We start from the raw sequence: 63,866 nt of genomic DNA on the forward strand, positions 1-63,866 counted from the left end.
GAAGCAGCGGTTCAGCCCAGGAGGTGCTGGGGGGACGTCGAGAGGGCCGAGTGTCCGCCTGCCCTGAGGTACCACACTCAGGCCCCCAGGGCAGATGAAGGAGTCTCCCCACTCGCCCTGGGACAAGGCAGCTGGGTGACAGCCTGCAGGAAGAAATGGTAGAGGATTCGGATGAACTCTGGGGGAAGCTGACTCAGCCTCCAGAAGCCCCACTTCTCCAGGCAGCGCCTTCCTGATGGGGGCCAACCTTCCGTCCAAAGCCGTCGCCACCAGCAGGACAGGAAGCACGTGGCGCAGGCCACACCCCAGCCCCGGCCCCTGCCCGGCACTCTGGCCTGGCCTCGGCCTCCCACCTTGCCCCGGCCACCTCTCTGGGGAACACGGCTGAGGCCGGCCCAGCCCGTCTCCTCCTTCCCGAGTCTGCAGCTGCGCCGGAGGAAGGAGGCCACGCAGGCCGCTGGGGCCAGCTCTGGGCGCGTGTACACGCAGACACACGTGTCCCCCGTGCCCGGCCATACGCTGGCCAGCTGGCACGTGCAAACCTGGAGCCTCCACGGCCCCCACCCCCAGCCAGCGCACACAGACCCACCGCACGTGTGAAGGCACGCACACATCGGCACACGTGTGTCTGGGGCACTCAGAGGAGTACAGCTGGGCCTCTCTCTGCCAAACTGTGCGCCGTGGCCCTGAAAAGCAGGTCCTCAGGACCACAGCTGGGGAAGGGTGATGGGGACGGAGATGCGGCGTGTTTGGGCCCGGCGGCTGAGGCATCCCACTCATTTCGGCCCTCCTCATTCCCACACTTGATTCTTCAAGGAGGAAACACGAGACCTTGCAGTTAGGACCTGAATTTGTCAGCCTGTGGTCTCCTGCTTCCTCCTCACCGCCAGCAGGGACTGACCTGTGACTGTGTCAGCCAAGGATGAGCCTTGCAATCTGAGCGGGGGGCTGGGGGAGGACATCGGGCGAGAAGAGGCTGAAGAAAGCCTTGGGAGAGGTAGGGAGGGCCTGGGGACCGTGCCACGGCGGCTGTGCACGTGTGTGCGGTCGTGCACTGAGCAAGGATAAACGACTGCTCTGCTCCCCAAGCTGCAGAGAAGAAGCACCTTTTCCCGTGCAGTGGCCCTAAGGTTCTAAGGACCCAGTGTGTACACATCTCAGCCTGCATGGCTGGGGCCGTGTTTCCACGAGCCCCCGTGTTGACGCAGGGCTGTGTGGACATGTGTATATGTGCCGGCGTGTGCTCCTACCGGGAGGATGCCCAGTCAGCCCCCAGGCCAGGCTCCTGTGGGCAGGGCGGCACATCCCTGTCTGGTCCATGATGCTGCGGTTCCCACGCTGTCACAATGGCCACACAACCGGGTCCCCCGCCCCCAGGGGACGGAACCTAATCTCAGCCTATTGAAGACCTGAAAGCCGTGGCCCCTGCCCTGAGCCAGCAGACGGCCCCGCCCGGGACACCTGATCCACCGCTGCCCTCGCCTCAAAGGGGGACACTGCCCCCCCAGGGTCCCCCGCCCCTCCGGCATAGACGGGGAGAAAAACTGGGTCGCTGGGATAGAGTGACAGCAATGGCAGGCAGGGACAGGGCAGGGGTGGGGGGTGGGGGGTGGGGGGTGGGGCCCCCCCCCAGGCGCAGCCAGTCCCTGAGGATGCTCTAGGCCTGAAGAAGATCTGCCCCAGGGCACCCAGCCCTGCCGGGGCAGGGGACTGGCCTCAGATCACCAAGGAGGGGCTCTAGTTCGGCAGCCAGCTGAGAAGAGAGAGAAGCCACCTGCCTAAGACCCCACACTGGGTTGGGGACAGAGCCAAGGCTGGGGACCCTCCCTTCTCCCACCTAGAGGGGTGCCCCTGGGCTATGCTGCAGGCCGGGGGTCTGGGGCCTGGGTCTGGGCATAGCTCAGGCCACCTGCCCCCGCACCTCCTGGGCCAGGCCAGCCAGCAGCGCGGGCCTGGGTATGTCCACCTCCTATTCGGTCTCCTGGCGGGACAGGACTACCCAGGGGCAGCCAGGGAGAGTCAGGGCTGGCCAGGAGCTCCTTCTGGGAGCAGCGTCTCAAACCGTCTCTGACCAAGTTCCGTTCACCACTGCCACCCTGTCTGTGCTCTGAGTACTGGGGCCTCCTGTAGACCTGTGCAGGGGAGGGGGGCCCTGGAGCCTCAGCCCCCCAGGACTGCAGGATTTCCTGGGGTGCAGGAGACACACAGGAAGTGAAGCCCACAGATGCTCACCCTAAGGGTGGCTGCAGGTGCGAGCTGACTGCTCTGTGACGCTCAGGGCCTCCGTCTCCCCACCTGTGGAATGAGACTTAGCTCTTTCAGGCTCTTCTAGCTCTTGGTACACCCAGCAAACCCAGCTCTGTCGCCTTGCCACTGTCACGTACTCTGGGTGCCAGGATGTGTGCTGGGGCTGGAGGGGACCCAGGATCGACAAGAAGGGAGTAAACCTGGAAGGCTTCCCCAAGGAGGGGGCAGCTGAGCAGGGAGGCTGAGCTGGAGGTGGGGTGGGACACAGGCAAATGTGCCGGCTGGGAAAGCGGGAGGAACGTGGGTTGGCTGAGCCCCGGGGTGTGTAGGGGGCAGGCAGAGATGCTGGGATGTGGGCAGCCCAGCCCTCCCGAGAGGGTAGTGAATGGGGAACCAAGGAGGGTGTCGGGCCAGAGCGCCATTTCTAGGGTTCAGGGGCCACCCAAGGCCACACTGCCAGCTCCGCACTCTGCTCCAGCGGAGTGGAGCATCTGGGGCTTGGGACTGGCCTGGAATTAGATCCACCTCCCACCCCAGGTGGCCAGGGAAGCTGGGCCAGAGAGGTGCGTGGGCTCTGCCACGTGGTCCACAGGGTGGGCTGGCTTCAGCCCTGCCCCCGAACTTCGGTCCAACCGAGTCAGGTGCTTGAGAGGAGAAAGGGGCCACGGGGCCTTTGCAGGGCTGACATCACTGTCAAGCTGAGTGGCCCTCCAGCCGACCCCAGAGGTTGCCCGTGGGCCACCTACGGGCTCGCTCCTTCCCGCGGCTGCAGTGGGGAGATCCCTGGCGTCCGCAGCGGTTGCTTGGCAAGCATTCATGGTCACTGCAGCCGTGCCAAGCCGGGAGCCAGACCCTCCTCTCCGGGTGCACCAGGGAGGGGGTGTCGGACAGGAGGGCGCTCCGGGCACTGATCGGGCCCTCCTTTCCTGCTTGTCGGATGGCGGTGGTCCACAGCGCCACACCCGAGCGTGCTCTAGAACTGGGGTGGGGGCCCCGGGCAGACCACCGCACCCCAGCACTGTGTGACGCAGGTCAGCTCACTTCCCTTTCTGAGCCTCAGCTTCCTCATTTGCAAAATGAGACCGGGAGACACGCCCCACGCAGCCTGTGACCCCGCAGCCCCTCCACTTTCCTGCCTGCCCCCCTCCGCCGGCTCCCACCCCCCCCCGCAGCTGGCAGGGTGGACCAAGGTGCCCTCTCCTCAGGGCCTGGTTGGCAGCAGGTGGCACGGCCGAGGGGCTGTGGGCGGGGGTGGGAGCATTTGCACTTGACGGCAGGGTCGGCGAGAAGTCCCCCGCGGCCTGGGCGCAGGAGCCGGGGCCCCAGGAGCTTAACCTGGCAGACACATCGGCAGTTCCGCCTGCTGCTTCTGTCAATACGAGCCTTCCTGTTTTGGAGATTAAACCTCGGCTGAGCAAACAGCTTGCAAGGAGGCCCCTCCCGGCCAGCTCCCCATCCCCGGCCTGTCCGGAGGCTGGGGCCACCTGGAGGCTGTGAGGGGTGGCAAGGCTGGGAGGGAGCCCCCTTCCCTGCGCCAGGCCCTGCACCACAGCCCAGGCCGCCCCCAACCCCCCCCCCCCGCCCCGCTGACCCCTGCCCAGGCCTCCACCGGAAGCCCCCTGTGTAATCCTTCCGGTCCGGGGCGGGCGCACTGTCCCAGCGGCCGGACTGCCGCACCCTCTGCCCTCACATAACCTCCCGCAGGCAAAGGGAGAGCAAGTTGCTCCTTGAAGCCTCACTGCCAGGCACATGCCACCCGGGGCGGACCCCGGGCCTGGCGGGAGAGCCCGCCCGAGCGCCCCGCGGGGGCCCGAGCCTGGAGAGAGACCTGTCATTTCACTGGCGATTGCTCCCCCTCAGCCTCTTGGCACTGTGGGCTGGAAAATTCTTTGTTTAGGGCCTGTCTGGCATGTAGTAGGACGTTTAGTATCATCCCTAGCGTCTACTGACGAGCTCCACTAGTGCTGCCTGACCCCAGAGGTGTGACAACCAAAACTGTCTCCAGGCATTGCCAACTACCCCCGGGGCCAAAACCACCCCCAGCTGAGAACCCAGGGGCAAGCCCTGCAGACAGGGTACAGACAGCTAAACTGGGGCTGCAGAGGGAGGGCAGAGCCGCAGAGGCCTGGGCCTCCCTCTGATGCTGGCCTCAGCCCAGTCTTTGTCTGGTCCCCCTGGCCTCCCGCCTCCCTTCCCACCAGGGTCCACCCACCTCCAAGCAACCTGGCCCCGCCCTCTTCCGAAAATCCTCCCCAGACTCCGCTTTACTGTTGGCACAGGCTCCCAAGGAAGGGAGGAGGGAGCACGAAGGCCGACGTTGCCCCCAGACCCCTCCCAGCTTCCTCGTTCTCTGGCCGCAAGGACACAAGGTCCAGAGGGACAGACAGACAGATAGGGAGGCTCAGGGTTGACTCCTGGTGATTGAGCTGAATGGCGGGTTGCTTCTCCTCCTTTGATAAAGCAACCTAGACCACGCCCCTCTCGCTCACAAAACTTCTGAGGCTCCCCAGTGCCTCCCCAGCCCCTCCCCAGCCCCTCCCCAGCCCCTCACCAGCCTGACCTCCTGAGCCTGGGTCCTGAGGCTCCTGTTCACCCCTCTCCAGCCTCAACTCCCACTACTGCTCTCCCCACACCCCCATCGAAACACACAACCTCTCCAGTCACCCGCGACTGCCTTCCCATCCACCTCCGCCTGCCCAAACCTTCAAGCTACAGGGTGACAGTCACCATCCTTTCCTGGAAGCCTCTCCTGAAGCCTTGTACCCCCAGCCGTGGCACAAGGTGGATTCTCCCTTGCCCAGGCCCCTGGCACACTTGGACTTGACCCATCTTCCAGCCCCTACCACCCTCTGCCTGTTTGGGGAACATCTGGGTGCTGGAAGAATCCTCCCCAGGAGGCTGTGAGCCCCCTGGAACCAGGGGCTGTGTTTGAGTCACCTCCTACACTCCCCTGGAGCCAGAGCTGGGAATGGAGAACGCCCAGGGATGCTACTGGATGGGTGGGTGAACGGACAGCTGGATGGACAGACAGACAGATGGGTGGATGGGTCCACGGTGGTGGCTTATCTCTCTGGGGCTGTGACTGCCGCTCCTGGGCGTGTACCTCCCCCCAAGCTTCCAGGGCAGCCCAGAATATCAAGGGATGCCACGTCCTCCCCCATGCCGGTGAGCAACAGGGAGGACAACGCCATCCCGTGTTCCAGATGGAGGAGGGACCTGAGGTCAGGGAGACAGAGGCAAGTTCAGGCTCACGCAGGAAGCGGGGCTCCCTGGGAGCCAAGACTCTGACCCCCGCTACCCCATCCGGCCCGGAGCCCCTCCTCCCACTGCTCCTGGGGTCTGGTCCCATCCACTTGGGCACAGGGTCATGACTGGGGCAGGGGATCGAGCCTGGAGCCTGGCAGGCACCAGCACAGCCACGGCTCAGCCCTGCCCAGCACAAGCTAGCCATTCTTGGGAAGACGAGGGCCAGCTGGGGCACAGGGGCTCTGGTGTCTCCCTGGTGGGAGTCTGGCCCCCGCAGGACGTCAGTAATGGGTTCTGGCGGTGGGGCTCTGCCACTGGGGCCTGCAAATCAGATTAGCTCCGTCCAGCCCCGCGGCCCAGATGGCCCCAGCGTAGCCACCAGGAAGAAACACAGCTGCCAGCTCTAGGCCTGCCGCCCTCACTGTGTGCGCAAACCCTGGTCCCGGGGCTGAGACACCCTGACCTTCCCGTGGGGTCAAGGGCATCCTTTTTCCCCTCTCTGGACCCCTGTGTCCCACGTGTGAGACCAATGGTTTGAGTGGGAACTTTTGAGGCCTTCCTGAGGTGGCACAGTGGGAAATGCCCATTTCCCAGTGCAGGGCAGACACGTAGCATGCGGTCATTTTCATGGGGGTCAGCTCTGCCCTGAGGCCCCATCCCCACTGCCAGCTCAGAGTTCAGTGGGCAGCCCTGCCAGACCTCCTTTCACTCTGAGACCCATGTTCCCCTGAGCGGGAGGGGGCTGGGGGGGAAGAAGCGCTCTCTTGAGTCTCTGTATGTCCTCACCCATGCATCCGTCCACACTCCCCGAAGACTTGTTCAGCCATCCAGGCCAAGTCGGCCTGGCTGCTCTGACCACACCAGGCCCCAAGGTTCAGGCCAAAGGGCCAGAGGCCACCAGTGCTCATTGGTGCTATCCGTCTGCAGAGTACCAGCCCCTAGCCAGCCCAGGGTTGGCAGGGCGGGGCAGGTACCAGCTATATCCTTATTACAGATATCTCAGGATTGTAAAATCCTGAGACCTACAGAGAGAAGGGAACTGGCCCAAGACCACCCAGAGCGTGGGCCGGGGGTGAGGGGCTGCAGGCAGAGTGAGCCGGCAGGCAGGGGGAACTGGGCCGGGTGCTCACTTGCAGCTGTAGGCTGTCTGTTCTCACGGGTGCGCTGCCACCCAGACCATCAGCTGCCGTCGCCTGCTGTGCCCCCTCCCTTCTGCGCTGAGCTTCTAAGCCAAACCCTCCCCATTGCCTCCCCTTCTGCCAGCACCGACTCTGCGTCCAGAAGCTTCTGGGCCACCGCGGGCATGCCACTCACTGCCCCTTAGGAAGCCCGCGGGCACCCTGGCATCTGGGGCTCTCACGCTGTCACTTTTCCTCGGACGCCCTGACGGCAGCCTTGAGGACAGGCTTCTCATGTCTGTGTCAGGTGGGGCAGCGTGAGGCCCCTGCCCGGCTCCACCTGCCGGCCACCACCTCGTGGGGGTGGGGACTGTGCCTTCCTTCCCTCTCTGGGCTCTGCTGCTGGGTTGGGAAAGGCTGTTCCCGGGACACCGAGCAGGACTGCCTTGGATGACCCGCTTCGAGTTAATGGGTCACCCATTATGTCTCTTGGATCTTCCCGGCAAAGAGACACTCAGGGGAGGCCAGCCCCAAGGCTCCAGGAGCCGGTGGGGAAGGGGCTTCTAGAACCTGCTGGGGCTGATTCCATTTGCGGGAGGCCCCAGGATGAGCCCCATCCGGGAAAGGGGGCCTGAGCTCGGACGGGCACACAACACCTCCTCTGAGCTGACAGGGAGGCAAGGAGAGTCCCCTGGGTCCTCGCTGGTCATGTGGGCCTCCTGTCCTCGGCCACCTCTCCACCCAGCCTCGTTCGGCAGTTCTCAAGCCATTCTGCCACCCGGCTGCCCAGGAGCCCCACTCGGGGGCTGGTGGAGGGGCCGTGCCATGCTGAGCGGAGGTCGGCCGCCTAAGAGGCGCACACACCCATGTCCCCGAGCCAGAGGGCCAGACCGCCTGCTCGGCTGACTTACCGTTGGCACCTTCTAAGATGAACGACAATGGCGTCCTCGTGTTATGGGTGGTGAAACTGAGGCTCAGAGGAGGAATGTTCCAGGTCCAAGGTGATAAGCCCCGGGGCTGTGTCCCACACCTGGGGAGGACCCCGACACAGCCTCTCCCCCACCCCCCTTCCAAAGGACCCTAAGGCCTCAGGGGGTTTCCTGCCAACCTGCTCAGCCCTCCCCATCCCTTCCCTGGGTCCCCATTTCCTGTCCTGGGCCCAGCACCTCCTCCTCTCACCACCCCCCCTCCTCAGAGCTGTTTGGCCCAATGGGTCCCTGGAGGGAGCCTTTGGGTCTAGGGTGAGGGCAGGGGAGGGGAGTGCCTCAGGCTGGAGCTGAGCCTAGGGAAGGGGGCGGGGGTGGCTAGGCCGCCACCCCCCTACAGTTTTCAGACCTCAAGGAGTCACCACGAAATTCCATTCTCCTGACAGCAAAGAAATTGAATCACTCTTGCCAAAGCCCATGGCCCCCACAAGAATGCTGCAAAGCTTTGTCCTGCTGTTCCCAGACAGGAACTCACACCCAGGTCCCCGGACTCCCACCAAGCCTGGCTGCAGAGAGGTGCAGAAAACCTCCTGCTGGCCTCTACACCGTGCCCCTGCCAGGCTGGGCCACTGCCCCTCTCTACAGTTGTTCCTCCTCCTTGCTCCCCGAGTACAATGCAGCCTCAACTTGCTTTCTGTACAATGGGCACATCACGTCTGCTGTCTGGCGTGTCCAAGGCACAACAGCCAGGACCATGTAGCACGAACCGGGGAGAAAGCAGGGATGCTCTGGGGTGCGGAGCAGGGGGTCCCGCCCCTTGGGGAGGGGCCATGGAGGGGTTGGCTCACAGAACCTCCTCAGGTGGGAGTGTGGGGTGGCACGGCTTCACGCTGCTGTCCCTCCTACCTCTTGCAGAATGCCCAGCACCTAGTGGGTGCCACTTAATATGGGCGCCACTGACGGAATCCCAGGTACGCGCACAGTTCATGCAAAGATTTGGGGGCTTGACGGTTTGGGGGCTGTTAGAGAATGGGGAGGCAGTGCAGGGAGTAGCAAGAAATGGAGCTGGGACCCATTTGGGAGGTACGTGGACACGAGGGTAGGACTTGAACACAGGGACCATGGGAAACCATCAAGGATTTTGACCTGTGAGAGTGTGTGTGTGTGTGTGTGTGTGTGTGTCAGGGGCGTGGGGGTCTGATTAAGCTGTGTGGTTTCTGAGTGGAGAATCAACAGAGCAGGTAGACTGGGGGCAGGGAGACCAGGGTGGAGAGGAAGGTCGTGAAGGAGGCTGCCTCTCAAAATAGCCCAGAAATGGGATAGATAAGCATCGGTGGTGGGGCGAGGGAAATGGGGCACAGAGACCCTTCAGACAGGAGGCTGGAGCTGTGCTGGGGCTCAGCTGACCGTTTGGGGGTGGCCCACCCCGCCATCGGGTCCATTTCCCCCCAGCCGACTAGAGGCTCCCAGGCGGGGCTCTGGCCGATGGGGGAGGGGTTTATGGCAGGAGGTGACTCCATGGGAGTCTCGTCACTTGGGCACAGCCAGCACCATCTGCTCAGGCATCTGCCTGCCTGAGGTGGCGCCTGCTAATTACCTTGGGGGTGGGTACAGGAAGAGGCCTGGGAACTCCCATCCTCCACCGCACCCCATCCCAGAGGGGCAAGGGGTAGGGCCCCAGGGCCCTGAGAACAAATGCGCCAGGCGAGAGTCTGGAACCCGGGCCAGACATTTACACAGCAGATCTTTATAGAGCACCTGCTACGTTCCAGGCCCTGTTCTCCGCAGTTGACATTCAAGTGGAGGGAAAGGGACCATGAAGGGGTACCAGCGGGCAGAGTGAGCGCTAAGGGGGGGACCAGTTTAGCCGCGGTGGTCGCCTAGGACCTCCTTAGGAGGGGATGCGGAGGAACTGAGGAGGGAGGGGAAGGAGGCAGCCAAGCGGAGAGCCGCCCCTAGCCGCGCTTCCGGAAGATGCTGCGGGCGGGCGACTCAGACTTTGATTTCGCCACGGGGAGCCCTTGGCCACTTCCTCGCCCCTCGTCCCTAACCCTCAACCCAGGCTGTCGGCGCACATTCCTGCCGCCCCTGCTCGTGCGGTGGGCTGGCCCAGCCCGTGGGAAGGGCCGGGGGTGGAAGCCGCCGTGTGCCGGGGAGGCGGGGCGGGGGCACAGCTGGGCCACATCTGGCCCGAGAGCAGAGGGACCAAATGGGACAGAAGGCGGCCTTTCATCCCGCGCGGGGAGGGGCGATCTCGGTTTCTTCTCGGGGCGCCACGGGGCGCCCGAGGATTTCGGGGAACCAATCCTCTGCCCTCCGACGTTGGGCAGAGACGAGGAAATTAGCTCGCGGGCTAGGGATGGAATTTGGTAAGGTGCTTTCTCGCTGGAACCTCGTGTTCCTACCTGTGGCTCAGGTGGCTAAGCACCTCCTCGATATTAATAAAGGGTACTCTGGACCGAGCGGGCAGGTCCACCCAGGCACCAGCCCTGTTACAAGGCCTGCGCCGTCCCTAGGGCAGGAAGCCGGGCTCGGGGAGGGGAAGTGTGGAGCGAGGAAGGAAGGACGTCCCCCGCGGGACGATTGAGCCCGAAGTCCCTGTCCCAGAATCCCCGTCACAGCGCCGAGGGCGCGCCCCTCCGCATGTCAGACGCCGGGTATATCTCCAGCCGGCGCTGGCCAGCCTGGGTTTCCCCTTCAGGGCCACTGGGGCGGGGCGGACCTACATCCCCACGCCGCCCCCCTGCCCGCCGGGGCGATCCGGGCGGGGCGGGGCGGGGCGTGCACGTGCGGACTGGGGGCGGGAGCCCAAGACGCCCGCTCGGCAGTTCCCAGACCCCCGCCGCGGCCCCACGTGGGCTCTGCAGAGCATCTGGGGCAACCTGGAGAGGCCCCGCCCCAGGGCCCGGGAGCCAGTGAGCTCGTGCTGAAGGCGGGGCCTCGCAGAGGGCCCCGCCCCCGGGGGCGGGGCCAGGCTCGGGCGGTTTAAGAGCGCGGGGCGCGGGCGGTGCATTGCTGGACCTGCCGCGGGACCCCAGATCGTCGGCGCCGGAGTGAGGGGCAGGGCGCACCGGGCAGGGCGCGCGGGGCTGGGCGCACCGTGCGGCCGCCACCCCACCATGCTCAAGCGCTGCGGCCGTCGCCTGCTGCTGGCGCTGGCGGGCGCGCTGCTCGCCTGCCTGTTGGTGCTCACGGCCGACCCTCCGCCGCCCCCGGTGCCCGCTGAGCGCGGTCGGCGCGCGCTGCGCAGCCTGGCGGGCCCCTCGGGGGCGGCCCCAGCTCCTGGGCTGGAGGCGGCGGCGGCACCCGGGGTGCTAGTCCGCGAGGTGCACAGTCTGTCCGAGTACTTCAGCCTGCTGACCCGCTCTCGTAGAGACGCGGGCCCACCGCCCGGCAGCGTCCCCCGCCCCGCAGACGGCCATCCGCGGCCCCCGGCCGAGCCACTCACGCCGCACGACGTCTTCATCGCGGTCAAGACCACCAAAAAGTTTCACCGCGCGCGCCTCGACTTGCTGCTGGAGACGTGGATCTCGCGCCACAAGGAGATGGTGAGCCCCCGCAGCTTGGGCAAGTGGGCAGGGGAGAAGGTGCCCTCTTGTCCAGCTGGTGGCAGCATCCGATGGGCGCCAGGCTGCACCTCTGTACAGCCACTGGGAGTATCAGGGGGAGTGATGCCGGTCTGCCCCCTTCCAGCCCAGTGTTCCTGGTGGGGCCACTCTCCCCATACGGTTGTGGAACTGCGTGCTGGGGACCCATCCCCAGCCAACTTCCAGGGCCCTGGGTGGCCTGCACTGACCCCACACCAGCCACCAGCGCCTGGGGTTGGTGCCCTGCGATGCTTCTTGCCCCTTAGACACTGGAACTCATTAACGGGGCATTACTGTCCCCAAACCTCCCCAAGGCAGATTCTGCATGGGCGTCACCCTGGGCTCATGCCCTTCCCTGGGAAGAAGACTCTTTCCTTAGAGGCGGAGTGGGGGGTTAGGACCCCTGGGCTCAGGGCCAGGCGCATCCCCATCCCAGTCTTTGCAATGGGACAAGTCACTGTAGAAAATATTCTGAAGTTGGGGGTGGGTGTTAGTGGGCCCTGGGGAGCCCATCTCAAAAGAAAGAGAGCGCTGGGTTTCAGAGTCTGTTCGGCGGTCCTCTCTCCACAGTGCAGAAGTCTCTGGAGCCTGGAACCTTGTGCTCAGTACATCCTAGCTGAGCATCGACTTCCTCCACACACATAATAAAGACACACCCCACTTTGAAAATCTCCCTCCAGGCTGCAGCATGACGGCTGGGCTGGGGCAGGACGAGGGCAGAATGTGAGCCCTGTGGGGGTGGGGGGTGGGGGGATATCCCTGAGCTGGGAAACTCAAGGGACAAACTGGGTATCTGGGATGAGGGTGAAGGACCTTGACCGGGTTGGGAGCTCAGAGAAGAGCCCACACCGCTTCCTCCCTGTGTCAGCCCTCGAGGTCTGGGGGCCTTCTGGCCTGGCTGAGCCCTGTTTTGGGGCAGGGCCGTGATGGGGTCCCGATGGGGCCTGGGGGTGCAGGGTCCTCTGTGGTCCAAGCGTGGGGAGGGGGCCCTGGGAACACAGCGTCCCTTTCGCAGGGGCTCAGCAGCCCGGCGGGGGGGGCGGCGGGGGCTGCGGGTTTTGTTCGGCTGCTGGGCCGTTAGGATTCCCAGCGCCGGGCGGCTCTCACGCCGGCCGCTTGGGCAAGGTAACAAAGCCCCTTTCTCCAGTGGAGAAAGGCGTCCGGCCTCTGCGTGCAGCCATGTGCTCCATGGGAACGCTGCCGGCGTGCTGGCCGCTCAGGTTGCCTGGCGATGAGGGCCTGTGGGGTCCCCCACATCCCTGAGTGACAGCCCTGTGGGGCACCATCCCCCAGGACTCTGCCTCCCTGCTGTGTGACCTTTGGCAGTGTTCAGCCCCCTCTGGGCTGCCACCAGCTCTGAGCACCCCTCGTCTTGGACTCTGGGGGCTTTCTCCAGCGGAGGGAATATGGTCAGGGGGGTCTCAGGTACCAGTCCCAGCCAAGCTAGGTGACCTTGGGCAAGACCAAGGGCCTCTCTGACCCTCAGTTTCCTCATCTCTGAAACAGGGAAAGCATTGCCCTTCCAGTAGGGTGTCGTAAAAGAGGCAAAGCCTAGAGATGTAGGGAATGAGCCCAGGGAGTACTCAGAGTCGGGGTGGAGGCCGTCCCTCCCCTGGACCCTTTGCTCCCCGTTGAGGGGCCACTTGGGTTTCCTTCTCACACTAGGCCCCCCACCCAGGAGAGGCCGAATCTGTCCCCAACAATCGGTTCATGTGTCACAGCAAGCAGGAACCCCTCTTATGGTGTCCTGTGGGGGAGGGGTCCTTGAAACTGTTTCAACAGAGAGACCTCCTTTCCCAGCCCTGTGAGGGGTGATTCAGACCCAGTCTGATGGGGGAGACTCAAGGAAGTCAGGGCCGCAGCGGGGGAAACCCAGAGAGGCTGTGTGAGCTGAAAGTGGGCATCTGACCCGTGTTGGGGAGGGAGGGACTTCCTGGAGGAGGCGCCATTTGAGCTAGACTGAGAGGAGAAAATGCCCTGAAAGGGCAACTGGGCATCTTGAGCACAAGCATGGGGGGTGTGCAAGAAACTTCCAGCAGTTGGAGTGACTTGGGTGGGGGTGGTCAATAGAGACCACACTGTGACGGGCCTTGAAGTCCAGGATGAGGGGCTGGGCCTTTGGCCCACACTTTCCTCCCCCATCCCTCCCGGAGTGGGCCAGGCTGCAGCGGCTGCCACCGCGGCAGCCACAATTGTTGGGGGGAGAGCTTGGCATCCTGTGTTTCTTTGAATCGCAGCTCCAGGAACAATGCCGCTTCCTGTGGGTGTCCCCCCGCCCACCCACAGCCAGCCCTGCGGCCCTCGCTGCCCAACTCTTCCTCCTCCAGCCCTGTCGTTTCTGGGGAAGTGGGGAGGGGTCTGGGTGGGGGGTGAGGGGGAGGGGTGTGTGTCTTGGTCCCTGGAAGGCGTGGCTGGGGTGGACCAGCACAGCCTCTGCCCCGGCGTGTGACCGCAGACTGGGGGCTGCCCCTCTCTGGGCCTCAGTTTCCCCAGTTGTACACTCGGGTCGTAATGGTGCCCTCCTCCCAGGGCCATTAGGGAGATGAAAGAAGAGAACGCGTCGGAGCACTCTGCTCTGGGCACCCGTGAGCTCTGGTTCCACCCATTGCACGGAGGGCGGAAAATGAGGCTCTGAGCAGTGGGTGAGGCCCGCGGCCGGGCAGCCCATCCCCTCCCCTCCTGATTGCTCTGATGTGGGGAGACCGGAGGCCCGGCGCCCGCACACCCCACACCTCACGCCTCCAAGCACTCCCCGCTGAACAAAGGTGACTTTAATCTCCGTAGCCTTGGGCTGGGTTTTTAGGGCACCACCAAGCGCTCAGGAGAACAGGCCTCCCTTGATCTCATTAAGAAAGCATTTTCCTTTTAATCCAGTGGCGGCAATGGCGCGTCTGCACGGGCCGGCCTCGTCCTCCCACGGCATTCCTGGGCTGAGATGCTGGGGGGCGGGGGCGCTGGATGCGAGTCTGTGCGTGCGGGCTGCCCTGGGGTGTCTGCTCTGGAAGGAGGGGGTGCGTGCGTGGAGAGGGTGTAGAAGGAGCCTGCCACCTCCCTTAGCTCTCTCTAGGCCCAGCCAGCTTGTGACCTCACTGAGAGTGTGCCCGGGTCTGGGCTCAGGCTGGGCAAGGAGCTGGAGCTGCCAGTTGAGGGTGGGCACCGCAGGTGAGTGCGCCAGGTCGCTGGGTTCGTGCTGTATGCCAGGCCTGCACACACCGGCCCCTCCCTTGCACCCGTTTGTACACAGAAGGAAACCGAGGCTTGGTGGGCACGGAGGTGGGGGGTCTCCCACTGCCCGTGCTCCCAGCACCCTCCACCGGGCCTGGGCTTTGCACTCAGCCACGCCCGGGTGTGCTGGGTGGCACGCGCTGGGCGGGCCGGGCAGAGGAAAAGGAACATTCCTTCCCGTGTGCCGACGGGCCCAGGCGGGCGCTGGCAGCTCCTGGCCCCCCCCCCTTCCGCGGAGCGATCCCGGCAGCGGTGGCCCCGTGCTGGCACAGGTGGAGCCCTGATGTGGCCTTGAGCAGGGCACGCAGCAGGCGGGGCTGCTAGGCCGCATGGGTGCTGGGGCCACTGATTCCTGCGCTGGGGCACGTGAGGTTTCCCGCCTCAGCCCAGCGGACCGCGTCTCCTTAGAACCCTGGAGGCTGCTTTGGCTCAGAGGTGACCGGCTGCACTGGCTGGTCACGCAGCCAGGGGTGCGAGGGAGGCCCCGGTGTTGAGGGCCCAGCCCGGAGGACTGCAGGGCTGTGGCCACACCCCAGCCCGCCGGACCTTGTGCCCAGCCCGGCCCAGTTAACCAGGCCAGCTGTATGGTAATGGGCTGTGCGGCCACTCCCGCTTAATGCGGCCGAGTTCCCCTCGCAGCGCGGCCCAGGACAAAGCTGGCGGACAACGCCTGGTGATTCATCCTCCCTCTGGGCCCTTTGTCCGCCAGCGCTTGGCGGCCGCCCAGCAGAGGCCTTTGTCCCCGACTGATTGAGACTTGGCTTCCCAAAGCGGACCTCCTCCGCCTGCCCCCCCCACCCTCCGCCCCTCCCACAGGCTGGGCACTGTGTCAGTAAGGGTGTGTGCCCCGCCAGGTGTGCAGGACAGCCGGAGCCGGTTACCTGGCGGGTGGGCGGGGCACCACACCTGGCTCGTGCCGGCGCAGCTGCCGGCTGACCTTGGGCCCAGCTGTCGAGGTAGGGGGTGGGGTGGTAGGGGGTGGGGTCTTCCTGGGCCCCCAGCCCACTTCCACTCAGGGTAGGCACTTGAGCCCCACTCTGCATGTGGGGAAATTGAGGCTCAAAGGTGGGGCATGGGTGTGACTGAAGGATCCCTGTGAAGCCGCAGGGTGCCCAGCCCTGGACCCCACGGTGGCCGGGGCACAGAGCTGCCTGTTCAAGGCCGTATTTCTCCCTGCAGACGTACATTTTCACGGACGGGGAAGATGAAGCCCTGGCAAGGCGCACGGGTGAGCCCTGGACGTGGGGAGGCTGGGGGGGCTCCCGCCCAGAGGAAACCCTCCCCTCTGGAGAGGTCACCGAGGCCACGGGCCTGGGAGGGCAGTTTACTCAAGGGTTTTGCTCAACGCTCCGCCCCACCACTCGCCCCCCCCCCGCCCAATTCTCATGCAAATGAGGCCCTTTCAGCGCCCGGGGCCCTTTGAGCTGGTGTGGCGGCAACAGGTGGCCGGTGCTGGGAAAAAGCCGCCTGAATGGGCAGGGGCGGGGCGGGGCGGGGCGGGGCGGGGCGGGGCGCCTAGGAGGGGGTTGGGCTGGGGGGTGAGATCGCCGGGCCTGGGTCCTGCTCGAGGGAGGGGTTGAGGGGGAGGCCACCGTAGGCACGGCTTGAACCCAGGGCGCCCCGAGGCAGACTGCCACGCACCCTCTCTTGCTCTGCTCTCACGGGGCTTGCTGTGTGACCCTGGGCCAGGCCGCCCTCGCTGAACCATCTTGGACCCACTCACAGCCCCTCCCCTCGTCCGCAGGCAACGTGGTCAATACTAACTGCTCGGCTGCCCACAGCCGCCAGGCGCTGTCCTGCAAGATGGCCGTGGAGTATGACCGCTTCGTCGAATCGGGGAGGAAGTGAGTGCTGGCCTTCGGCTGGGGCCCGGGAGCGTCCCCTCCTCGGGCTGGCTCCCGCCCTGGCAGTCCCCGCCCCCCGCGCGCCCCCCTGACGGCAGTGCCTCGCCGCAGGTGGTTCTGCCACGTGGATGACGATAACTACGTGAACGTGCGGGCCTTGCTGAAGCTGCTGGCCAGCTACCCGCACACGCAGGACATCTACCTCGGCAAGCCCAGCCTGGACAGGCCCATCCAGGCCACAGAGAGGGTCAGCGAGAGCAAGGTGGTGAGTGTTCCGCCCACACAGGCCTACGCCGAGCGGGGAGGGGCTGGAGGTGTCCCTGCAGCCCGGGGGGAAGGGTCTGGGAGCCTCACCACGTGCCCCCTCCCGCAGCGGCCCGTCCACTTCTGGTTTGCCACCGGCGGGGCTGGCTTCTGCATCAGCCGGGGGCTGGCCCTGAAGATGAGCCCTTGGGCCAGGTGAGTGGGTGCCTTGGGGCACAGGCGAGGCTGCCCCAGACCGCAAGGTCCCCCCACTGGGGGCCTGGCTTGACTCATCTTCCCAGCACCAGTGTCCCCAACCTCACGTGTACTGGCAGGGTGAGTCGTCCCACCACTGCCCACAGCCACCAGGGTGGTCAGCACCCAGGTTGGGCAGGACCCCTTCCTGCGTCCGGTAACCCCCAACTCACAGAGAATCATCTGGCTGGTACGGAGGAGGGGGCTGTCCTGGGGCTCAGGGAGGTGGGGAGCTGCCAGCGTGAGAGCCCGTTAGGGACACAGGCCGGGCACGTGCACCTCCTTCTTGGGCCCGGCCAGGGTGACACTGCCTGGTGGGCTCCTGCCCAGCTCCCGCCTCGGCTCACTCCGGCCCTCTGGCCCTCCCACAGCGGAGGCCACTTCATGAGCACGGCCGAGCGGATCCGGCTGCCGGACGACTGCACCATCGGCTACATCGTGGAGGCTCTGCTGGGCGTGCCCCTGATCCGCAGCGGGCTCTTCCACTCCCACCTGGAGAACCTGCAGCAGGTCCCCGCCTCCGAGCTCCATGAGCAGGTGCGCTGCCTAGCAGGCCAGGAAGGGATGGGGATGGAGAAGAGCGGCTGGGAGAGGAGGGAAGGGGCAGGGTGGGGTGGCATCGGCACCCCTCCCAGCGTCACTCTGTCCCTCCCCCTGCAGGTGACCTTGAGCTACGGCATGTTTGAAAACAAGCGGAATGCTGTCCACATTAAGGGGCCCTTCTCAGTGGAGGCCGACCCATCCAGGTGAGGAAACTGAGGCCTAGATGGGGGCAGGGCTCCCCTCGGGTCCCTTGGGGTCTGCTGCAGCTAAGCAGCATGATGAAAGAGTACGACTCTGAGCCTGCTTGGGTGGAAGAGGGCCCCCGGTGCTGTGAGCTCGGTATCCGCACCCCACACGGACCAGCCCCCCACTCTGTCCCCACAGGTTCCGCTCCATCCACTGCCACCTGTATCCGGACACACCCTGGTGTCCCCACACTGCCATCTTCTAGCAGCTACGGCTGAAACCCTGTCCCCGGGCACCCCTGGTATCCAAAGGGCCCGGGGACCCCTGTTGTGCCGCCCTGGCCTTGGCATTCGAGGCTCCCCCAGGGCTGTGCGTGCGTGTGTGTGTGTGCTGCGTGCCCATCCGTGTAGCAGACTGCTGGGCAGCTCTGCTGTGCCGAGGAACAGGCGAGGCACCGCCTGTCTTTCCATGCTCCACCCCAGAAGGATTTGTGAGTCAGAGGTCACTCTGAGGGCAGGTTCATTATCATTCTGGGGTCTTTGGGCAGCATGGGGACCAGGGGCTGCTCTGCAGCGAGGTGCAGGTGCCTTTCCCTCCTGCTGAGCGCAGGCCCAGTGCTGCAGGCGCCTGCCCCCTGGGATCCTGGCTCCTTAGAGCCCCCAGGACAACTCACCCTGCTCAGTGCTGCGAGACAGCTGGGTTTGGGGGGTGTGGCCCGAGTCCCCTCCTCCCACTGAGCTTTGGCCTGGGTACCTGGGGAACAGCAGCCCCAGTGGCCTTGCCGCTGGGTGGAGTGCGGCACCATCCCGGGCAGGGGTCTTCCCGCTCTCTTAGCCATCTTCCCTTTGTGACGGGGAGTCAGCTGAGGATCTTATCTCCTCTCCAAAGTAGAGAGAAAGTCACCCATAGTGGGTGTGTCTGTAAATATTGTGACAGTATTTTTTACTGTGCTTCTTTTTCGAAAGGGGGTGGGTACAAAGTAGGGAGTTTTTGTCTGTGTTTTCGGGGGGTTGGGGAGGGCGCTATTTTATCTTTTCTGTGGATCAGAAAAAGCAGCAGCCGAACTTGGGATAATCTTTGTTGTTAAAGCTGATGGAAATGTCTAACACTCTATGTATTTATATGTCGTGGTATCTGGCCTCTCCCTGCCCACCTCCTGCATAGAACCTGTCTCCTACCAGCCCAGCTCGGCGCACCTGACCAGTGAGGTGTGTTCTGTCTTCTGTTTTTCCTTCTGCAAAGACATAGCTAGGAAAGTGAATGATAAGGGAAAAGTTCTCAGGGAATTGAAGTGTGTTGCTATGGTGACGTCCTGTGCTGCGAATAAAGATGCTCTTTGGGGCAACGTGGGCATCCTGGTCTCAGCTGGAAGTTGGGCCTGAGCTGCAGGTTCATGGAAGCTGAACCGGGGGGGGGCTGAGGGCTTGTTTGCACTCGTGTGGGGGAGGTGTGTAGAGACCTCCAAGCCAGCTATTGTGGGAAGGGAACTTGGGATTTAAATAGCAACTTCCAGGTACCTGAGCGGCATGACCAGCCCAGGGCACCCCCGGACATAGGGGAGACCTCTGGATGTACAGGTCTCACTCCGACAAGCAGCTCTAAGACTCTGTAGCCCTGGTCTGTGCTGGCCTGCCCCTGGACAGCTGCCAGAGGGTCCAGCCCTCCCTTCAGGAGGACAGGGGCTGGCTGTGGCTTGACCTGGGACCTCCTTACCCAGCTTCATCTCTGTCACAAGCCCACAGAGGCCACATTCTTGCCCCATTTTGCAGATGGGGAAACTGAGGCTCGGAGCAGGTGATGTGATGTCCAAGGTCAGGCAGCCGGGCTGGTGAAGAGCTCAAACTCCGAGTTCAGGCTGACCTTGGATCCTGGCCTCACCGCCCCCCCACCATGCTGTTGACCCTGGACGGGTCCCAGGAGCCTGTTGACCCTGGACGGGTCTCTGCCCTGTTTTCTACAGAAAGCAGCTCCTCTGGCCCTTCCTCAAATCAAGGCTTTGTGATGGCAGGAGCGGGGAGGGGCTGCTCTGGCCTCAGCTGGGGAATCCCCTCCTCCCACCCTCCCAGGCAGCCTGGGGCGGCCCTCAGTTCCTCTTCCTCAAACTGAGCCTGGACACACACACCCTCCCCCTGCACCTCCCCCTCCCCTGCCCTCCCCTCCCCCTCCCCCTCCGCCCCTCCCCGCCTCCAGCTGCCCCAGCCCCACCCCCGTGGGTACTTGCTAGGACCTGGGGCTCCTTGTTCCCTATGACCTCCTCGCTCCCCACTGCTCCACGCTTAGCCCTGTCCACACATCAGAAAGCAGACAGAGTTGTTTGAAGAGCGCCTCACTTCGCACCCCTGAGCTGGGGGCAGAATGCCAGCCCCTCTCGGTCCAGTCACATACTCAGCGCCCCCAACAGGCTGGAGAGGACCCCTTCCTCACAGCCCTTGCTGGTGCCTGCCCGTCCTGGGGAGCAGCTGGCCAGGGCCTGACCCCAGCGGGACCTTGCATGGCCCTGAGTCAGCAGCACGGTTCCCAGAGCAGCTGCCCTGGGGGTGTGGCAGTGACTGGGACAGCAGGAGGGAGAGAGGGCCCCTCACCATCACACCCCCAGACTCCACTCAGCACCGACTGTGTGCCAGGCTGGGTGGGGGCATGGCAGGGGAGAGGGGCTCACAGCAGCACTGCTGCCACCTGTGGGCAGAGGCCATGGGCCTCCTTCCTGCCAGTGTGAGTCACAGGAGCCTTTGCCCTGGCAGAGTGTGGAGCCCGGGCCCCAGTGCCCCTCCTCCAGCAGCTGGCATCGCCTCTGCACAGAGCTGGCGGGACCCCGGGGCAGAGGTGTGGCCGGGGCAGGTGGAGTCTGCATCAGAGTTGGGGCCATCGGTAGGTCACAGTTGGTCCAAGCTGTCCCCGCATGGGTTGGGGGCACCGAGCAGGGGGACAGCAGAGCAGAGGAGCCCAGGGTTGGGGGGCAAGCCCCACCCCTCCTGGAGCCTCGACCTCCACCTGAGAAAGGGGGATAAATGTAAGCGGCGCTGAGCCCCCGGTGCTCTGGGCCTGCAGGGGTCACAGAGGGCCACAGACTAGCGGCACCTCGGCCCTTTCCTCTTACACAAGAAGCTGAGGGAGGAGGGAAGTTCTCCCTCCTCAGAAGGGGAAGCAGGTCCAGGAGGCCTTATAGGAACCGGGCAGCCTGATGTCTTCCATCCGCCGCCCTCAGGGGTGTGCAGGGGGTGCTCTCCCCCCCACCCCCAAGATGAGTCACGGAGCAGAAGAGGTGACCTCCCTTCTGCAGGCACGACTGGGGGCAGCCATGCCCCATTCTCTGGTGGCGTCAGCGCCCCTCAACCACACGCTGGGCTAGTGGCTGGTTGGGGAGGGTCCTGGCTGGCCCTCCCAAACTGCCCGTCACTTGTGGGCTTTCAAAAATAAAAAGCAAAAGCGCAACCACTGGGGCTGCTGGGCGCTACCCCCCCCCCGCCCCCCAGCTACCCTGCTGCCCATGGGTGAGTGCCGGGGTAGCTGGCCAGAGCAGAGGCTGAGCCAGGTCTTGGAGGGGCTGAGAAGGGTGCCAGGGTGGGGCCCCTCCCTGCTCAGTTTAAACGAACTTCCCTTCAGCTGGGCCATCACAGCCAACTTCCCCCAAAGAGGCACATCTGAGCTGGAGTGGGAAGCAGAGTGGGGAGAGGAAGGTGTTCCAGGTCTTGGCACAACCTGGGCAGAGGTGCAGAGGTGGGACTTGTCAGCACGCCTGGGGGGCTGGGAGACAGGACGGCCTACAGACTTGGGTCTCCACGACTCTCCTCCACCTGTTGCAACCACTGTGGAGCTTTCCATAGGCTCCATCCATGGTTCGAGAGGCCTGACCTGCTGGAGGCTTCAGCCAGTCCTGCCCTCTCTGGGTCTGGGGTCAGAGCGGAAGTGGCGCGGGGGGAAACCAGTGCCAGCCTCATCTTTTCGTCTGCCAGACCAACTGGCCGGTCCTGCTGCCACCTCAGGCCCAACTTTGCCAAATGTTCTTGGAGGTGACCCCTTCCCCAAGTCCTTTCTGAGCCTAGGGCTGGGCACACAGAAGGCACTTAAGTGGTCCAGCGCTAGGAGGGGCCCAGGGTCCAGGGGGCTCCTCGTCTTGGCCCCTGGAGGTTGCTGAATTTGGGGGCTCAGAACTGTGGCTGCTTCCCTCCGCATATGCCCCCTACTGCCCCTGCCCAGGCCTCAGGGCCCCCCCCCACCCCGTGTATAACCCACCATAGTCTTCGGGCACCGCCTGGTGGCCAGAGCTGGTGGTTCCTCTCCCAGCCCGAATCCACCTTTCCCGGGACCCCACACGGATCTAGGGGTGCAGCCCCCGAGTGACAGGGAGGGGAGACCGTCTCTGCAGCCCCTTGCTTGCTCTTAAAAGTTCACATCATGAATCTTTATTACCAATAGTTGGTATATTACCAATATTTGGAATCTATTGGTTATTACCAATATTTTGTTGGTGCGGTATGTGTGATGTCAAGAGGCAGGCTTGAGCCGGATGCTGCAGGCCACCGCAGGCCACCCATGTCACTGTCCTGTCCCCTGGCTCTGATGCAGGGCTGGCCACATCTCCTCCTGGCTCATCCCAGTGAAATCCCCAGATCCTTGCCAAGTGATCGCTCACTTCCTGTTTGAACGTGGTAGTCACAGCTGAGCCCCAGATCAGCAGCCGGCGGTCACTGGGAACTTGCTGGGAATGCAGATTCCTGGGCCGCCCCAGCCCATCTAGGACTCCAGGTGGGTCTTCCAACAGGGTCCGTCTGGCCCTGCCCGTAGCTTCTCGTCCTCTGCGGACTCAGCGCCCCCTGCCGGGCATATGCCCTCCTCACACCTCACTCCTGGAGATGCTCCTGCGGCCACCTGCAGACCCTTCTCCCCGGCCCCCTGCCCCCTCCCCCAACAGGATCACAACATCTGCTGCCCCTTCCTCCATGTGGGTATCCACAGGCCCCCTCGTCCTGGGGGCCACTTTCTCCCACACTGCTCCTGGTGACTTGGTGTCAGTGACCCTTCCCACACCCTTGGCATCCCCTCAACCTGCCCCCCAACAACCTGCCCCGCCCCCGCCTTGGTCGCCCCTCCACAGTCACTCCTCACACTTTGCCTACCCCATGGCATCCCACTCTGTCTCCACCTCATACCTTTCCAGCTCACTCCCTCCTATTTCCTGACCCCCACTGGATCCCAGATCCCTCACCCCTCAAGGGCTTGTCCTCCCCTGGCTGAAATCCCAGGGTCCAGTCATGCCCTTGAAGTCGCCTTCACCTCCCTTGGCCTCTCTTGCTTCCACATCTTCTCTTGGCCAAGCCCGTAGTCTCTGACCTGTTGCATCCGGCCCTCTGCCCGCTCACTACCCACACCTGGGTGGCTGGAGGGACTGCCTTCCCACCTGGTGAGTCTCACCTGAGTTCCAGACCAAGCGCTTCAGGGGCCCTTGGGGAGGCCCACTGCCCCTGCCCCTGGCTCTCCCATGGCACCCCGCTTCCTCTCCAGCCTCCTCTCTACTTCATAAGACCTTCTGCCACCCCAGCCCCAAGCCGCACATATGCTCTCATCACCGGGCCAGCAGGAGGGACCGCAGTCCTGTTTATGGCCGGCCCCTCCACTGTGACCTAGGTCCCAGCCCCTCCAGGTGATTCAGGACCATCACTCCCCCAACGAACTCTTCGTCTTCCCTGCTGCAGCCATTTCCGCTGCTTACGGGACCATTACCATCAGCCTTCACAGCATGCTGTTATTTCCCCACCCGCGCGCGCGCACTTCTCTGGGCCACGCCCCCTCCAGCTCTAGCACGATTCTTCTGCTTGGCAGCTAAACCTAAGACGAGAGACAATTCACGCTGTCCCCACATGGCACCGCAGAAGCACGGAGCCCCAGATGCCTCCACTCCTGGGTGCTTAGCAGCCCCCCATCAGAGCTTATGTATCCTGGGCCCCTCCCCCAGAAGCCAAGTCAAAACGGAAACCACTGGACCAGGCTGCTGGTGTGTGCTGGAGGCAGAAGCTCCGCCCTGTGCCCCCGCCAACCCAGGCACTCAGCGCCGAGAGCCAGGAACCTCGGCGCCAGCAATGCCACGGGAGCCTGGTGTCTTCCACCGGGCCTCGCAGCTCCCTCGCCCACCTGTGCACCTGGCATGCAAGACCAACACTCTCCCGGGCTAACGTGCCTCCCCCCATCTCACGGGTCCTAAGGGTCCCCCTGCGAGGTGGGCGGTATGTCTCCTGCCACCCAGGGTGACGTGCTGGGTTGTGTGGCCTCCGACGACACGGCGCCTTCCCCAGCGCACTTCTCAAATGAGAACAGTAATGATCCTTCCTACCTCGGCGGGCGGCGGTTGAGTTGCTGCTCAGACCGCTGGTAAGGACTCCAGCGAGGCCAGTGGGCAGCGAGGCGCCCGGGGAAGCACTGGGAACCCCGCCTCGGGTTACAGTGGGGACTCAGGAGATGCTCCTCCTGGAGACACACCATCCTCCCATTTGGCCTCTCTGACCCGCTCCAACAGCCCTGCCCAGGGCCAGGTCTGTCACCTCTCCTGCTGGCTAGAGACGGGGCCCTCCTCACAGGAATCCGCGTCTCCTCAGGCCCCTCCAGCGCAAGCCCAGATTGCAAATGACGCTTTCAAGCCGTCGAGACCACCGCTCCCAGCGCCAGCCGCTCTGCACACCTGACGCCCCGCCCCGCCCACCAGGCCCCGCCCCATCAGGCCCCCTCTCCCGCGAGACCCCGCCCATCAGGGTCGCCCAGGCTCTAGTGGCTCCCGGCACGTGGCCGCCCTGCCCACAGACTTGGGCGGGAGCCAAAACAACTCAGGGAAAGAGGCCTGTTTTTTAAAATTTGTTTATTTTAAAACATGAAACCCAAGCTGAATAGAAACCACAGAAATTACATTGACGAGATTTTTAGTATTTGCCAAGAAAAATAAAGCCCCCAGAGAAATAAAAATCAAACCCCAAACCCAGTTAAAAAAACAAAAACAAACAAAAAAACCCAGAAACACAGCGACAGCAACATACAGCCACGGCCCTACGGAAGTTGGAGAACGCCAAGCGGTTCAGGCCTCAGTTCCCCGCTCAGGACGCGAAATCACCTTGTGGGTGGGAGGCAAGGGCCAGGAGAGAAGCCTGGGAGGGGGAGTTTTAACAAAATTACTTCGAGAGATATATGTAACAAATATAAAGTGGTGCGGCACACAACCATTATGGTTAAAAGAAAACAAAAACAAAACCCGCCCAAGAGGCCCTGGTCCCCGCTCGTCCCCCCATTTAGGGCTGTCACCCACGCACCCCTCCCGGCCGGGGCGGGGGTCCTGGGGTAGGGAGGGAATGGAGCTTGGACTGGGATTGCATAGTGAGATGGGGTGGGCGTGGAGGGGCATATAGGATCAGGGCTTCCGATCAGGCCCTACACCAGGCCAGGGGAGCTGGGGGAAGCGTGCGCCTGCACAAGGAGCCCCATGGGCGAGCCACCGGACTGGAACCCCTCCTGCCCGCCTAGCCCGTCAGGGGCCTCGGGGCGTCTCCCTCCCATCCACGTGGTAGAGGACCACTGCCCAAGATGCTGCAGGGCCTGCGAGGGGCAAGAACCACAGGTGCAGGGGTGGGAGCGGACGAGGGTAAGTCACCGGGACGGGACGGGTTAGGAAACGGCCTGAAATTAAACAGCACAAAGAAAACCAAGGGCGAGATGCGCTCCCCCTCCAGGACCGAGGCTTGGTCTTGCTCCCCTTTTAACCTCCCCCGTTTTCCTTTCTCCCGCCTCAGTGAGTAGAAGGAACTGGGCGGAGCCAGATGGGCGGGCAGACACGCACACGACGCACGCACGGAGGGGCTCCGAGCGGCGCAGGCTCCCGGCGCCCGGCTCTCGCGCTATGTACATTCACATTTCGGCCTCGCGGGCCGCGCGGCCGTTTGTGCTTCCGAGCGGCGCCCCAGGCAGCACAGCCCGACGCCACCCCTCTGATCCGAGGCCGCGCGGGAACGCTCCGCCCAGGCGGCGGAGCCCAGAAAAACTTGTCGGTTGGGCTGTGGTGCCGCCATGTATCTGTATGTATGTATCTGTGTGTGTGGTGTGTGTGTACAGAGGGGGGGCCTGGAGCACAAGGTGCCTTTCAGTGAGGTTTGGCCGTGTGCGAAGGCTCAGATGCGAGGCTGCGGGCCCTTAGGCCCACCTGGAGCACCCCCGTGTTTGCCTACTCACTCCCCCAACCCCGTCCAGGGCAGAGGCTGCCCCAGGAACGGGGGAGATGTGACCTAGTCCCAGGCCCACCCATGCTTTTGGTCCCAGATACCAGCACAAAGAAGGGATCACAGAGGAAGGTGGCCTCTTCCAGGCCACCCTGGGGAAGGGGTGCCCTGCCGCTCTGGGAGAAAGAGCCCCCCATGTCTGTAAACTGCCGGGCCGGCTGCTGTCTGCCCCGGCCTGGGGCCTCGTGTGGCTGCCAAGTGGCTCTCTGCTGCACCTGGACTGACACAGGGCAGAGGCTGCACCTGGCCTCTCTTGCTTCAGGCTGGCTGGGCAGGGCTGGGACCGGCAGGGGACTTTCCAACTTGATCTGGGGGTAACACCCCCATCTGCGGCAGGAAACACAGCAAACATTGTACACTACGCCAAAAGCACCTTAGGGAAGCCTTGTTCCCGCTTCACAGGTAGGGAGACTGAGGCCACAGGGACCTCAGTCCTACAGCCCAAGGGACATTCATTCCTGAGGACACGGTCCCCTGGCGCAGCGCCTGCCCAGGGAGGGTCTCCAGGCCCTTGGGCTGCCTCTCGATCTTCGACACCCCCCAGCAGCACCACGAGAAGAAACACCTCCTCCAGTCCGACTCCCAGCTGGCTATCCTGGGACTCAGCTCCGGCCTGGACTCGGCGTCACACTCGCGGGCTTTGGGTTGGCCAGGGGTGCTTTCTCTCGGAGGCTGGAGTGAGGTCAGTGGTTAGTCCCAAGAGGGGCGGCAGGGGTCAAGGGCACATTCACAGCCAGCTCGGGTCCAGCCCCCCAGCCGGCTCTGGGACACTGTGCCTGTCCTGGATGGAAAGGGAACCGAAAAGGGGGTGCCGCTCGGCCCGCCACCCCGCCTGCCCTAGAGATGACAAATGTGGTTAGTGCAAGGAATGAACCGGATGAAGCTGTCAAGCCTCTGGGGTGGGGGAGGGGTCTTGGCACCAAGAGGGCGGCCAGCACTCGATGAGCAGCCTGGGCTCCGCGTGGCACCCGCTGTCTCCTGCCGCCGGGGAGGGCTGGGTGCCACAGGCGGGGTGGGTGCTGAGGGAGAGAGCGCTGCTGGGAGGGAAGCAGAGAAAGTGGGGACCCGATGCAGAGAGCCTGGGGTGGGGTGGGGTGGGGTGGGGGGCGAGGGAAGGAAGGAGTTATAGCTGCTGCAGAGGCATGTGAAGGCGCCACGAGAGGGTCTCCACGCGCGGGAGACAAGCAGGCGGGTGGGTCCACACGGCCGTCCCTCCAGACGCCCAGCACACAGGGAGCACCGCGCTGCCTACGAACTAAGAGGTGAGGCACAGAAGCATCGAAGGAGCAGAGAGGCATCAGAGCTGTGGGAGGGGTGGGGCGGGGCAGCTGCCAGGCGAGGAGACGGCAGGGGTCCACAGGGACAGCACCAGCACGACACATCTGGCCCAGCGCAGGGCTCTGCAAATCCCCGAATCCTCGGAGGCAGAGGGGCACGGGGCTGGGGGCCAGGAGGGCCCGGGCGTCGCTGGCAGCACCCCCAGGTGTCCAGGCGTGTGAGCCAAGGAGAGGGTGCGGGCCCAGAGCCCCTGCGTCGCCACCAGCAGGAGCCTGCCGGGCATCTCCACGCCCCTGCAGGAAGGGGAGGAGGGGGGCGAGTGGCCACAGCGCGCCGGCAGCAGGCCCGGGGTGGGTGCGGAGGGTGCGGCAGGCAGCCGCGGGTGTAAGCAGCAAGGCCGGCCCGGGGAGGAGTGGGGCGATTGGCACGTGGGGCGGGTGGCTGTCGGGCGGTCTAGTGCCCGCTGCTGCTGGAGTTGGGGCGAGGCTGGCTCGTGGCGAGGTACTTCGCTCTCATGCTGGAAGTGTACTGCAGGGAGACAAGGGGAGGGGGCAGGGGGTCAGCGGGCACTGGGCACAGCAGGGCAGGGCCTCCATGGGGTGTGCCGGAGCACCCCGGGGTGGGATGGGGCAGGACCACGTGGCGGCACAGCTGACAGAGCCCTGGGAGAAGGGGCTCTGGGAGGGGCCAGCTGGTCCAGGGCCTGGACTCCTGAGCCCGGGCCGGGGCTGGGGGCAGTGACAGCCCCGGGGGGCAGAGGTCTGGCCGCCCACTCCCCAGGCTCCGGACGGGGACCAGCATCCTCTCCCAGTGAGATGAGCACAGCAGCCCCTGCTCCCGACTTGGGCGTGTGGCATCAGGCCAGGCAGCACTCTGCCCCGGCAAGAACCAGAGCTTGGAGGCTCCCCACTGCACCCGGCACGGGTCCTCCTCCCCCTGCGGGATCCTGGCTGGGCGGCCAGGAGGAGTGTGTGGGCTCAGGCTGTGCCCAAGGGCCCAGAGTGGCGGACACCACAGGTCACAGGAGGGAGAAGCCTCCACAGCGGCTCTGCCCCGTCACCCCTGGGGAGGACCCCGAAGCCACCAAGGCCCCTCAGGCTGGGGTGATGCTGCCACCCACTCAGATGGGAACCGAACTGGGGGCTCCTTGTGGGTCACGGACGCAGGGACAGAGGCAGCTGGGGACGGGGACAGCCAGCACATCTCGGCCACTCTTGTCCAGCCTGAAGCATGGAGGCCTCACTTGATACACATGCATGTGCACGTGTGCTCACAACGAACACACGTGGAAGAGACGTGTGCTAAAACCAAGCAGTGTGCAAGGGGCCACACGCCCATCCGGGGGCCAGAAGCCGAGGCACGTGCCAAGGTTGCCAGCGGGAAGGAGCCTGGCAGGCTGACCCCGCAGCCACATGCCCCCAGCAGTCCCTGGGGGCTCCGAACCCGAGGCCACACACCGCAGTGTGCAGATCAGGACAGACGATCTCCCTGGGCCCCGAGAGCCCTCCCAGGATTCCTGGAAGGGGGAAGGTTGTGAGCGCCCGTCAGCGGCCACGAAGGCGAGCTGGGAGGAGGATGGGCGGGCACCGGGAGCCATGTCATTCCAGGGACGTGCAGCACGGGCTGGGGGGCGGTGGGCAGCAGCCCAGACCGCTGACGAGCCCGAGCAGGTGCGCGGCGCGGTGTGACGGCCGCAGCGGCTTTGTGCCCCTCTGCACGCGGCTGTGTGCACTTCCAGACACGTGGGGCGGCCCTTCGAGGGCCGGGCCTGCTGGCCGCACCCCAGGGCGCCAGGCACAGGTGTGCACGCGCACACGGGTTTGGGTGGCCGACTCGCTGGGAGGTGACGGATGGGCAGGGGCCAGCTGCAGCTGGGCCAGGGGTGAGGAGGGGGCTCTGTGCAGGGGCTCACTGCCCCTGATGCGAGGGTGACAGCCCAGGGCCAGGGTCTCTGTGGCTGGGCTAGGGGCCACAAAGCCCGCCCACCTGCACTGCCGCAAGCTGGCCCCGTGGGCGCTGAGCCAAGACAGCGCTGGGCCCTGTCTGATGAGCCAGCGCTGGCGATGGGCTAGCGGTGAGCAAAGGGTGTGAGGCACAGAGGTGTGGGTGCGCAGGCGGTGCAGGGCAGGGGACCCAGGTGGGTCAGTACCTGTCACTCTGAGGACACAGCCACCACAGCGTTCAGGCACTGTTCATGGGCTTAAACTGCCAACCCGTGTGGCCGCCAGAGTCCAGGGCAGCCAGATAGCGCTAGGAGGGCCCGGGGTGGGAGTGCAGGAAAAAGAGAGAGAGAGGGGGGCCTCAACGCCAGGGTGAGGGCCGGCCCACAGCAGGCCTGGGGTGCAGACCAGATTGCCGACAGGAGGGTGGCCCGAGCATGACACGGCCTGAGAACCCGCACAGCCTGGGCCAGGGCACCCCAGGCCTGCTCTGTGCTGCAGGGCATGACGGGGCCGCCCCACGCGCAGGCGGGTATTTCTGAAGCAAGGTGGCCCTCAGCCTCTCTAGCCCTGTTCCCTGAGGCCCACCACCTCCAGGAAGCCCTCCAGGGGCCCCGGCCTCTCTACAAGCTCCTTTCCCACCCTGTCCCCTTTCTATGTCTCATTCCCAAGACCAGAGGGGACACCAGGCACAGATGGAAGAGCCAGGAGACGAGACCTGGCTTGAGTCCAGGAAGTTGAGGAAGGAAAAGAAGAGGAAGAAGGGCTGGGGTGGGAAGAGATGCAAGGGCCCTCGCCGGAGCTTGTGAGCTCACCCAGCCCCGTCTACACAGGCCAGATGCCTGCCTGAGAGCCCTGGCTGGGACCCACACTCAGGGCCTGCACTGCCTGTGAAGACCACAGCAGACACGAGGCGGCGGGGCGGGGCCCCTACCCACCCTCCGGCCCCAAGACTTACTGAAGGCGGCGGGGACTCGCGCCCGATGAGAGGGGTGTTCTCACAGCGGGGATTCTGGAAATTGGCATTCTGACTCCTGAGGTGAGAGGAAGGGGGGCTGTGAGTGCCCACTGGCCACGGCAGTCCCAGCCCTGGGCCAACGGGGCCCGTCCTGGAGCTAGCAGGACTCCACGCATCTTCCCCACCACTCTGCATACTGCCCACCAGCAAGGGCCTGGGGTCCCGGGAACCCGGCACACAGTGAAGGGCTCCGAGCAGGCCCATGCTGGCCACCTGCCAGCCTCAGCCCGGCCCCGCCGGCTGCCTGCCCACCACGTGGCCAGGCCCAGGGCCCTTGGCAACGTCATTCCCTGCATGAAACGCAGACGCTCCATCTGACAGAGTGGCCTCCCCGTGGCCTCGACCCAGGCATGTGGGAGCAGCAGGGAAGCCCACCCAGAGCCCGGACGGCCCCGGGAAGGCCCCTCCGCCCTCCGAGGCCCCACCCCTCCCCACTGCGGCAGCTCAAGTCCCTGCTCCCTGCGGTGGGGCTGCGTCCCCACTCCAAGCCACGGCAGCCGTGCATGCCGGCCAGAGTCCCAGGCAGCCCATCCCAGGGCTCGGGTCTGCCGTCCCAGCCTGGGCTGCCCCGCCCGCTCCCAGCACGCCTCACTCACATGTACTCGGTGACCGGGGCGTTGCTGACAGTGTGTGCTGCGGCCGGGATGCTGGTCTCGCTCCCATAGCTGCTGCCGCAGCTGTACAAGCTGGGCATGTGGACGCGGTAGAGGCTGTCGTGTGCCGGCCTCGGCCCTGGGGCGGCCTCCTCCCCCCCATCCTCATCGGGGCCCCTGCAGGGAGGGACCCAGCAGAGCTTCAGGCCCTGGCGTGAGGCAGCCAGCCACGAGACCCACAGGGGCTCAGCTCTTGTGCAGACACAGCTGCTTCCAATCCTGGTTCTGTCACCTACCCACAACGGGACTGTGGGTAAGTCGCCCGGGGACACCAAGGAACCCGCACCTCAGCCTGTGCACACGGACACCAACTGTCTATTAAAAAAAAGGGACAGGGCCCCTCCTGGGGGAGCACAGACGGCCAGGTGCCTGCCGTCCCAGCCCGCCCCGGGAGGCCTGAGCCCAGTCCTCCAGACTCCGCCGCCCTCTGGCTCCCTGCCCGCCACTCCAGCCAGGCCGCTGCAGGGCGAGCCCAGGGAGCCGTGGGCCAGGCCTCTGGTGCTCCGGTGTGTGGTGCCTCACACGCTGCCTGGTTTGGACGGGACTTGGGACTGGGCTGCCTGGTGGTGAGGGTACAGGCCAGCCAGGCCTGGGCTCACGTCCCACCTCCCCACCACCGGCTGGGTGGCCTTGAGCAGAGGGTCCCTCCGCCGTGCCCCTCGTAGTGAGACAAGTGGGGTCGCAGCAGCAACTGACCAAGTGCCAATTCCCAGCCAAGCCCAGGGCCGAGCGCTTGTGTGCAGTGCTTCATCTAGGGCTCACGTCACGCTAAGAGCTTGTACTCTTCTAACCCCCATCCTACAGGCAGGGAGACTGAGGCCCAGAGTGGTTAAGTGACTTGCCTATGGTCACCCAATGAGCAAGGATACAGCTAGGACCTGAATCCAAGCCATGAGGTTCCAGGGATGTGCTCTCAGCCACTCCCCTACAGCTGCCATCTTTACGACCGCCCCCATCACCACTCCCATGAGTACCACTGTCATCACCATTCTCCCCATTCTCAGCATCACAATCACCACACCACCTCCAGCACCACCGTGACTAGCACCATCGTCACCATTACTGCCACCGCTAGCAGCAACACCATCCCAACAGAAAACAGTAGAGTAGAAATGCAGACGAAAGGAAGCGATCTGAGCTGGGCTACTTGCCAGACAAGGTGGGCCACCAAGAGACAGCCACAGCCCAAGTGGGAGACACAGCACAGGGGCTCGAGGACGGCGGGCCTGGCACACCCGTGCACCACTCAATCCAGCACTGACTGCGGAGCCTGAGGCAGGGGCCACCAGGACCACTACTTCAAAGATAAAGACACAGTGGCCCATGGGAGGTAGCTGTCCCCCTGGTCACCCAGCTGAGGGGGCCCCGGAGGCCAGGGCCATGTGGGGCACTCCCTGCAGAAGCTCTGAGTCCCCCAGTCAGCTGGTCTCCCCCATCAACAGCACTGCACACCTGCACCCAGGGGTGGGGGGACGGATGAGACATCCTGAGCCCAGCCAGTCAGAAGCGGGGAGGGCTGTGGGCACAGAGCCAGCAGCAGCAGGCAGGGCACCCCGGTTCCGCCTGCCTGCTCCGGACTCGAGTGTCGCCTGGACCGGGACCGCCTCTGGGCTGTTGCTACAGAGGCCCCGGGAGTGTCAAGAAGTGAGGAGGCCTTCCTGCCTGTCTCCTGGCTATGACATGGGGTGTCCAGAAGACACGGCCCCAGCTGCTGTGTGGCCTGGGGCAGGTTCCAGGACCTCCCTGAGCCCCTCACCTCTTCTGCTGCCAGGTGTGTGGGACACTGCAGACGATGGAGCTGAACATGAGGGCTGTGACAAAGGAGAAGAGGGCCAGGTAGATGAGGCCCTCGACGCCATCGTAGCAGAAGCCTGTGAGGGCCTGCACGTAGTCCTGAGGGCAGGCGGGGACACAGACAGAGAGAGAGAGAGAGAGAGACAGAGAGGGGGAGAGAGAGAGAGAGAGAGAGAGAGAGAGAGAGAGAGAGGTGGAGAAAGAGAGACAGAGAGAGGGGGAGAGAGAGAGAGAGAGAGGTGGAGAAAGAGAGACAGAGAGAGGGGGAGAGAGAGAGAGAGAGAGGTGGAGAAAGAGAGACAGAGAGAGGGGGAGAGAGAGAGAGAGAGAGAGAGAGACAGAGAGAGACAGAGAGGGGGAGAGAGAGAGAGAGAGAGCGAGAGAGCGAGAGACGGGGAAGCACAGGGTGAGATGAACTGTGCACAGGGAGCCCCCAGCAGCCTGCACCGCCCCCACTCGAGGCTGGGCAGAGGCCCTGTGACTGCTCCCCTCCTCCTCCCCCACGCTCCCCCTAGCCGCTCCCCTCCCCCACCTAGCCGCTCCCCTCCCCTGCCCCCCACCCCTCCTAGCTGCTCCCCTCCCCCACCCAGCCGCTCCCCTCCCCCTAGCCGCTCCCCTCCCCTGCCCCCCACCCCTCCTAGCTGCTCCTCTCCCCCACCTAGCTGCTCCCCTCCCCCTGCCCTTGCCTAGCTGCTCCCCCTCCCTCACCTAGCCGCTCCCCTCCCCCACCTAGCTGCTCCCCTCCCCCTGCCCTCCCCTAGCAGCTCCCCTCCCCCTGCCCTCCCCCACCCCTCCCCTAGCCACTCCCCCTCCCCTTACTCTGCCCCTAGCTGTTCCCCACTGCTCCCTGCCGCCCCCCGTGCCTGGGCCAGCTCTAGGAGACGGCTCTCACCAGGTGCAGGCTGCGGCAGTCCACCAAGGCGGTGAGGTGCTGCAGGTTCACCTCCGTGCCGTTCAGCACCTCCTGGACACGGAGCAGGGGGTCCTGGAGGGCGTGGACCACACGAGGTCAGCACAACGTTCCGGAAAGGGTCCTGAGCCTGCCACAGGCCTCCCTCCACCCCACACCCTGCCGTCGAGACCCCCTTGACCCCCACAGTCCTGGCACAGGCCCTGAGGACCCTTGGCTTTGAGAAAGGGGGACCCCCCAAGTCTGTGCCCTGGTCTCAGGGGGCTGCTGAAGACGTGAGGGGGACAGCGAGGAGACGGACGCACAGCACCTGCCCACGTGGCCACCAGGGCTGGGCCTTCGTTGTAACGGGAGAAACAGCAAACGCCCGCGTGTCCCCTGACACGGGCCTGGTTCTTTTAAAAATCACGTTTTAAGGAACAGTTTAAGACAATGGAAATTTTCAGAATATCTTAAGGGACAAAACACTGTCCAAGATACTCTGTGCAGAGTGAGACTGGTCCTACAGTGTATGTGTGTGTGTGCATGTGTGTGCATGTGTGTGTGCGCGCACGTGTGTGAGTGTGTGTGAGTGTGTCTGCATTGTAAAACCTACCAAAAATCCTCGGGGACGTGAGGGGAAGGATGGCAGGTGGGAGAGAAGGCCAGACCCCCCAGCAGGGTCCCGCGGGAGGCAGCCTGAGCAGTGTCTGCACCCCACCTCCCTTTCGTGATGCGAAGAGGGATCCCACTGGCTCCACTGACCACACCCACAATCCCTCACCTTGGCGGCCGGGTGCTCCCGCGGGACGGTCTTCAGGAGCTCAGCCACCACGTCCTGCATCTCCACCAGAGCCTTGTGGCTGCCCGACAGCTTCTGCTCCACAGAGAGGCCGGCTGATTCCAGCGGGGGTGGGGGCAGCCGTCTCTCCCTCCCCGAGGTCCCCACCCACACGCGGCGCAGGCCAGCTCCAGTGCCCTTGGCTTCTGCCGGCCCAAGGGGCGTCCAGCCTGTGAGGCCACGAGCTCATGGGGTGGGATGGCTGTGCCCGGCAGTCTGCTCTGTGGGCCTGTGGGACACCTCTTCTTGGCCCCCCAGATGACCACACACCCCAGAGGCAACACAGTGAACATACAGCGTCTTTAGAGCAGATAAACAGTGCTGAGGACCCCAGAGGGCCACACAGTTACGTGGAATGACAGGCAGTGGGCTACATGGCTTTCCTTCAAATTCCATCATGCCAACATCCATCCAGGTATTCCACACAGCAGGTACAGGACCCCTGCTTCCATGGGGCTTCCCTGGGCTCCTCCCACACCCGCCAGACAATCGGCTTTGCCCTACAGGGATGGCTGGGGCAGCCTGAGAAATGAAAGCAGTCCCAGGGATGCGAGGGCATTAAGCAGGCCACCCCAAAAGGCTTGCGCTGAGGTTGTCAGGGTGGTAACCCCGGGGCAGTTAGCAATGTCAGCGTGGCGTTCGCCCAACTGCCCCCCGACAGCTCCTGGGGCCCCAGGGGCCCGACGAGGTGTGAGAGTGGGTCTCGTGGTCTGCGGGCACCTGGGGGCAGGGGCCAGGGGACCAATGCTCTGCGGGGCCGGAGCAGCCGAGCTCTCACCTGCTGGAAGGGGTTGGCGGCACGGGGTGAGCAGGCCAGGTAGTACTGAAGGATGTCTGTGGAGAGAGGTCAGGGCGGCTGAGCCACTCCAGCCGTCCGCGTGTGCCTGTGTGCGTCTGCATGTGATGTATGTCTACACGTGCGTGTCTGTGTATACGTGCATATGGGTGTCTCCACGCCTGCATGTATGCTAGACACACGTGTGCTTGCTTGTATATTTTATGTGTGTGCCAGTATCTGCACGTGTGCACGGACACGTGCGCGCGCACCTATCTGCATGTGTGCGGCTGTGTCTGCGTGTCGTGTGTGTAGGTATATCTGTGGACACGCGTATGTCTGCACACGTGGGTGTCTATGCGCACGTCTGCACATGTGTGCACATTTACACGTGTGCACCTGTCTGTATCTGTGAGCGTGCAGGTGTGAGGGGGCACATGGTCTCCAGGGAGCCTGGGGCCAGGGCCCAGGCCCTTCTCCTCTGAGCCATGTTCCTGAAATGTGCACAGCTCTCTCCTGGGGGGCGGCCTCGTATCTCCCCTCCCTGGGGAGCAGCAGACAGGGCACTGGGGGTGGGCAAGGAGTCAGAGGCCACCTGGGCGGGCATCTGCTCCCAGGCCAGTTGGGCAGAACAGTTCTTAGGCCAGAATGTCACCCCAAAAAGGGGGGCACGAAGCTGGAGCGTGCAGGTGGCCTGCTCATCCCCATTAAAACAGGTGTTGATTCAGTGTCCAACGTTCAGAGATGGGGATTCACTTATAATTCTGATTTTGAAAACCTAAGATTTTTCAAGCCCAGCCAGAGCTGGGGAAGAAGCCTTGGACCCCAACTGCCTAACACCTGCCCCCCCACCCCCGCCCTGTGCTCTCTGGTCCCTTCTTGGCGGCTCTCTGGGATCCAGTGCACGACGTGGGCCAGGAGTGAGGTCCATCACGGCCCAGGGCAGCCTCTCCGCGCCGCACCCATACTTGGCCGCCAAGATCTGGGTTCCTGCGGAACTTATGTCAGAAACATAAGGAAGCCCCACGCTTGACTTTCGCCACCTGTCAACGGAGCCAGCGCAAGGCCTGACCCAGATGGCCTGTGGCCCTGCAGGCAGCAGCTGGCACTCACGTGTGGCTGGGACTGCTGGGACACAACTGCAGACTCACCCCCGCTCAGCACCGAGTGCTCCTCCACCATCCTGGTCACGTAGGTGTCGGGGTCCACGCAGAAGTCGCTGGAGCCCTGGGGTGGGTGCAGGCAAGGAGGATGGGATGACTGAGCTGGGCGTCCCCCCGCCCCAGACCCCTCAGCTCTCAGGGGTGGAGCCTGGTCCCCCAGGGTCTGCATTTGGCTCAGGAAGGTGGCGTGAGTCTGCGGGCGGCGGGGACTGACGGGCCGTGTGCCCGCGACAGGCCCCCAGGGGAAGAGGGGAGGGGTGATGAGTGTGGCATCCCCCACCCCACCCCCCGTGCTTGGCCAGCAGACGGGGACCACCTGTGCTCTCCATCACCTACCACAGACACGGCCAGCTCCAAGCCCAGTGCGCCCCAGCTGATGATTAGGGCCAGGACCCCCAGCAGGCAGACCCTTGGGGCAAAGAGAGTCAGTCAGCACCCTCCAGGCCGGGATGAGGCCTGCACCCCGTGCCAGGCTGGACCCACAGACAGGAGGGTGGGACAGGGCTGACTCGGGGGCGCTGCAGGTGCCCCACCCCCTCCCCCTGCCCTGAGGGCCCACAGACTCACCCGACCAGGATCCCCTTGGAGCTGCGGATGAGGCCGACCAGTACCAGGAGGCAGATGGCCACGTCGAACAGCAGCAGGCCCAAGTAGCCCAGCCACCTGGGGGCACAGCGTACACATGGGCCGGGCCCAAGGGGCCCAATCCCAGGGCGGCAGAAAGGGGCTGCTGGGGCAGAGCCGGGCAAACAGCCCAGAGGAGCTTCCACAGGCAGTTCTGGGATATGGAGACTGCCCTCACTCTTGTAACGTATGTCCCCATGGGGGACTCCTGCCACAGTGACCACCAGTGGCCCCAGCCCCTCGCCCCAAAAGACCTCAGGCACTGGGAGCTGGGCGCCGACTGGCCCGTAGAGACTAGTGGGAACCGAGTGGGGCAGGAAGGAAAGAGGGCCGCACCTGTACCAGTCATAGAGGTCCACCTGCTCGGCCAGCGCCTCCAGAGACACGGCTGGGTTCCTCCAAAATGGGATGGCGGCCGTGTAGCCCAGCAGCGTTTCGAGCAGGCTCTGCAGCCGCTGGACAGCCCGCAGGGGCTCTGGCCGGGCGGCCAGCTGCCGCTCCAGGCTCTGCAGGCTGGGCTCCGCCGAGCGGTTCAGGGCAGCTGCGGTGTCCCACACCTGCGCCAGGTTCGGGGTGGCGTGAGCCGGGGCACGGGCCCGCTCCCACACACGCCCACGCCTCGCTCCCACACACTGGGGCACACGCGCACACACGCAGTTTAGGAGCAGGAAAAGAGGCCCCTCCCATGCGGCCACTCACGCGGTCCTGGACCCCCGCCACCGTGCGGTTGGCGTGGCGGAGCGAGTAGGTGGCCCGATGTATGCCGTCACTGGTCTCCCCATTGCCGTAGAACCCCACGGCGATACCGGCGCTGGGACAGGGCGGGGCCGCATGAGGGCACAGGCCCGGGAGCCCCGGCCCGCTCCGCCCCCAGTTTGCCCCGCCCCGCCCCGCCCCCGGCCGGTCCACCCGGCCCCTCTCCTCTCGGCCCAGTCACCCCTCTATCCTGCCCGCCCCTCCCAGTCTGGCCACGCCCCTCGCTGGCCACGCCCCCACCCGGCCCGCCCCGCGCGCTCACCTGCAGACCAGAGTGGCGATGATGACGCACCACGCGGTGCAGCAGCAGTCGGCGTCCAGGTGCTCCTCGCTCTTGCGCCGCCGGCAGCACAGCCAGAAGGAGTAGACGAGCAGGAAGAGGAGGTCCAGGGCGAGGCAGGCCAGCGCGGCCGCCCCCAGCAGCAGCAGCGCCTGAGGGAGGTTGGGAAGTGGTGCTGGAGGTGTGGACCCCCGCCCTGGCTCTGCACCCAACTGCAGTACCAGCGAATTCCACCTGCGCCTGGGCCACGGGACCGGCACGCTCTCCCACTGAACCCTCCCCCAGCCCTGGGGATAGAGGCTCCCAGCACCTGGGTGATGTGCCTGTGGTCACCCAGACTCAGGACCCCAGACTCGGGACCCCTGACTCATGTCTTCATTCCTAGACACCAAGACTCTAAGCCCCACTGGGAGGGCCCAGGTGGGCAAGACCATGGGATCCCTTCTCCTAACCCTGCCCAGGCCCTGTGTGCTCCCCACGGGAGCCCACCACATCCTGGGCCCCAGAGCCCAAGGCACATATCTTTGAACAGGGATTCCGGCCCAGGCGCTGTGAGGAGGTGCTGGTGGGGGACCCTGGGCAGGGCCAGCACAGTTGCTGACTGGCCACGTGGCCAGGGAAGGCCCTTACTCTCCCTGAGCCTCAGTTTCTCTTTTGTAAACAGGGGGTGATGCTGCCTCCCCACAAGAGGTAGGCACAGAGTCTCAGGGAAGGCCACCCACACCTGCTGCAGGGCCCTGGGTGTGGGGCCGTCAGCACTGTCACCATCCTCACCCTGAGTGCGGAGACTACTCTGGATCTGACCGCCTCTGTGAGCCCCTGAGCCCCGGGCAGCCGGAAGGGCCAGCACGCTCCGACCACATCCCAGGAGGCACCGGGGGACGAGGAACTGCCCCCCAGCACCCTTCTGTCACTGAGGCCAGCATCCCCCACGGAAAGCAGCTGACTGGATCCAGCGGTGACACGCGCTGCGGGCTCAGTCCTGGGCTGGGGCCTCAGGTGGACAGGGTAACAGGGACACAGCCCAGAGCCTTCATCTGTCACAACAGGCACCAGCCCGGCCTGGTCTGGGCACCACGCTCTTCAGTTTGCCTGGCCCAGTGCTTCACCACCATTTCACCAGTTAAAAAAACAGCCTCAGGGCTTCCCTGGTGGCGCAGTGGTTGAGAGTCCGCCTGCCGATGCAGGGGACACAGGTTCGTGCCCCGGTCCGGGAAGATCCCACATGCCGCGGAGCGGCTAGGCCCGTGAGCCATGGCCGCTGAGCCTGCGCGTCCGGAGCCTGTGCTCCGCAACGGGAGAGGCCACAACAGTGAGAGGCCCGCGTACCGCAAAAAAAACCCCAAACAAACAAACAAACAAACAACAGCCTCAGAGGAGGTAAGGAGGAAGAACCCATGCGCCCACATCACAGCCTTTCTGCCCACACGTGCTTTGCTGGGTTGAGTGGCAGCTGACACAGGGCTGCAGGGCAGCAGGCTAGCCCTGACCGTGCACACCTCGTGGGGGGTCCAAGTAAGTACCACAGAGAGGTGCCCACCCCACGGTGGTGCGACCATGGACACCCCTTAGCTGTCCCTGCCGGCACTACTACAGAGAAGCAGACCTCAGGGGGACCTGGAAACACCCTCTCCGCATCCTGACACTCAGCGACGTGGCCGTGAGCCTAGGGAGCCACCGGGGGGTGGAACGCCCCAGGCCCGCCTGCCCCCTGCGGGGCCCCCTCGGGACCAGAGGCTCAGCCACAGAGGCACTGGGACCGCTGGATCACAGCGCTGGTGCCCAGCGGCTGTCTCCCAGGAGACAGCTGCCAGGCGGCAGACGCAGGACGGCACCCCCTGCCCTCCCAGCAGCCAGCCTGCCCAGCCCTCCATCCCTGATGACCCCCACACCCGAGGCAGGGCTCTCCCACCTTCCCCCTGACCGGGGCCTGCACCTCCAGCCATGATCCAAAGCCACGTGGGTGCCCTGGGGCCGATGTGCTGTTTGGAGGCTGGGCCTCTGCCCTCCCGCGTGAGGTCCAGCAGGGGGCACCCTCTTGGGAAAGGCCGGGGCACCGCCACGGGGCTGCAGCACAGGCAGGAGGGTCTGACAGGACCTGGCCACCCTGGCCCACCAGCTGGGTGGGGGAAGGGAGCGGGCCCAGGGTGCTCGCGTCACAGAGGGGACCCCGAGGCCAGTGGCGGGGGGAGAGAGGTTGTCCAAGGTCACATAGGGACACCAGCCAGGCCACAGCAGGGGGTCTCCGGTGGAAATCAAGGGCCGTCACAGGGACAGGCGCCAGTCATGGGGGAAGGGACTCACCTTAGGGGCCTAGTGTCAGCCACAAGCCCCGCCCCAGCCCACAGCACACAGCAGGGTGCAAGAACAGCACCGCCTCGTGGGCTCCGCCTTCACACGCACGAGCTGGAGACCAAGCACGAGCTGGAGACCAAGCACAGCGGCCGCAGGCCCTGCCGCCCCCGCCTGCGGGCTGCTCCCCTAAATCCTCAGTCAGACCACGCCACACGCCTGCCTAGACGTCTCCACCAGCGACGAGCCCCATTCACCAGCCTGGCCCCCGTCAGCCCCAGCTCGGCCGAGCGCTGGCAGCGACCGCTGCCCCTCCTGCCGCAGCCGGAGCCCGCCTACCACCCCCCACCTCGCGCCACCTCTCCTGCCGGATCCCCTCACCCGCCCCCACGTGCAGAACACAGCGTGCGTGGAGCTGATGCTGAAATCAGTACATCTACACGCACCCCCTCAAGGAAACCCCTCTTGGGGTGAGGAAGCTGGGGAATCGGGCCCAGGGCAGGCGGCACCCCCGCTGGGGCCCTGAGTCCACCCAGCCTGGCAGCGCACGAGGCCAGGGTTCACACGGTCATCGGGGCTTGCCAAACAGCTCGCGGGCCTAGACCACCGCCTGGGTGGCGCCAGGACCACCACTCCCGTTCGCCAGATGAGAAAACTAAGGTAAGATAAGCGTCACTGGCCAAGCAGGATCCTAGCGCCTGGGGCAAGGCCGGGGTGGGGCACAGCTGGGCTCACCGCTTGTCTGGGAAACGTGTCAGGTGCCAGGGCCTGGCAGGCGCCCGACAGGCAGACCCCCCGTCCTCGGGGCTGCCCGGCTGCTGCAGGAGGCCGGGGCTGGGGCCTGCTGGATGGGAGCCGGGCCATGAAGAACAGAACAATCAGAACAGGCAGGAGTAGCAGGGCGAGTCTGCAAGGGCGCATCGTCATCCAGCAGGTCGGGGGAGAGCCCTCTGGGCAGAGGCCACCACAGCTGACACTGCCCAGAAGGCGCCGTGCCAGGCCTGGGCACCTGGGAGGCGCACTTGGATCTCCTACAGCTTTGATTTCGTTTGTTTTTTGTTGTTGGGTTCTTTTTTTTTTCTTTTTTCCTTTTTGGTTATCTTTTTTTTTTTTCCCTAAACCGCGAACCATACTACCTTTATAATTAAAACACGAACCCAGAAACCTGCCAGTAGCTCTTTTCAGCCAGCCGTGGGAGGCCCCTGGCCTGCTCCCAGCTCTGCCACGTGAGAGCCAGTGCGGCTCCCGCAGGCCCGGCTTCCTCTTCTGGGAATGTGACATTTCCCAGTCCCTCCCAGCTGTCACGTGGGAGAAGGGCCGGCTTATGGCGATGCTGCAGTCCCTGCTGGTGCCCAGTCCCCCAGGAGCAGAGGTCGAGGGGAGGGACACCCCGGGTGTCCCCACCAGGAGGCAGAACCGCCTGCTGCTGGACAGAGGTGTGAGGGAGTGGCTCCTGCCCAGCCCAGGGGGGCGGCTAGTCTTGAGGGGAGCCAGAGGGCTGGGGTTCGAACGCTGCTTTGCCTGCTTCTAGAATGTGACCGTGGGTCAGTGTCCCTGTGCCTCAGTTTCCCCACGTATAGAACAGGGACAGTGGCGTCACTCCCTTACCTAGCAGGGCTGCTGTGAGATGAAACGAGCTAACACCCATAAAGACCTAGAACAGTGCCTCCGTGGGGAGCCCTCGGGGTACTGCTCCCAGGCCAGCTCTACCCACGCAGCCAAGTGGGCTGGGGAAAGGGAGCCGCTGTCCCAGCTGCTGGGGGGGAGTCCAGGCCGCTCACGGACAAAGTGGGCGTGTGCACGTTCACGCCCACCCCCGCGTATTCATGCCCACACGTGTTCACATGCTCACTCACACCCACACACGTACACTCACACACACGCACGTGAAGCTGCCGCCCCTGAGCTCCCAGCAGCAGTGCCAACAGCAGCCTGTGGCTGGAAGCTCTGTGGTCTTGGGGGGGCAGGCGGGGAGGGGTTCCCAAGCACCTGGGCATCGGACCCCTGCCAGCGACGGGGAGCGGAGAGAGGCGTCAGCCAGCCGAGGGCAGCCTCACGCACAGGCACAGCCACAGCCACCTGCCTGGGGGCCCTAAGAGTCACAGCCCTGGGGGAGGAGCCTCCTGTCCCACCCCTGCCTCACGGGCTGAACAAGTGACAGGCAGGGGCAAGGCAGGCCCAGCGCCGGGGAGCCCCGGGTCCAGGGCCTTGAGGGTGAGAGTGTGTCCCGGGGCTCCGGGAGGGGTACCTGAGGGCAGGAGAGTGACTTCCAGAGGCTTCCCTGAAGGCAAGGACAGGCAGAGACCCAGGTGCTATATGTCACCCCTTTAGCCCAACACACAGGAAGCCAGGCATCCGGGCAGCTGGGGTTCCGCCCCCTCCCCTCCTGTGCTGTCTGCCCAGCTCCAGAAAGCCCTTCCTGACCGTGATGACAGGGCCCTATTTCCACCCTTTAAGCGCCGGGTCTGTCTGCCCACACCTCCCCTAGGGGGCGCTGGAAAGGCCTCGCTCAGCTCATCGATTTAGCTGAGGTGGTGCCCCCTCTGGCCCTGAGGCCTGGCCCACAGTGGACACTCGGAAACACGGGGCCCCTGCCCCCCACCCCAAGCTCTGACAGCCTGGGCCAGCTCCCTCTCTGGCAGGACGGCTTCCTCCTGGACGAGGCCAGCCTTAAACCTGGACCCCACTGGGCTGCTCGTGGACCCCTGGCACAGCCCCGGGAGGCAGGCTGCGGGGCCTCCACCAGGACAGCCTCACTCAGCCCTGTGGAGAGGTGTCAGCACCCTCTTCCTGGATGACACAGGGTCCCAGCCCACTGCTGCAGACCAGCAGAGCCCACGTGGGTGCCGGGGCCAGGCCTGGGGCACACGGCAGCGGGCGGCTGCTTCCTCCTGCCCAGGGGCCGGCGGGCCTGGCCTGACCTCTGCCCTCGTCCAGAGAACAGCCTTCCCCTGGCGTTCCCGTGGTGGCCCCGCCTTCCCTTTCAACAGCCTGGCGTCCCCTCTGAATGGGAAATGTTTGATCAGCATCTGGGCTCTGACCAAATGGAATTTTCCGTCTGTGATGGAAGTGATGTCAGCACTCAGTCAGGCGAGACAAGGCGCTGGGGCCCGTATCCTGACCGCGCGCCACAGCGCTGGCCGTCCGCCACCTGAGCGCGCCTCAAGCACTGTGCTGTGAGGACTTGGCGTGGGCACACGTGCACCGGGCTGGGGGGGCCCTGTCCACCCACCCCTCCCAGCCCTACAGCTGCTGTTTCTCAGCCCTAGCCCACCCCACCGGCCCCAAGGCCCTGCAGCCCCGGCCGTGGAATGTATCCATCAGGGAGGCCCCTGCCCGGCCCTGTGCCCAGGCGCTCCCCCCAGGCCCTAAGGCCCCCAAAGTCCCCACCGGCTCTGGAAACACCTGATGAGCCAGAGCTCAGGGTCTGAAGCCTCACTCCGTCCCATTTCAGGCCCAGGCCCACATCTGAGGCCTATCAGGGGACCCGACAAGTCCCTGGCCTCCAGCGGGTCCTCCCAGCCCCGGCGAGGGGACAAGGGACAGGGGCCCGAGGGCAGAGGTGGCCTCTGTGTGAGCCTCAGCGGGCTCCCTGTGCAGGTGGGTGGTCCCAACAGGGGGGGCGGATCCCCAGCTCAGTCCGGCTACAAGGGGGCTATCCAGCCGGCCCTGCAAGGGGAGGGCCATGGTGTGTCACCAGATCTTACTAATAAAAGCCCGTGCAGCAGAGGCTGAGCCCCATCGCAGCCGGAAGGCCACAGCGTGAGAGCGCACAAGGCTGGAGGCCTGTCCCCGCCACGACCTGCTGTGCCCCCCCCCCCCCCGCCGCCCTCTGCTCCTTCGGCACAGCCCAGATGTGGGCTGTCAGCGCACAGGTATGCGCACCACACAGCGCCGGCTCAGGCTGCACCAGGAGGCCCCAGGCCACCAGGCCGGCAGGGCCACGCGTGACCCTGCGGCAGCACCTCCACGTGTCACCTGCACAGGCAGCTCAGCTAGGCGTCCTGGCAGCACGTGGCACGGAAGCCTGCGAGGGAGCACGCCACACGCGGGGAGCACATCAGAAGCACAGACACACTGCCTGCTGAACACGCAGCCCTGCCGGCAGAGCCGCTGCCGTGCCACCAGCAACTGACCCCGAGAGCTGGCCTGTCCCGCGGCCAGGCTGGGGAGACACCGCCCCACTGGGAGACCCCCACGGAGGTTCTGATGGGAAGTGTGGGCCCATGGCTGCCCCAAGCACAACGCCAGAGGCCGCTTCCCCACCACCCTGCCGTCCCAGTGGCGGGGCCTCCTTGTGGGAAATCACGTGCACCCAGGCGCCGGCGCTGGCAGGGAGACTTGGGACCAGCAGTCCAGGGGTGACGTGGGTAGGCTCCGGGATATCGGGCTCTTCCTTCAGGTCATGTGCTAGTGGGGTGGGGCCGGGATCCCAGCCCGGGGGCGTGACCGCAGCCTGAGGTCCCACCGCTGGGAGGGCTGTGTGCCTGCCAGAGCGGGAGCCCCCGGAGAAGGGCTGCCCCCCTCCCCCTGTACCAACTCTCCGGGGAGGTGGCCTGGCCAGCTGGTAAACAGCGAGCTCCAAAGAGGAGGCAAGTCCAAATTCCACCCGGGACCCGGGAGCTCACCGGCCCGCACTACCGTGTCCTCACGTCGGCCACACCGGCCTCACCACGCACAGGGCCTCCGGAGCTGGCCCGACTGAGGACCACTACACACAGGGTGTCCATACTCAGCACCAGGCCTGGCCCTGGGGACGGGGACATGGGACCCGCAGACACAGCTCCTGGTGGGCTGGCATCTCCCAAGACCCCAGCAGTGCAGGCCTGGAAGCACAGACTGTGGGAACCAGGGAGATCGGGGGAGGGGTGCAGGAGCTTCCGGGGGTGCCCTAAACTGCCATTACAGGGTCAGCGGGTGCCCGCAGGGCACGGTGAGGTGTGGGGTGAGCACTCCCAGAGAGGGACAGTGCGAGTGAGGGCCCAGCACCAGGTCCAGGCTGCAGACCTGCGTCCTGGGAGGCCCTGGCAGCTGTGACCAAGGCAGCGGGGCGGCGGCTCCAGTAGATAGGGATGGAGTGGGAAGGGGGAGCCAGGGACCCCTCCAGTGCCTCTGGGGCTTGTCCACCTCAGCCCTGGGGCTGCCAAAGGCCCTTCTCCAGAGGAAGAGACCAGGTCAGGGCGTCCAGGAGGCTGGCAGCGTCCCACACCCCAAGGCACCCTCTAGGAACCCAGAGATGTCCTGGCTGGAGCCCTGGGCCTGGGAGAGGAAAGGGGAGGGGCACCAGGCTGAGCTGCTGCCACAGCTCCTACGTCTGCGGTCTCCCACTGGGAAGGACGCACCCCACATGGCACTGCCTCCGCCCCTAGTGCTGGCCCTCTGCCTCGGCACCCACTGTAGCCAAGCTACACACACGGCCTTGTTGGTGCCCAGACCACCCAGGGCAGGGGTGACACCCATCCCCCAGGCCAGGGGTGACACCCATCCTCCAGGGCAGGGGTGACACCCATTCCCCAAGCCAGGGGTGACACCCATCCCCCAGGCCAGGGGTGACACCCACCCCCAGGGCAGGGGTGACACCCATTCCCCCAGGCCAGGGGTGACACCCATCCCCCAGGCCAGGGGTGAACCCATCCCCCAGGGCAGGGGTGAACCCATCCCCCAGGGCAGGGGTGACACGCATCCCCCAGGCCAGGGGTGGCACCGTCCTCCAGGCCAGGGGTGGCACCGTCCCCCAGGGCAGGGGTGGCACCGTCCCCCAGGCCAGGGGTGGCACCGTCCTCCAGGCCAGGGGTGGCACCGTCCCCCAGGCCAGGGGTGGCACCGTCCCCCAGGCCAGGGGTGGCACCGTCCCCCAGGCCAGGGCCCGGGGCCAGCAGGGACGCCCAGGGCCCCCACACTCGAGTAATGGAGTAACAGGGTGTGGGCCAGCACAGGCCTCCTGAGGAAAGTTCCAGAAGAGACCCCCTCACCCCCCGGGCCAGGCTGGCTGGGTGCTGAGGGCCGTGGAGCCGAGCTGGGTGTGCAGCCGCTGCTCCCCAGCCCGAACACACTTGGCCGGGGCTCCCAGATGCCGGCCAGAAATTAAAAACAGATTTTCCACCGAGCCAGGCTTGGGTTTCACAAATTCCATGATGGTGAGCTCGTGGCCGTGCCTGGAGAAAGCCCAGCCAGGGGCCAGCATGCAGCAGCCCGGGAGGGTCCAGCTCTCTGGCCAAGTCCCCTCACCCTGAGGCCCTAGGTCCAGGCCACCAGGCTGCACAGACACACTCCAGCTGCACCTCCATCCTCACGGGCACACACCGCCCTGCCCCGCCAGGAATCACCGGGACACAGGCCCAGCGAGGCGGGACTTGGGTGAAGCCCCAGGGAGAAGCTCTGGTCGGTCATCCCCCAGGCTCGGCACTCTCTGCTGCCCTCCAGGCCTGTGGGCCACGTGGAAGGACACCGAGGCCCCGCTCTCCCACTGCCCACGCCCCGCCTGCTGGCGGAGGGAACAGACACCAGAGAACATGGCGCCGGCGCGGCCCTCGAAGCCGCGAGCGTGTCTATTTCGGTCCAGTGCCCTAACACGTCTCCCAGCATGACACCCAGAAAACTCCTCTGCTCTTCACCAGCCTGTCTGCAAGCGCCTCTCCACCCGCCACCCCTGGGGGCGCACGCAACAGGCCTCAGATGTAGCCAGGAGCTACCAGACGGGCGGTCACATCGTCATCCAGACCAGAGCCCAGCCCAGGGCTCGTCTCCACCCCGGGGCACAGCCCAACCCGACTCGGGGGTCAGCTGTCTGGAGGGCCCCTCACAACGGTCAGGAACCCAGCCCAGGGGAGCGGGGGAGCCGGGCAGAGTGGCACCGTGCCTGGCGCTCTTCTCAGAGGCAGAAGCAAGGGGCCACTCAGGCTTTGGGCAGCCCGGCCTCACCCCATGCCCTCGGCCAACACAGCACACGCCTGGCCCTAGAGGGTGCTGCGGACAAAACCAAGCACCCTTGGCACACCTACCGTTCAGAGCCCACCTGCCGCTCTGAGGGGACCCAGCCTCAGCCGGCCACCTCCCAAGAGGGGGAGGGGCGCACCAAGCGGGCGCTGCAGCCTGCGTGTGTGCACGAGCCCAGCGGCACATGAAGAGCCCAGGCCCCGAGTGGGGGGCAGTGTGAAGGGAGGCAGCGCCCCCCCGGCAGCCTGCCCAGCCCACGTGCAGACCCTGGCACCCCTCAAATCCGCCAGGCCCAGCCCAGGAGGTCACTCAACCCTCCCCTGGCCCTGCTCCCTGAGGGCACACCGGGCGCCTGCCCCGACTTTGGACAAGAACCCGAGCAGCCTCAGGGCCAGCTGGCACCAGGCGCAGGCCCTGTCCTGCCCCTGCCACTGGACTGGAGGCCTGGAGGCCCACGGCAGCCTCCAACAGCCCCGTCCATGGCACGAAGGGCACCCGCTGCCTCAGATGTCAGCGGTGCGTGGGCCCCTCGGGAGTCCAGCAGGGCAGGCGCAGACCCAATTCTGGGGCATGAGGGGACTCTGCAGCGGGGACGCCCGGGCAGGCCTGGGACCTCAGCCACGGGTGTCCTCTGCAAAGCACCTCCCACCTCTGGCAGCGTGTGGCTCCCTGCTCTGGGCGACAGTGCCTGGTGTGTGCCAAGCTCGTCACGCTGAGCTGCAGCAACCCGACCGTGGGTCTGGGTCCTCACCCTCCCCAAGATCCTGGGAAGCCCCTGAGAGCCGCCTGGGGGCCGTGTGTGTGTCCCGGCCCAGCACAGGGCTCTGGGTGGGCTCCCGGCAGATCCGAGGAGGCAGCAATGGGCACAGCCAGGCGCTCCTGGGTCCTGCCGCACCCGCCCTCTGTCACGCGCCCCAGTTCCTCGGGGGCCACGTGGGGCACTTTCCCTCTCTGTGATCCAGTCCCTGGGCTGCAGATTCGGCTCTTCCTCTCCAGCCAAGGACTCAGCAGAGCTGCCTTGGCCAGTGGGGGTCTGGTCCCAACACCCTCTGAGCCTTCGTGGACTAGCTCCTGCTGGGGGGACCAGACTCGGAAAGCGCAACAGGTGCTGTGGCCGCAGGCAGGGCAGCGCTGGGCTGGAGCTGGGCCTGTCCGTGTCTCCCAGCCCACTGATGCCGGCTGGCCAGGGGCCTCAGTTTCACTTCTGTAGTGTTACTGTTTGGCTTCCCAGAAACAAACAGCTTACTAGACAAATGTCACGAGCCTCTCGGTAGAGCAGCTGTAGCTTGGGGGTCAGAGACACAGAGCACCCAGCCCAGAGCCTGACCAAGAGCCCCTGGTCAGAGCCGAAACAGGCGCCCTCCCAGCTGTTCTGTCCCCCAGGCAGGGCAGTACAGTGCTGGGGACAGAGCTGGTCACCGCATCTTCAGACCCGAGAAAACCAGGAGCCCCAGAAAGGCCCAAAGATGGGGCCTGGCGGCGCAGAGCCTGGTGGCCCCAACACCTACCCCTCAGCGGGTGTAGACCTGGTGGCAGAGGCAGCCAGCAGCCTCACCTCCCAGCCAGAGGGCCACGTGACAGCCGGTTCTCCCCAGCGCCGGGGCACTGGCTAAGAGCGAAACAGACAAAGTTGATTTCGCCTAGCTTCCCTGCCCCCCCCCCCAATGCATAGGCCCTGCACCCTCGCAGCTGCTGTCCGCGCAGGGCGTGCTCTAGACGCTTCCACGCAGCCCCTCGGTGTGCTCTGTTACGTGTGGCACGTTTCTGTCACTCGCAGCCTCAGAATCCTGGTGTCGTGGGACGCTGGGCAAGCGCCAAGAACCATGGACCAAGGACATGGTCCAAAAGACGTGATGTTTAAACGCCGGTGACGAGTTCTAGTCTTAGGCGGCACCCCTCCCCAGGTATAAGCGCGTGGACAGACTCCAGCTAGAGGGACGTTTTTTCCTGTCTCCACACTCTTTCCTATTTTCCAAGTGTTCCATGAATGTGTCTTACTTTCATAAACAAGAAGAGAGGCGATAAATGCTGTTTTTAACCAGAGTGAATTTCCTCCTGATCGTGGAGATGGTGCCAACGGAGCCAGTCTCATTCACAGGCACACGCTGACCCTGCTTGAGTCACAGCATTGAACCAGGGTGCTGTGGTCTCTGCTAGGAGACTACTGGCTCCTGTGGGTCCTGCCTAAGTGGCCTTCCAGGCTGGCCTCACACAGCCCCGGGCACAGAGCACTCACCAGCTCTGAGGCAGCACGTTCAGATCAGAGGGACTCCCTTATCTTGGGCTGAGGCCCAGGCTTCTCTCTGCCTCAGGGCCTTTGCACGGGCAGTTCCCAACGCCTAGAACTCTCTTCCCCAAGGTCTCTGCACAGCCACCTCGGTCTTATCTTTAGGGTCTCGATGGGAACATCCAAAGCACTCAGGGCCCCACACACTGGGCCGACGTGGAAGGTGAGCTGCTATGCCCACTGCACGCCAAGCTCCAGGCAGATCCTCGCCTTCTGGTCGTTCAGAGCCTGGCTCACCGCCTCCACGGCAGGCAAGGTAGCGCCTCCTACAGGAAGCCTTCCCTGACTGTTGGACTTCCGCAGGCCTAGTCCTGACCTGATCGCAGCACCATCACACCAGCCTGTACTGTCCTCCAGCTCACAGCTTCCAGTCTCCCCTTAACTGGGGGAGACAGTGAGTGACAACGAGAGGGACTGAGGGCAGAGAGTGAGTGTGACCTCGACCTCAGGACACTAGGGGTGTGGGAGGCTTGGGAGTGGGGAGTCGGGAAGGGCTGGTAGGAGTTAAGGGGGCAGATCCCCAAGGTGAAGCCCAGAGAGGTGGATGGACCCACCCAAGGTCACACAGGTGGGAAGCTACAGAACTCGAGCCCAGGCTGGGCACCCCGCAGCCAGGCACCCGCACGCCGGTCTGCAGAGAGGGCTCTGAGACTCTCCCCCTAGCCCCCGCCTGCAGCCATGACAGCCCTGACCTTCACCACGGAGGACAGACTGGCCTCAAGCCACATCAGGTCACAGGCTACGCAACCACCAGGGAGTCTCCTCCCTCCTCTGGGTCTGCGACCCCTCCCCTGTAAAACGAGCATCCCGCCCGTCAGCTGCCCCAGGTTTGGGGAGCCCCTGGCATGCTGGGAAGAGCCCAGTCCCAGGGGAGCCAGACCGGCAGCCAAGCAGGCAGGTGCGGGGGTGGGGCGGCACACAGCAGACCCCAGAAGCCTTCTGCCCCTTCCAGCACCTGCCAGCCCGCACAACCCCTCAGGCCCCACAGAACGCGCAGCAGCACCGTCCTGCGCAACAGCATGAGCCCCCAAGAGACAGGAGTCGCGGCCAGGGAGCCCCTCCTCTCCAGGGTGGAGGCCCCAGGAATACGGGGCCAAGAGAAATCACAAGCCTTTAGGATGCAAAACCCGACCCCTGGTCTTGCAGAGGCGCCAAGCCCCTAGCACGGGGCCAGCCAGGGCGCTGAGAGCCCGCAGAACAGCCTCCCTCAGCACCTAATCCCTCAGTCACATCCCCTGCAGGGGGCCAGCCCTCGGGGACTCAGGAAGCCCCTGTCCCCCAAGGCTGACTCTGGCTCCTAGGGGGGCAGGGGCAAGGGGCCTGAAGCAGGATTCCGGCCCTACCACCCACTCGCTATGTGATTCTCAGCCAATCGCCTCTTTAAGCCTCAGTTTGCTAATCTGTACAATGGAGACGACTGTCCTCATCTTCCAGATTTGTGTGAGAAAAGGCTAGCGATAGCCCCAAACAGCACCCCCAAACAGGGTCTGGCCCATGGGGTTTCCACTGGGTTTCACCGGGCTCCCAGCAGTGGATGGTGTGGGCAGGAAAGAGCGAAGGTTAACAGCTGGTCTCCCCAGGCCATACCACCCCTCTACTCCTGCATCAGGGCCCCCGCTTCCTCTGGGCGGCCTGGGAAGCAGAAGCCCCTCCCCGGCTGGGCCCAGCCCACATGTGGGGAGAAGACTGCCAGGCCCCTGCAGCCCAGGTGCGTGCCAGACACAGACAGGCTCCCAGGCCAAGAGGGGTGCCCCAAGTCAGGAGGATACGGGGTCCACCACCCAGCCGCGGGATGAGGGTGGCCATGCCCCCACAGCTAGGAATGCTCCCCCAGGGGAGGCAGGAAGAGGCCCTAGGCCAGGGCCCACGCCAAGCCCTCGCCCACCCACCCAGAGAGGGAGCTGTTTAGGCTGCACACCCAACACAGAGCAGGAGCACGGGCCCTCACTCCCCTACCCGCCCTGCACAGACGGCGCACCGGCCCAGTTTCAGGAACGAGGCAGTGAAGGCTCAGAGGTCAAGTGCTTGCCCGAAAGCACCAGCACAGGAGGGTAGGGGCAGGACGACTCCCAGGTCCTCCCAGGTCCAGCTAGCTCCACAGCCCCGAGCCAGCAGCGAGGTGGCGGGGGACGGAGCCAGGCTGCTTTCCACACCGTGAATTATTCAACAGCTAATTCTGCTCCGCGGGGAGAGGAGGAGAGAGTGAGTCAGAACCTCCCCCGCGGCAGAAACCAGGGCCCGCTCAGGAGCAAAGGGCCCTGCAGGAGGCTGGGCTGAGCGGAGAGGGGCCTGGCCACCACTCCCGACGCCTGCAGGGGCTGCAGGCGTCGGCCCCTCGCTCACTTCCCACCGCAGGTCCGGGCGCCTCGGAGGGCAGGAGGGATGGCAGCCAGTTCAACCGTGGTGGGCAGCACGGGCAGGTGGCAGCCCACGGGCCAGCAGGAAAGCCCCACGTGGGTCACAGACACCCCGGGTACCCCTGGAGCTTCAGAACTGACAAGTGGCAGAGACCTTGCTAAAGTAAGGTACATTGTCCTGTTCTGTGGAAGCAGAGCCCCGGGAACAGGTGTGGCAGGGCCACCCCAGGTGAAGTTCGTGGAGTGCACAGAGGAGTGGTGTTGCCCTCGCATGGGTCAGCCCCCCAGGGCTGGGCTTCTAGAACACGGGTGTCCGGTTTTATAAGAATCCTGCTGTCCCTGGGTGTGCATGGGCCAATCCCTAGCCCCCTTTCTAGTCTGCTTAGAGACAGATCAGCAGGGCTGGGGGACCGGGCACCACGTGAGCACTGAGGCTGGGGCGGCAGGCTCCCCTGCAGAGCTGAGGTGCTTCTGGTTCTCCACCTCTGTACAAGGGAGACCAAAGAGGAAAGAGCTTTGAACTGGAGAGGGGTGACACGGTCCACGGATATCGGACTCCCAGGCCATCTTATGAGCAAAGTCGTTCCCACCCCACCCTGGGGCTCTGCATTCATCACCAAAGAGGAACTCAGAGGTGTTCTGGGTGACCAGGCACCCCAGTCACTGGGTGTGTGGAATCCGGATCCCCAGGCAGGAAGGAAATGTCCACAGCCAGGTCCCCTGCCCGGCACTCAAAGAGCAGTGGCTCAGTGGCAGGGGTGGTGCTGGGCTTGGCATGACCCCAGACCTGGGGCTCCACTGGTACAGCCTGGTTACTCGGGGAGAGGGCTGCGAAGGGTCCGTGCCACTCCCCAGCTCTGCCCAGGCGCAGCCCCTTTTCCAGCCTTCCAGACTGAGGCCAATCTGGCGTCCCCGTGGCCAGGCCTCCCTCCCTCAGGGCTACAGGCAGCCGGGTCTCTGGGCAGGCACTGTGTGTACATCCCACAGCTTGGCCGCCCAGCACGGGGTCGTTACCAGCCAGGGAGGGCTGGCATCTACCCAGACCACTCACCCACCAAAAGCCTGGCAGTGAGTGGGATTCCCCAGCTGGGGGTGAGGGGTGAGGAATCCCCACCTGGCTTCACCCAGTGTTCTCGGGCATCGGCCGTGGTCTCAGGGCCCTGGGTCCTCTGGGTAGGGAGTTCTGCCTGGCAACACCCCCAGGCCGCCCCTGGGCAGGAGCCTTAGCAGGCACTGACAGCTGGCAGAGGGGTCTCCGTGGAGGGCAAGGAGGCAGCTCCTCCCAACCCCAGAAAGGAGGCTCTCAGTGGCTCGAGAAGAGAAGGCTAGAATCTGCAGGGCTGTGGACCCTCCGTGGGGAATTGGGGGGGGGGGTCCTTAGACTCTCAAGCAGGGGAGACCTGTGACCCAGGAGGAGGCTCTCCAGAAGAACCGGTGCTATGACCCACGAGAAGGAGTGGGCCATAATCCTCCACGGAGGGTGGGGAGCCTTTAGACCCTCCAGGAGGAGGGGACCATGACCCTCGGGGAGTGGGGCTCAGGACCCACGGAGGAGGAGGAGGCCGTGACCGTCGGTGGGGGATAGGGAGTCTTCAGACCTTGTAGAAAGAGGGGGCCGTGACCCTGGGAAGGGGGATCGTGACCCGCAGGGAGGGGGGCCGTGACCCGAGATCTGATCCCCGACCCAGGGGGCCCGCGTCACCTGCTGGTAGTCGGTGTCCTCGGGCCGGAACTGGCTGCTGGTGGTCTCCCAGCGCAGGTTGAAGTGGGGCAGCCGGTGCAGGAGGCTCACCCACCAGGGCGCCGCGTAGCTGACCCCGGCCATGGCGGGCCGGCGGCTAGAGCGCGCGGCGCCGCGGGGCTCCCTGGCTGGCCTGGGGCGCAGGGATCAGGGGCCCGCCGACCCCGGCCTGGCCTCCCGCATCGCCCACGCGCTCCTGGGTCCGGCCCGGCCCGGCTCGGCCCGGCTCGGCCCGGCTCGGCCCGGCTCGGCTGCGCTCGGCTCCGGTCGGCCGCCCGCGCCCGCCGCCTCTTTGTTCGCCGCCGCTGCCACCGCCGCCGCCGCCGCCTCCGCGCGCCCCCGCCCACCGCCCGCCGCCCGGCCCCCGCGCCGCCATTGGCCGGTCGCCCGCCGGCCCCGCCTCCCGCACCCCCCGCCCGGGCGCCCCGCCCCTCCCTGCTCCCGCCCTGCCATTGGCACGCTGGACGAGGCTCCGCCCACTAGGGCCCCTTCCCCAGGCCGAGGGGCGCCTGGCGGGGAAGTCGCTGACGACCCGCAATCCCGGCAGCGGGCTCTTCGTCCGCTGCACGTGGAGCTGCGCTTCACCCGGGCGCTCGCTCGTTGGTTGGACCATTGCACGTTCACTGAGCTTCTGCAGGGACTGCCTGGAGGGGCTGGGCTGGCTCCTCAGCAAGCAGCCGTGGCTCACACGCAGACTGCGGCGCCGGGTGAGGGACCCAGTGGCCTGTCTGTAAAATACGGATGATTTGGAGGCAAAGCCTGGCTTGGTGACCTAGAGCTGTGTGATCTTGGGCAAGTCACTTAACCTCTCTGTGCATCAATGTCCTCGTCTGTAAATAGGGAATACAATGACATTAAAACGCTCAGAGAATCAGAGTGTGACCCAGTCCCAGTAAGTGGCCGGGGTGAGGGGTGGGCGTAAACTCAGTTCCTAACGGTGCTTCCCTTTGGGGAAGGTTGGGTCTTATATCAAGACGTAGAAGAAAGACAGTGCCCTGTCCTGGCCTCCTTGAGCCTAGAAATTCAGGCAGCTGCCAGGGAGGGCTGAGTATGGACCTGGAAGCCACACAGCCACACTTCCTAATGGGGCGTCTTCATGCGTGTTACTGAGATGGGGAGCCCATGAACAGACAGAGGAGGCTGGAAACGCTCTAGGTGCTTGGCCCAGCACACCCCTCTCTGTGTACCCCAGGGGCAGTGGGTGCATCCTCTTGGCTGTGGCTCGTCACCACCTGGGGGCATCATTTCTGGCCCTCCTGCATTCTGAGAAACAGGTCTCCACACCTGGGGCGCTGCCGTCTGCCATGCTTGGGCTCAGCCAGCTCTGTGGCTGGGCTGGGTTCTTGCAGGCAGGGACAGCTCTGAGCAGTGGCTTCCCAAGAGGCCCGTCTGTCTGCTCACCTGACGGCCCTGACTTTCCCGTTTTCCTGTGATAAGTCTGGGAAGCCCCAATGGGCCTCCTGCAGACAGGCAAGCATGGGACAGGTGGGAAAAGAGCCCTTTGCAATGCTATGGTTTCTACTCTCTGATGAGTCACAGACACCACCCGGTTGGGGACTAAGAGCCCTGAGCTCCTTTCCACGTTACAAGAACCTTCACAAAATTGTGCGTTTTCCTCTGGTAGGGCTAGAAAACCAGACCCAAACATTATATGAAATGGTAACTTGGGTGTACGGGGTTGAATTATGTCCCCACAGAAAATATGTACGAGTCCCAACTCTTGGTGCCTCTGTCTGCGATCTTATTTGGAAATAGGGTCATCGCAGATGTGATCAAGGTACGTTGAAGTCATAGGAGATTATGGAGGGCCCTAATCCAATGACGGCGTCCTTATAAGAAAGGAATTTGAACATGCGTTGCAGAGATACAGAGACATGAAGAAAACACCGTATGAAGGCAGAGGCAGAGATGGGGGTGATGTGTCAAGAAGCCAAGGAACCCCAAGGACCTGCCACCAGGAGCTGGGAAAGAGGCCTGGAGCAGATCCTCCCTGACAGCCTCAGAAGGAACCAACACTGCTGACACCTTGATCTCAGACTTCAGCCTCCAGAACTGAGAGACAAGACACTTCTGTTGATTAAGCTGCCCAGCGTGTGGTCCTGTTATAGCAGCCACAGGAAACTCATACATCAGGCTGTTCAGAGCTTCCGGTTGGCAGGCATTCTGTGTCTCTGATTGCACAAAATGGCAAAGGAGCTTGTCACTGATTAATATTTGCAACGTGTTTGGTGGGTGAGACATTTTCCCACAGGGATCCATGGAGAAAAAATGATAAAGGAGGTCCAGGGTGGAGAAAAGGAGGGACTCACAACATGCAGTTTTGGAAGAGCACCGCCAAAGCCTCTACTGGTGGAGCCTGAGCCTGAAACCTACTGCTGCTTGAGGTCCAGTGTTGGTGAGAAAATCCCCGTGGAACTGAAAAGCCCCTGGAGAATTGTGCTTTCCTGTGGGCAAACAGGATCCAGGGGCCCTGGGGTCTGACGCTTGCAGCGGTGCGATCTCTGCCTCTCTACTCCTGTCCTTGATCTGCAAAACGGGGTTCCTGCGGCCAGGCACCCAGGAGGTCGAGGGTTAGAGAATGCCAGGTGGCAGGGGTAGGGCACAAGGAAGGCCTGCCGCCATCCTACGCCACCCTTCTTTTGCCTGGCACTCACGGGCTGGAGCTGCAGTGGTTCTTCCTGCCTGTCCTGGGTCCCCTGCAGCTGGAAACTGACTTTAGCCCCACTCTACGGATGGGGCAGCTGAAGCCCGGGTCCCACTCTTGCTCAGGTGGTACAAGAATCGCCACCCAGTCAGGGAGCCAGGATTCAGCCTCATGTTGTTGCCTGCAGACTCCATGACCTGAAATAGGGCTCCAGTGGCCGGAGATGCCGGAGAGGACTTGGTCTGTGGCGCTGGCCACTGACCAGCACGCCAAGGGACGTGCCTTCAATGACCTTGCAGTGTGACTCGGGGAGGCGGCCGATGGAGAAACGGCTAATCTTCCCCCAGCTAAGGAAGCAGCCCAGGCAGCGATAAGGAGCCACAGCCTCCCATCGCCTCCACCACGGGGACCCGGAGCCGGGGAGCCCAGAAGGCCCAGCAGGGCCAGGCCTGCGCGGGCAGGAAGGCCCCGCTGAGCCACCCTCAGTGCCCACACCCACGATCTCCTCCGGCCTCAGCCAGGTTCCCACATCCCAGAGTGGGTGGTGAGGGGGCTTTCGAGGCTCAGAAGTGAAGAAGCTTGCCCCCCATGGACACATTCAAGCGGCAGGCAGATGGACCTTGGTTTCCTTTATTTGAAATGGGACTAAAAATAGTCCCACCTCCTGGGGAGGTCACGCGGCCCAGGCTGTGTGTGGAAAGCCAGGCCGTATGACCCGCTCCCGGGGTGCACCATCTTTGGACACTGTTCTTTTCTTGCTCTCACCCAGGTCTTCTCAGCTCCAAAGCCCAGGTCTTTTCCTTTCTTTTCTTTTTAAATTAACTACCTCCTACTCCAAGTCACAGGGCCTCTGAGCCCCAGCCTTTTCACGGCTAAAATGGGTAGAGTCCTGCTTGGATCATAGCAACGTGAGCGTATGTAAAGTGACATGACACCGCAGCACTAACCCAAACGTCCATCAGCTGGTGAACGGATCGACAGAACGCAGCACCGTCACTCGGAGGAATATCATTCAGCCATAGAAAGCAATGGAGCACTGACACCTGGTACAACACGGGTGAACCTTGAAAACACTGCGCTCAGTGAAAGAAGCCAGACACGGAACCCCACAAACGGTACGATTCCATCGAAATACCCAGAACAGGCAGATCCACAGAGACGGAAAATGGATGAGCTGTTGCCAGGCGCTGGGAGAGGGGAATGGGGGGGGACCGCTTAATGGGCGAGGGGCTTCTTCTCGGGGGGATGAAAAGTTTTGGAAATACGTAGTGAAGGTTGCACAACATTGTGAACAAAGTTAATGCCACCGAATCGTACACGTTGAAATGGCTACGCACGTTTTGTCACAGGTACAAATGACTACATGTGCAAGGGCCTCCCTCAGTATCCCCCTGACCGCCTTCCTTCTTCTTTCCGCCCTCCCTCCCCCGCCGCCTCCCGCCCTTCCCCCCCCCCCCTTCCCTCCTCTGAAGTAGAGTCTGTGAGTGAAGGACAGGGATGAAAAAGTCTGTAAGGAGAGAGCACTGAGGACTGAGCTGCTTGGAAGCATCTGGTAGAAGCATCTGGAACAAAGGAGGAGGCAAGCCAGGCCAGGACCTCCCCAGGGTCTGTTCTCCAGGCCAGGAAGGTGGCTGGGTTGAGGCTCTTGAATGGTTTGTCCCAAGACCTGTAGGCGCTGGGAGAAAGGCCAGGCAAGGGATGGGTGCCAGACCCTGGGGCGGAAGGCAGAACAATGGAACCCCCTGCATTTGGACCCTGGCCAGCGAGATTCACATTTTCCATGGAGATAGAGCTCGTGAGAACCGGCAGGGAAAAGGGAGAGCCGGATGCCGGCTTTCCCCAGCTCCCGCTGAGACGCACAGCCAGCCTAGCGCCTGGTCCCCACAGACACCTGGCCGCAGAAAAGCCACAGGAGCGCTGCTTTCAAGCTGGCCGTGGTGGAATTGCCCCGTGGCTTTGGAGGCTGGGAGAGATGCCAGCCAGTGTGGTCCCTGAGCAGGCCACGGGAGCCAGCCCAACAGACCCAGCCAGAATGGTGTGCACACCCCTGGCATCACCTATCCAGCTGCCTTGCTTACCCAGAGAGCGCCCCCCCCACCCCGGGAACCAGGAAATCAGTAGGGATGGCCTCTGACCCGCCAAGGATGCTGTGCCGGGTACCAGCACGCACCCGTGGTCTCTCTCAGAGCCTCCTGACTCTTACTTCACACTCAGTACTGACAAAGCTGGTCCTTGCGTCCCAAGCCCAAGGCAGATCCCAAGCAGCGCCCCAGAGGAGGTAGCCCCAAAGTTACATGAAGGGAGACTGGCACCGGAGGAAAAGGGGTCGCAGAGACACCCTCCCCGGGTGGGTCCCCCGTCCCTGCCCACCCACCCCGCCCAACCTGGCATCTGTGATGAGCATTGTGCCAAGCTGTGGGACCTGGGCTCATCTCAGGTTTTGCCACCAACCGTGAGCCCTGTGGGGACCTATGTCGCCCTCAGGGTCCTCAGTGCTCACCAAGCCCAGCTTCCCCATCTTACAGCAGGGGAGGCTCAGGCTCCAACCCACAGCCTTGACTCGCGAAGAGAGTCAGGAGGCCGTCTTACTCGAGGGGAGAGGGTGAGTGTGCGTGCACCCCGACATTTGCACAAACACCTTTCGTGCCCAGAGTCTCACTTAATTCTTGCGCGAGGTGGACGACCGCAGCCCCTGTTTTAAGAGAAGGAAACAGAGGCTCAGAGAATTGGGTGCAGAGACAAGATGGACACCCCTGTCTTCTCTTATTTCTGGTTTAACTCTCTCCCCAGTGCAACCCGCGGAGTGATGTATTTTTAAAAGGCCGATGTGTTGGTTAGCTACTGCTGCATAATGAACCGCCTCAAACCTTGGTGGTTTCAAGCAACCACCACGGTGTGTGTTGGCAGCTCCGGGGGTCAGCAGCTTGGGCCCAGCTGGGGGGTTCTTATTCTGTCACCCCGAGTCACACATGCACCTGCAGCCATGTGGCAGCTCCAGCGGGGCTGGGTGGTCTCAGCCAGCCTCGTTCATGGCTGGGGGTTGGCGCTGACTCAACGGACCACGTGGCTCCAGCCAGCCACCTCGGGCTTCTTCAGCCGGCCTCTCAGGGAGGCCAGAGAGGGCAAGCCAGAGGCTCGTGTCCCCTTTAACAATGCTCCGTCGGCCAAAGCCAGTCACAGCCAAGCCCAGGGATAAGGGGCAGTCAGAGCAGAACAAGGCAGGATGGAGCGGGGTGTGGACACGGGGCAGCCAGGACAGAACAAGGCGGGACAGAGCGGGGTGTGGACACGGGGCCATGGCTGTGACCGTCGCGATTCAGTGGACTCCCCAAATGGGGAAAGGTTTCTTCCAGCCGTGGTGCTCTGGGGGATGTTCTCTGGTCAGCCAGTAAGTTCCCTTCCACCCTGGTGGGCTCAGGGAAGGGGGCTGGGTGTGGGCAGCTGGGAAAGGAGGGTCCTGGAGGCTGAGGTGCGTATGGGCTCCTCCTGGCAGCCTCACGAACCTCCACTCCATCTCCAGGAGCAGTGGGTCTCTGGCCCTCCGTGGGCTGGGGTCCGTGCCGGTGACCAAGGCTAGCTGGGAAGGGTAGACCGAGCATTGCACTGCTCCTGTGCTTGGGGAGAGGGGATGCCTTTCCGGGACTTTGGAAGCAGCCCAGCAGAGCCAGGAGGAATTGGGGTCCCCCCATCCCACCCCACGCCTGGGGCCGTGGGAGGGACAGACGCACACTTCCCTCTCCAGAGCCCCTCCACCCCCACCCCCGCCAGCTGCTCCCAGGTTTGGGCTGCCTGGTGACATTGTTTCCCCTCCAAGAGCGGAGACCCTTCCACCGGGCAGCCTTCCAAGCCTCGGTCTCCGCGTCTGCAAAAGGAGGACAGTTCTACCTCCCTGCCTGGCGGTCCCAGGGTCATGCTGGAAAGGGGGTGCTCACAGCTGTAGCCCAGCTTACTTCCTTCACTGTCACCTGTCCCCCAGTGAACAGCTCAAGTCACTCACCCCACAGCCGGAAAGTCTTTGCCTTGCCTGCTAGAGGCCGGCCACTGGCTCCCATGTGGGGGACACTGGGTCCCCAGATTCAAAGCCGGGCCTGGACAGACGTTCTTCGCATGCGGGGAGGCCTGTTTCACTGTCAGGGTGGGGTCCGGGGAGTCAGGGTGAGCCAGGGTTGCGTCTCCTGGGGAACCCGGAGGCCTCCCCCTCCCCAGAGAGATGCGATCCCTGCCTGGACTCTGAAAAGGAAGCCCCTCGTCCAGGCCACCAGGAGCTCGGATGGGAAGGGCTGTGCCCTTGGTCCTGAGCTTCTCCCCTCCACCTGGGTCTCTGGGAAGGAATCTGACCTACTGGCCTCTCCCTGGCTCCCAGGGCCTCAGAACCAGGTGCAAAGGCACCCACATCTGCCCCTGCTGCCCCACTCTGCCCCGTCTCTCCTGGAGGTGCAGGGTGGGCGGTGGTCAGGTGAGAAGCAAGGCAGAGGCTTCCAGAAGCAAAGCCATGGTGACGACCCATCACAGCTGGGCCCTAAGAGATGCTCCACACGTGTTTCCGGAACAGACACCATCGTGGTCTTAGAGGGCAACGCTGGCCGGCATAGGCCCACCCAGGCCACCCAGAGACACGGCCATCGTCACTCCCTTTTTACGGATGGCTAACAGGCTCACCCCAGGTCACCAGCCAGGATGGTTTGGACCCTCAGCCCGGATTCTTCTGCCTGTGGACCCAGGGACCCTTTCCTCCGCAGACGTCCCAGCTGGGTCTGCAGCGTGGGCGTGGGGCTTGGGGGCAGCAGGAGGTCCCAGCAGGCTCACCCCCTCGTCTGCCCAAGGCTGAGGCCCAGCTCTGGGGGCGCACTCTGCTATGCGGACGCCTCCACCTGCCTCCCCACTGAGGACCCCAGAGGAGGGATGGCTGGAAACGTGCTCCCCATCCGAGCCTGCTCCCCCTCCGGGGGCCGGGGCTGGCCTGAGTGCTCTCCTCTTTGGGTGGGTGGCGGGGAGGGGGCTGGCTTCACTGGGCTCCGCTGGGCCCTGGGTGGGGGGGGCACAGGCGGCATTCACAGGGTTCCTCACCAGCCCTTGGGCCATTGTGCTGCCCTCCCGGCTGCCAGCCATCCTTCCACCTTCTGAAATGCAAATCCGACTCCGTCATTCTCCTGCCAGCAGCCCTTCCCTGTTCCCACGGCTCCGGGGGTGAAGGCCAAACTCCTCAGCAGAATGTGCAACGCCCCCCCCCCCCCCCTTCCCTCCTGCGCTCCGTGGCCCCCGGGCCCCAAGCTGCCCCGGTGCCGTTTCCGGCTCTGGGGGGGAGGTGGCGGCTGCTGGTTCCCTCGCAGGAAGAGCCGCCTCCCCACGGGCTCAGCCTCAGCCCCTCGTTCCTTCTTCTGGGCGAGTGGGGGGAACAGCCTGTTCCTGACCCTGTGGCCACTGCCCCCCGCACACCATGCCCCTGGGCCTCTCCCGCGTGGGCCCTCGCCACCCTGGTGAGGGGCGCTCGGCCAGACTTCTGCCCACTGGGGGCCCAGCACCTGGGCAGGTGGGTATTGGGCAGGGAAGGAATTTCCTCCAGGCCCACAGAGCTCAGCCTAGCTGAGAGACAGACTCGCAAGCAGATGAAATACCCCTTGATGCTGTGCGCACAGTGCCTTCCTCCCTCGGTGCCCGGCACGCGGCAGACGTGCAGGAAATCTCAAAGCACACGGAATGAACTCGCGTTGTGAGAACACAGAGAAAGGAGGGGCTGACTGCAAAGAGCTTCTCAGCAGCGGGGCCGTGTGGGCTGGCTCGGTGGAAAGGACATTCCTGGCTGGGAAACAGCTCGTGCAAGGGGCCAGCTGGAGGTGGGGAAGGGCCTCCTGTTTCTTAAAAGGCCGGGGGATGGGGGCCGAGCTGGTAATGGAGGGAATGCAGGATGCCCCGTGGAATCTAAGTGAATCTGTTGAGCAAGGGGAGAAGGTGTGTGTTTACGGAGGTGGGGAGGAGGACCCAAGGGCCTGACGCTGAGGGAGACGAGGAACAGGGAGGAGAGTGCTGGCCATCCCACTGGATCTATCCTTCTCTTCTTCCCTAGTAACAGGCCCTCTCACTTTTATTGAGCATATTGCCATCTAGAATAAAAGACAACATTTCCAGGCTCCCTTGTAGCTGGATGTGCAACTATGTTCTGACCAACAGGATATGAGTGATGTCCTCAAGTGAGGGGATGCCCCTTTCTTCCTTCCTTCCTGCTTGCTGGAATGCATGTGTTGTGGCTGGAGCTCAAGCAGCCACTTTGGACCGTGAGGCCTTGTGTTCAGGAGAGGGGAGCAACAACAAGAGCACAGGTCTTTGAAAATCACGCAGCTGCCGTATTTTACCGGTACTGCTTTCCTTGGGGCTTTGGAAACTTCTAACGTGTTTGGGTTACTGTCATTTGGGGTGTTATACTCCAGCCCGACCTAAGTCTAACAAATGGAAGGATGGCTCGGATTCTGAAGAATCCACTGAGACAGAATGCACAGAGCTTGGCTGCTAATTTGATGGGGGGGCAGGGGAATGAGAAGGGAGAGTCAAGCCTCCCTCTGAGATCCTGTCTTGGGAGGCCGGTAGAATCCTTCACTCAACATGCATTAAGCACTTTTTTGTGTGCTGGGTACTGTGTTTGCTGTGCGAGTATACCGGTGGATCCCATGACCACTGTCTTCACGAATCTCTTGGTCCCGTGGGGGACAGAGGATACAACGGAAGAGCACCGATGGAGGGAGGTAAGCACCTCACCCGAGAGCTGCTGGGCCCCTCATTTATCCATTCTGCACAGTTATCGAGCACCTACTGTGTACCACACACTGTGTTAGGCCTTGAGAGCAGCAATGAGCGTCACAAACTCAGTGTGGAGTTTACCTTAGAGAGTCTGATAGGGGAGTCAGACAACAATCAAATAATCTTGGCTTTACACAGAGAAGCAGAGCTCTGCTGAGTGAATCCCTGCCGAGCGATTATGCCAGGGGCCGCAGAAGGCCCTGGGGGGATTTGTGATGCACCAGCCACATCTGGGCTGGGCATCTCCAGGGGGCAAGGGCTGCTGGCTCTCGTAGGGCAAGGCACCGTCCCCGGCACGTCCACCACCTTCCTGCCCCCTAACCCCAGGCAGCAGTGGACAGCAGATGGGGCCTGGCCAGAGGGAGTCTGCGCCGACTGGCCATGGGGGCGTGGCTATTCAGGGGAGGCTGAGGTGGTGGTTTGGGCTGTGGTGGGCAGGGATGGACATGGAGAGGAGTGGACAGACGTGAGCCGTACTTGGGAGGTCGTCGATAGGATTTTTTGTTGAAGGACTGGAGGTGGTGGCGAGGGGGTCACGGATGACACTCCCCACCCAGGTGTCCGGCCTGTGCACACGATGTTGGGGTGGGTGAGGAGGCCTGCGGGTGAGCCTGCTTGGGAGGGGAGAATTGTGTCGTTTAAAACACCTTTTTTTAATTGGGGTAAAATACATATAACAAAAAATTCTCATTTAACCATTTTAAAGTGTCCAGTTCAGGGGTGTTAGGCACATTCACATTGTTGTGCAAACATCACCACCATCATCTGCAGAACTTTTCCATCTTCCCAACGGAGGCTCTGCCCCCATTACACGCTCACTCCCCTCCCCCTCCCCCAGCCCCGGGCACCCACCCTCTGCTTTCTGTCTCTATGGACCTGGCTCCTCCAGGGACCTCCTAGGACTGGAATCACACAGTATCTGCCCTTCTGTGTCTGGCTTATTTCACTGAGCATCCTGCCCTCGAGGTTCCGGCTCCGACACCTGAGAGGCTGTGATCCCCTGGGGTGGGACCGCTGGCCAGGGGCAGGTTAGGGGGCAAAGGTAACTCAGAGCTGGGCTAGGCCGAGTTTGAGGCACCTGGGGCACACGTGTGCAGACGTTCACGTCGATTTCGGGTCTGGGTGGGGTCTGGT

The 63,866-nt window shown here is 64.1% G+C and overlaps 2 protein-coding genes across 6 annotated transcripts; one reads left to right on the top strand and one right to left on the bottom strand.

The window, feature by feature from the left end:
• Positions 1–10,543: 10,543 nt before the first annotated feature.
• LFNG (LFNG O-fucosylpeptide 3-beta-N-acetylglucosaminyltransferase) lies at positions 10,544–20,852 on the top strand. Of its 2 annotated transcripts, XR_012325936.1 has the most exons (9): positions 10,544–11,085; positions 15,529–15,577; positions 16,094–16,193; positions 16,305–16,458; positions 16,567–16,652; positions 17,063–17,228; positions 17,352–17,437; positions 17,619–18,628; positions 19,190–20,852. XR_012325936.1 is itself a non-coding variant. In XM_033841102.2 (8 exons), exons 1-8 carry the CDS (start codon positions 10,657–10,659, stop codon positions 17,683–17,685), a joined length of 1,137 nt encoding a protein of 378 aa, XP_033696993.1. In that variant the 5' UTR covers positions 10,544–10,656; the 3' UTR covers positions 17,686–18,765. The 2 variants fall into 2 exon arrangements, 1 of the variants encoding a protein (XP_033696993.1); XM_033841102.2 differs by lacking the exon at positions 19,190–20,852 and having other exon boundaries at positions 17,619–18,765.
• Positions 20,853–24,250: 3,398 nt separating this feature from the next.
• On the bottom strand, positions 24,251–53,603 carry TTYH3 (tweety family member 3). Of its 4 annotated transcripts, none has more exons than XM_073791824.1 (15): positions 40,711–43,191; positions 37,666–37,835; positions 37,347–37,458; positions 36,984–37,204; positions 36,591–36,686; positions 36,360–36,432; positions 36,012–36,087; positions 34,864–34,919; positions 34,029–34,121; positions 33,248–33,340; positions 32,318–32,454; positions 30,505–30,678; positions 29,849–29,924; positions 29,100–29,200; positions 24,251–24,550 (listed from the first exon to the last, which is right to left on the bottom strand). In XM_073791824.1, exons 1-14 carry the CDS (start codon positions 41,254–41,256, stop codon positions 29,132–29,134), a joined length of 1,992 nt encoding a protein of 663 aa, XP_073647925.1. In that variant the 5' UTR covers positions 41,257–43,191; the 3' UTR covers positions 24,251–24,550; positions 29,100–29,131. The 4 variants fall into 4 exon arrangements, with proteins under 4 accessions (XP_073647925.1, XP_033696991.1, XP_033696992.1 ...); XM_033841100.2 differs by having other exon boundaries at positions 24,251–27,478; XM_033841101.2 differs by lacking the exons at positions 29,100–29,200; positions 40,711–43,191 and adding an exon at positions 53,258–53,603 and having other exon boundaries at positions 24,251–27,478.
• Between the last annotated feature and the right edge of the window lie 10,263 nt (positions 53,604–63,866).

This window comes from Tursiops truncatus, chromosome 15 (genome assembly GCF_011762595.2).
Source record: "Tursiops truncatus isolate mTurTru1 chromosome 15, mTurTru1.mat.Y, whole genome shotgun sequence".
Lineage (NCBI taxonomy): Eukaryota > Metazoa > Chordata > Mammalia > Artiodactyla > Delphinidae > Tursiops > Tursiops truncatus.

Coding starts and splice junctions, on each gene's coding strand:
- LFNG (XM_033841102.2), top strand. CDS start 10,657: ATGCTCAAGCGCTGCGGCCGTCGCCTGCTGCTGGCGCTGGCGGGCGCG. Junction 11,086..15,528: donor TCTCGCGCCACAAGGAGATG/GTGAGCCCCCGC, acceptor TTCTCCCTGCAG/ACGTACATTTTCACGGACGG. Junction 15,578..16,093: donor AGCCCTGGCAAGGCGCACGG/GTGAGCCCTGGA, acceptor CCTCGTCCGCAG/GCAACGTGGTCAATACTAAC.
- TTYH3 (XM_033841099.2), bottom strand. CDS start 41,256: ATGTCACATTCCCAGAAGAGGAAGCCGGGCCTGCGGGAGCCGCACTGG. Junction 36,088..36,359: donor TGGAGCTGGCCGTGTCTGTG/GTAGGTGATGGA, acceptor CACCCACCCCAG/GGCTCCAGCGACTTCTGCGT. Junction 32,455..33,247: donor ACTGCCGCAGCCTGCACCTG/GTGAGAGCCGTC, acceptor GCCTGCCCTCAG/GACTACGTGCAGGCCCTCAC.